Source organism: Trichosurus vulpecula, chromosome 3, assembly GCF_011100635.1.
Source record: "Trichosurus vulpecula isolate mTriVul1 chromosome 3, mTriVul1.pri, whole genome shotgun sequence".
In the NCBI taxonomy this organism is placed as follows: domain Eukaryota; kingdom Metazoa; phylum Chordata; class Mammalia; order Diprotodontia; family Phalangeridae; genus Trichosurus; species Trichosurus vulpecula.
The window spans coordinates 204042209-204113662 of record NC_050575.1 but is presented as its reverse complement, the minus strand read 5'-3'; the positions used below and the strand labels follow the sequence as shown (position 1 = coordinate 204113662).

Sequence of the window (71454 nt, the reverse complement as noted above, 5' to 3'; positions counted from 1 at the left end):
AAGGATTACATTTTTATTTCGACACTCTAAATTCCCTATATATTTAATGTATATTTTAAACACTGTTCTGAGAAGGGAGTCTAAAGGGTTTAAAGACTTTAAGCCTTTCAGGGTTAAATAATGTACCACTAAGGCAATAATAACAATGTAGATGATAATTGTCAAAATGCCTATGTGATTCTGTATCACAAAGTATACAAAACTCTCCACGTAGAAGGTAGAAGAAATAAACCATTTATTCAGACACCAGAGAACCGTATCCCACAAGCCATTTATCCAGTCTATCACAGCAGTAAAACATTTCATACACAATATCACCACCTGGAGCCTAACCATCCCAAAAGTCTCTGCCCCCCTGCTGGGGTCTTCCCAAAGACAAACTCACAGTACAACTAAGTCAGCCTGTTCAGTTCTAACAATTATGAGGGTAGATATTAGCAGCCATAACTGCTCTCTCTCTCTCCCTCTGCATTTCCTGTGACACAACTTCCTTTTCCTGTCAGGAAGCTCCTCTCACCACATGCGTCTTAGCCTTCCTGTGACATAAGCAGGTCACATGACCTATTAATGGGTGGGAAAGATCTTCAGATCTAAATTGCTACTACAGGTATGGGGTCCAAAGTTGCCCCCACTGCCTGCCCAGGGGACCATGACATAAAAAAGGATTAAAAACAACTCCTTCCCTGGGAGATCTCTAAAGCCCATTCAAACTCTGAGATTTTATGTTCTGTGCTTCAAGGACCCTTCCAGCTACTACTAACATCCTATGTTCTGAGATCCCTCTGCATTCTCAGAGTTTATGAACTGATGCTCCCACAGATGGGCAGCCAGGAACCTTTGGGTTCAATTTCTCCTTCTTGATTCATATCTGCTGTGTGCTCTGGACCCTTGGCAAGTTTGTTTTCTTTTTATTCAATCTTTAATTTTTGTCTCCAGTTCCAAATTCTCTGTCTCCCTCAGCCTCTTCCCCACCCATTGAGAAGGCAAGAAAAATGCTCTGAGTAACTTTTCTAAATTTGTAAGTTGCAGGGAAGGTGACATCTTTTTTAAAATTTAATTTATTTAATATATTTAGTTTTCAGCATTGATTTTCACAAGAGTTTGAATTACAAATTTTCTCCCCATTTCCACCCTCCCGCCCACTCCAAGGTGGCGTAGATTCTGGTTGCACCATTCCCCAGTCAGCCCTCCCATCTGCTACCCCACTCGCCTCCCATCCCCCTTTCCCTTCTTCTCTTGTAGGGCAAGATAAACTTCTATGCCCCATTTCCTGTGTATCTTATTTCTTGGTTGCATGCAAAAACTTTTTTCTTTGTGTTGTTTTTGAACTTCTGTTTTTAAAACTTTGAGTTCCAAATTCTCTCCCCTCTTCCCTCCCTGCCCACCCTCCCTAAGAAGGCAAGCAATTCAACATAGGCCACATGCATATCATTATGTAAAACCCTTCCACTATACTCATGTTGTGAAGGATTAACTATGTTTTGCTCCTTCCTAACCTATCCCCCTTTATTGAATTTTCTCCCTTGACCCTGTCCCTTTTTGAAAGTGTTTGCTTTTGATTATCTCCTCCCCCCATCTGCCCTCCCTTCTATCATCCCCCCTTTTATATCTTCTTCCTCCTTCTTTCCTGTGGGGTAAGATACCCAATTGAGTGTGTATGGTATTCCCTCCTCAGGTCAAATCCAATGACAGCAAGATTTACTCATTCCTCCTCACCTGCCCCCTCTTCCCTTCCTAGAGAACTGCTTTTTCTTGCCACTTTTATGTGAGATAATTTACCCCATTCTATCTCTCCCTTTATCCATCTCTCAATATATTCCTCTCTTATCCCTTAATTTAATTTTATTTTTTTAGATACCATCCTTTCATATTCAACTCACCCTGTGCCCTGTATGTGTGTGTGTGCATGTGTGTGTGTGTGTGTACATATATATATATACATACATACACAGATATATATACACACACCTACATATATACATACATAGACACACACACATGTATATATATATGTATACGCACACACACACACACACACACACACACACACATATATATATATATATACATATATATATATATATATATATATATATATGCATATTCCTTTCAGCTACTATGATATTGAGGTCTCATGAATCATACAGATCATCTTTCTATGTAGGAATGTAAACAAAACAGTTCAACTTTAGTAAGTCCCTTATGATTTCTCTTTCTTGTTTACCTTTTCATGCTTCTCTTGATTCTTGTGTTCGAAAGTCAAATTTTCTATTCAGCTCTGGTCTTTTCACTGAGAAAGCTTGAAAGTCCTCTATTTTATTGAAAGTCCATATTTTGCCTTGGAGCATGATACTCAGTTTTGCTGGGTAGGTGATTCTTGGTTTTAATCCTAGCTCCAGTGACCTCCGGAATATTGTATTCCAAGCCCTTCGGTCCCTTAATGTGGAAGCTGCCAGATCCTGTGTTATCCTGATTATTTTCCCACAGTACTCAAATTGTTTCTTTCTGGCTGCTTGCAGTATTTTCTCCTTGACCTGGGAGCTCTGGAATTTGGCAACAATGTTCCTAGGAGTTTTCTTTTAGGGATCTATTTGAGGATATCTGTGGATTCTTTCAATTTCTCTTTTACCCTCTGGCTTTAGAATATCAGGGCAGTTCTCTTGATAATTTCTTGAAAGATGATATCTAGGCTCTTTTTTTGATCATGGCTTTCAGGCAGTCCAATAATTTTTAAATTATCTCTCCTGGATCTATTTTCCAGGTCAGTGGTTTTTCCATTGAGATATTTGACATTGTCTTCCACTTTTTCATTCCTTTCATTCTGTTTGATAATATCTTGATTTCTCATCAAGTCACTAGCTTCCACTTGCTCCAATCTCATTTTTAAGGTAGTATTTTCTTCAGTGGTTTTTTGGACCTCCGTTTCCATTTGGCTAATTCTGCCTTTCAAGGCATTCTTCTCCTCATTGGCTTTTTGGAGCTCTTTTGCCATTTGAGTTAGTCTGTTTTTTAAAGTGTTGTTTTCTTCAATATTTTTTTTCAGTATTTTTTTGGGTCTCCTTTAGCAAGTCATTGACTTGTTTTTCATGGTTTTTTCGCATCCTTCTCATTTCTCTTCCCAATTTTTCCTCTACTTCTCTAACTTGCTTTTCCAAATCCTTTTTGAGCTCTTCCACGGCCTGTTTTTCTTGGAGGCTTTTGGTGTAGGCTTTTTGACTTTGTTGACTTTGTTGACTTCTTCTGGCTGTATGTTTTGGTCTTCTTTGTTACCAAAGAAGGATTCCAAAGTCTGAGACTGAATCTGAGTGCACTTTTGCTGCCTGGCCATGTTCCCAGCCAACTTACTTGATCCTTGAGTTTTTCGTCAGGGTATGACTGCTTATAGAGCAAAGAGTACTTTGTTCCAAGCTTGAGGGGATGTGCCATTGATTTCAGAGCTATTTCTATACAGCCAGCTCTGCCACACCAGCACTCCTCCTTCCTCAAGAACTACCAACCCGGACCTGATGCAAATCTTAAGCAGGCTCTGCACTCCTGCTCTAATCCACCACTTAATTCCTCCCACCACGTGGGCCTGGGGCCAGAAGTAACTGCAGCTGTAGTTCTGTAGCTGCACCTCCCCCGCTGCCCCTGGGGCAGTGGCCAAACCCTGAACTCTGTCCGCCGCAGCTTTTCCCACTAACCTTCTCTGTTGTCTTTGGTGTTTGTGGGTTAAGAAGTCTGGTAACTGCCAGAGCTCACTGATTCAGGGTGCTAGGGCCTGTTCCAGCCTGCTGCTGGTCTATTTGGTCCTGCCACTGCCCATGCTGAGCTCCACTCCCCTCTGCTCCATGCGCGACAGACCTCATCCAGTGACCATCCAGGTTGTCCTGGGCTAGATCCCTGCTTCCCTCTGTTATTTTGTGGGTTCTGCAGTTCTAGAATTTTTTCAGAGCCATTTTTTATAGTTTTTTTGGAGGGACCTAGTGGGAATCTCATGCAAGTCCCTGCTTTTCAGCCGCCATCTTGGCTCTGCCCTCGGAAGCTCTCTCTCTCTCCCTCTGCATTTCCTCTGACATAACTTCCTTTTCCTGTCAGGAAGCTCCTCCCACCACATATGCCTTAGCCTACCTGTGACATAAGCAGGTCACATGACCTATTAATGGGTGGGAAAGATCTTCAGATCTAAATTGCTCCTAGAGATATGGGGTCTAAAGTTGCCCCCACTGCCTGCCCAGGGGACCATGACATAAAAAAAGGATTAAAAACAACTCCTTCCCTGGGAGATCTCTAAAGCCCATTCAAGGGCCCTTCCAGCTACTACTAACATCCTATGTTCTGAGATCCCTCTGCATTCTCAGAGTTTATGAACTGATGCTCCCAAAGATGGGCAGTCAGGAACCTTTGGGTTCAATTTCTCCTTCTTGACACATACCTGCTGTGTGCTCCGGACCCTTGGCAAATTTGTTTTCTCTTTATTTAATCTTTAATTTTTGTCTCCAGTTCCAAATTCTCTGTCTCCCTCAACCTCTTCCCCACCCATTAAGATGGCAAGAAAAATGCTCTGAGTAACTTTTCTAAATTTGTAAGTTGCAGAGAAGGTGACATCTTGTATTGCTAAGGAGAGCAGACTCATCTGGAGATTGCAATCCCAGAGCTATTCCCCATACTCCAATGACTCCCTAGAGGCTGTGCTTTCTGCTAGCTCCAATGCATGATCCCACAGGTGCCTAGAGCTCTATTTTTTTTTTATTTTTGCTTTTCCTTTCCAAAGAACTTGACATCGTCTCAGTCTGGTAAAGCTGGTGAGGCACCTAGCATATTGCTGAGGAAATTGGGCACACAGGTAGGTAGTGGAAAGAGCAGTAGACTATAACAAGTGAGGGGGACTGGATTTGCTCATCCTTTCTCTGCCATTATTAGTCCAGGTGAGTTTGAGCAGGATGCCCCTCAACTTTGTTTTATCTTTTTCTTATTCTTGTCAATTTTATCATTTATTTTTCTATGATCTTAATTTCAGACATATATTTCATTTAGGCACTCCTTCCTTTAAAGGAAGAATAAAATTGCAATATGTTTTGCATGATTGAACATGTACAACCTATATCAAATTGCTTACTGTCTTGGGGGGGGTGAGGGATGGGCAAAGAAAATTTGGAACTCCAATTTTTTTTCAAAAATGAATGTTAAAAATCATCCTTACATGTAACTGTGGGAAAGTAAAATATTACTTAAAAATAAAAATAAACAAAATACCACTACTAGGTTTGTATCCCACAGACATCATTAAAAAGGGAAAAGGACCTACGTATGCAAAAATATTTATGGCAGCCCTATTCGTGGTGGCAAAATACTGGAAATTGAGGGGATGACCATCAATTGGGGAATGGCTAAACAAGCTGTAGTATATGAATGCAATGGAATACTACTGTGCAATAACAAATGATGAGCCAACAGAATTCAAAAAAACCTGGAAAGACTTGTATGAACTGATGCAAAGCGAAATGAGCTGAACCAGGAAAACATTGTACAAAGTATAAGCAACATTGTGTGATGATCAGCTATGAATGATTCAGCTCTTTTTGGCAACACAATGATCCAAGACAAGTAGAAAGGATCCACAGTGGAAAATGCTATCCACATCCAGATAAAGAACAGATGGATTTTGAATGTAGTTCGAAGCATATTTTTCTTCACTTACTTTATTCTTTTTCATGGTTTAAAAAAATCTGTTTCTTTTTTCACAAACATGATTAATATGGAAATACTTTTTACGTGGTAGTAGTATATAAACTATATCAAACTGCCTACCACTTTTAGAAGAGGGGACAGGAGGGAGGCAGGGAGAAAAATTCAGAACTCGGAATCTTATAAAAATGAATGCTAAAAAGGTTCTTGACATATAACTGGGGGAAAAATAAAATACTATTAAAAAAAGAGCACTAACATTCTCAGCAGTTGGCTGGTAAATGGCAACTGGCTCTTGAAAAAAATGTACCCATCATACACTTGTAAGTTTAATCTGTTGTTAATCTGTTAATTATTATTAACATTTTCCATCTCTTTCTTATGTCTAGACAATAAAAATAACAATAACTGAAAAAATAAAAGACAGAATAAAAAAGAAAGATGCAGTGGAGAAGGCAACAACTAGCTCTTCAACCAAGCCTGTCTATGTATGTAATATTTCACACCCATAGTCCCCCACCTCACAAAAAAGTGTGTGGTATATTTTCTTATGCAGTCTTCCGGGCCAACCTTGCTCATTTGTAACTACATTAATTTATTTTAAGCTAAGACTACATAGACTTTAAGGTCTTTTCCAACCCTGAAATTCTATGCTGTGGATGTTCAGTTTCTTGCATTCCATGAACTTGGCTTCTTCTATTATAGTAGCAGCTGGCAAAAACCCGGGCTCCTGATTCATAGACCAGTGTTTTTCTATTCTATCCTGTTGGACCTTGAACAGCATATAGGGCAATAGAGGTAAAAGGTAATATTATCAAGTCTGAACATGGGACATCTGTCAGTCTGAAGCATGGCTTGAATGCCTGTGGAGTGCTAGTGTGATGGGAATGGGTGGGCTGTAGAAAGAAGATCTATGGAGCATTTGAACAAAGAACAGACATAAGAAGAAACATAGGCAGCCTTTAGTTATTTCTTTATTTGAGGCAAAACATCTCCTCAGGCCTTGATAAAGAGATATATTTTTCACATAAAGTGTGTTTTAAAGAATATAAAATAGGCTGGATGGGTGAGTGGGAGTTCATGAGTGGTTGAATTCAACTCTTGATTCTTCTCCTGGTCTCTTCCTCTTGTGCCTTCCCCCAATTTGGATGGTGGCAGTAGCCATGGTGTTGGGAGTTGGTTGGCCCTGGTCTGAGATCCTGGAGGAAGGGGACTTTCCTGAGACTATTGATGGAGGCACAGTCCTGAACTGTCTCCTTATACGAGAGCAGAAAATCCCAGAGAACCAGCCCCATGGACCCCTGGTGAAGAGACAAAGGCCTTTTAGGAATTCCCTTTCCCACCACCACCCTGCTGACTGGGATGGGTAGCTCTTCCCAACCTGCCTTTTTCTTGCTTTCTGATCTGACTTGATTTCCCTACCTCCTACCTGCCCCAGGACTCCAGCTGGCTGAGTCTCTGCCCTCTTCCTCCCTTGATACCCCCATCCAACTCCCTACTGCCTACTGCTGTGACTGAGTGGTGGGAGTGGGCTCCCCTTGCCTTTTTGTAGTTGCCTTTCACTGGGTTACTGATATTTTGGATAAAAATAAAAAGCTTTCTCAAACCCTCTGCTTCTATTTCATTTTATGGGGGTGGGAGGGTGAATGAGGGAGGAGCGAATGAGTGAGCTCTCCAAAGTAACTTCTATTGTCTCAGATTCATTGACCCCAGATTTCCCCTCTCCCTGCATAGTGAGGAGAGAACCCTTTTATTAAGTGATCTTTAAAAATGATACTATATTTTAATATTTAAATATTTTGACTTCTAAATTCTTTCCCTTCCCAGTCCTTCCTCCCCTCATTGAGAAGCAATATGATGACAATTATACCTGTAAAATCATGCAAATTATATTTTCATATTGGCCAGGATTAAAAAAAAGCAAGAAAAATGAAGTAAGTGAAAAGAGTATTCTTCAGTCTACACTCAGAGTTCATAAGTTCTGTCTCTGGAGGTGGAGAGCATTTTTCATCATGAGTCCTTTGGAATTGTCTTGGATCATTGTATTAATTAGACTAGCCAAGTCTTTCACAGTTGATCATTCTTACAATATTGTTGTTACTTTTTACAGTGTTCTCCCAGTTCTGTTCATTTCATTTTGCATCAGTTCATATAAGTCTTCCTAGGTTTTTCTGAAACGACTCTCCTCATCATTTCTTAGGACAGTAGCATTCCATCACAATCATGTAGCACAACTTGTTCAGATATTCCCCAACTGATGGGCATCCTCTCAACTTTCAATTCTTTGCCACCACAAAAAGAGCTTTTTAGTACAGATAAGTCCTTTTCCTTTTCCTTTGATCTCTTTGGTATACAGACTCAATAGTGGAATTGCTGGGTCAAAGAGCACACACAGTTTTATAGGCCTCTGGGCATGGTTCCAAATTGCTCTCCAATATGGTGTAAGCACCCTAGCATACCCAGGATGTCCTGCTAGCACAAGTTCTTTGAGCTGCTTTTGATAAAGGGGTCAGCAATCTTTCTTTTTACTACATTCACTAGTTCAGGGGGAAGGTCAGCACCCTGAATGTCAGAGAAAGTACAAGCAGAGAGAAATATAAGCACAGAAACCACAAAGACCAATAGACGGGACTCTGACTGAATCAAAGCAACATTGCTATACATTTTACATCTACTACTGGATTGAGAGAGCCTTTATATCTGAGCAGTCAGGGGGTCTGAATAAACAGCTACTCAGAGTCTCCAGCCCCCAAAAGTAAAATACCAACTCAGAGTATATATACACTTGTCAGAGCCACAAGGCACCATAACCCTCATGACTCAATGCCTAATCAACTTAGTACCAAAAGGTGTGAAAGCCTTCCTACAAGCAAGCCTCCCCTAAGCAAGCTTCCCTCCCTCAATGAGCTCTGTGACTCAGGATGTATCACAGCAATGAGCTGGGCCAGAGCTCAAAGCAGGTCACATAGGCCTATTAACGGACAGGGAAGATCTTCCTATTCCATTAACAGTACATATGGTTAAACCAGTTCACAACTCCACCAATAGTGCACTAGTGCCCCTATTGTTCCACATCAAGGGGGAATCCCTTAATCAACAAAGTTATTAATAAGCAATATTAATAAGCAATAAACATTAGCCTTCTGTTACCTCTCAGAGGTTCAGCAAACTTGCCAATAGTTGGAAAGTTGGCACATGATGAAGCCAGGACGTGCAGAAAGTATTGCCAACGCAAATATCACAGTCACCTACCCTGCATGACAGCTCTGCCAATATTTTCCTTCTTGGTAGGGGTGTTCTAAGTAAACCTGAAAGGCCTTGCTTGATTTCACACTTAGAAGTTTTTTCTCTGAAAACAGCTCTGCTCCCTGGAGCATTTTGAATGCCTTTTTGTGGAAGCCTCACACTCTAGGAGCTTATGAGTCTAGAAGGAAACACAACCAAGGCAGTGGAAACCAAAACACATTAGTGTGCTGCTGCTGCTGCTGCTGCTGTTCTTGGCTCCCAGCTCCCTGAAGCCCTTGCTCTCTCAGTTACTGCAGCTACATGGCACAGTGGATAGAGTATGGGGCCTGAAGTTAGGAAGACCTAAATTCAAATCCAGCTGCAGATACATCCTAGCTGTGTCACCCTAGACAAGTCACTTAATTGCTGCCTGCTTCAGTTTCCCCAACTGTAAAGTGGAGATAATAATAATACCCAAATTTGTTGCAAGGATCAAATGCGATAATAATGATGAAGGGCTTAGAACAGTCTTGGCTAGTAGTAGGTGCTTTAAATGTTAGTTGTCATTATCATCATTATTGTTGTTAGTGGTGGTGGTCATCCTTCATTTTTGAAGAGGACCAATATCATCATGGGGTGATGTCTTGACTCTAGAGTGAGTTGGATTTAAGTGAGGCAAAGTTGCACAAAGTCATCAGATTCACTCTTTCTTCCAGAGTCATCAAAGTCCAGCGGCAAGACAAAAGTCATGACAACTGGCAGCGGCCTGGGATGCAGTACATGACCTTGGCATCTTTGATGTCTGATCCAACTCTAAGTGCTTCACAGAACCTGCTTCAGACACCTTTATTGGAAGAAATTGTTCTTTTGGTCCATCTGCCAAGGTTTTACTGGGAGTATGGCCACTGCACATACTACAGCTGCTTGGAGCCACAGGTGAGAGTTAGGAGAAGGTGGATGAACAGCCACCAGAAGTGCTAGTCCTTCTTGGACATCCATACATTCCAACCATACACAGAGGGAGTGGCAGAGTGCTCCTGCCTTCTACAATCTGTAATTTCACCTTTGTGGATAGACCATTTCTTCAGAAAAGCAGAGCCCAGCATAGTGTCATAGTGGTATAGTGGAAAGAATCTTGGATTTCAGGTCAGACGACTTGGGTTCAAATTCTTCCATTTAGCACTGTGTGGCCTTGGGCAAATTGATTTACCTCTCTGGAGCTTGGTTTCCTCATCTTTAGAGTGAGGAGATTGTTCTGGATAACTTTTAAGTCCCTTCTCCTCTAATTCTATGACCCGATGATCCCTTTACACCTAAGGTGATCATCTTTACAAATTCTTCTCGTGCCACCTTCTATTATTATTATTATTATTATTATTATTATTATTATTATTATTATTATTATTATTATATTCCCAGAGAACTTCAAGATTTACAAACTGCATTCCTCACAACAATGCTCATGAAGTTGGTAGTGTATTATTTCCATGTTACAGATGAGGAAACTGAGGCTCAGAGAGGTCATGACCTTTGCCCATGATTACTCAGCTAGTAGTGTAGCACTCTTTCCAGTATCCCAGACCAATAAGAATAATCCCAGAGATTCTTGAGGTTCAGTTTCCCCATTTAAAATGCTGGACTAGATGTTCTGTCTAGCACTAAAATCTATGAAAAGCTCCCTGGAAAGAATCCTTTTGGCAAGGCTTAGTTAATAGTTATTGTGGCTGGGCTGGGCTGGGCTGGGCTGGGTGGTTTCTTTGCCTTACCAAGGACTTTGACTTCCCCAGGCCCTTCCCCTCTACTCTGTTTATCTCACAATAACCTGATTATCTTCTTTCTGCCTTCCTCCTTCAAGTAACCAGAACCCATAAAGGAGACTGGGAGAGGTCCTCAATACTTAGCCCAAGGAAGTTCTCTTGTGCTCTGAGAGATCAGCATGAGGTCCACCAAAATAGGGAGCAGGGAAAAGTTCCTGGGTGCTTTCTTTAGCTTCCTAAATAATAATCGCTAGCATTTACATGGATTTTGGGGTTTGCAAAGCACTCGACAGGTGAGCTCATTTGATCCTTGCTACAACCCTCTGAAGGAGGCAGTATTATTCCCATTTTGCAGATGAGGCTCAGAGAGATTAGGTGACTTGCCCAGTATCACATAGCACGTAAGTAAGTGGCTAAGGCAGGATTCAGACTCTGCATTGTGTGGTTAGATGATTTGTGTCTTAAGGGAAGGGTCAAAAGAAGGCAATGCTTTACTCAGAGAATTGATGGAGGGATTTCAGGCACTTTGGATATTGGGTGGAAAATAAAAGAGGAGAGCTCATTGGCTCCTTTGAATCACACTGGGAGGCTAAAATCTGCTCTCTCAGCCCATAAGGGTAGCCTTGGTCAAAGGAGCCCCTAGAGTCATCATGGATTAGTATAATAGCCAAAATCCCAGGTTTAGGGAAGATTTATATGAACTGATGCAAAGACAAGTGAGTAGAACCAGGAAAACAGTGACACAGTAACAACAATATTATAATAATAATCAGTGGTGAAAGACTTAACTACTTTGATTGAGACAATGATCCAAGATTATTCCAAAGGACCCATACCAAAAAATTCTCCAGAGAGGGAATTGATGAATTCTGAGCATAGATTGAAGTATTTTTTCACTTTCTTTATTTTTCTTGGTTTTTTTTAAATGTATGTTTTCTTTTGTTGTTTAGTCATTTCGGTCATGTCTAACTTTTCATGACCTCATTTGGGGTTTTCTTGGCAGAGATACTGGAGTAGTTTGCCATTTCCTTCTCTAGCTCATTTTACAGATGAGGAAACTGAGGCAAACAAGGTAAAGTGACTTGCCCAGGGCCACACAGCTAGTAAGTGTCTGAGGCTTGATTTGAACTCAGGTCTTCCTGGCTCCAGGCCGAGCACTCTATCCATTGTACCACCTAGCTGCCCCATGTTTTCTTTTGCAAAATGACTAATATGAAAATATGTTTTGTATTACTTCCACATACAGTTGATATTCTATTGCTTGCCTTTCCAAGGGGTGAGGGAGGTGCAGGAAGAAGAAAGAAAATTGGAACTCAAAAATGTAAAAAAAAAATGTTAAAATATTTTAAAAATGTAATTTGGAAATTTTTTTTAACAAAATAAGTAAAGCACATTAAAAAATAAAATACTAGGTTTATAATCTGAAATCCTGGATTTGAGTCCTGATTTTTTCAATTAGCAGCTATTTGACCTTGGGCAGATGTCTTCTCTGAGTCCTTCTGGTGCCCATCTATCAAATGTTCTAGCACCAGGGTTGGGGAACCTGCAGACTTGAGGCCACATGTGGCCTTCTAGGTCCTTGGCTTCAACCTTTTGAATGAGTCCAAGTTTTATAGAACAAATCCTTTTATTAAGGGGATTTGTTCTGTGAAGTTTGGATTCAGTCAAAGGCTGCACTTGAGGACTTAGAGGGCCACATGTGGCCTTAAGGCTGCAGGTTCCCCACCCCTGTTAGCCCCTCCCAGGGCTGTTTTGAGGATCCAGACACCAAAGGATATAATCCCTGCCCCCTAGGAACTTACATTCTCTACTTAAGTGAAATAGTGGATGGAAAAGGGCTCAGCCAGGAGTAAAGTGCTGCACACATACAATGTGGTCCTATGACCAGATGAAAAAAGGAGAGAGATGAGTGTAGGGAAACGAGAAGACCTGGATGGGAGGTGGGAGACCCGGGTTCTACACAGGGCTGCCCCTCAGCCACAGCAAGAACATCCAACACATTTTTCCTTTTATCGAAACCTTATTTCGTTGCCTACAAAATGAGTGGCGTGGACTGATCGATGACCATGGGCTCTTCCAACCCTAACACGTAATCTTATGTCCTAAAATTCCTTCCAGCTCTGACACTGGAGCAGCACTGCCACCTGCTGGCCATACCCTCTGAGGGCATCTCCCAACACTTCTGCCAGGCTTTCCCACTGAGAGGGATTTGTTCAGGAGGCAAACATAGATTTAAAACTTTAAAATCATCCAGTCCAATCCACTTACTTTGCCAATAAGGAGACTGAGTCCCAGTGGTCACTCAGCCAGCAAAGCCAGTCAGCATCAGGGAATGTACTTGAACTCAGGTCTTCCTCCATCCAAGACCAGCTGTCTATCCACTCTGCTATGTTGCCTTTCATGTTAAAATATAGCACTTTAAGATTTACAAAGTACTTTAATCATACCACTCTTCTGAGATAAGTAGTGAAAGTATTTTATAGATGAGGAAACTGAGGCCCAGAAAGGGGCAGTCATTTCTTCAGAGTCACACAGGCAGTTGGTGTGAAACACTCTTTTATTGACCTTGTGGGGAGGGCTTTTTCTACAACATGCTTAGTTCCTGCTTCCTCTAGTCCACCTCTAGTCCAGGGCTCCTTGATCCATTATAAATTATGCAAGCAAACTCATACTTCTCTAACTGGAAATTAGCTGCCATCTGTCTTACTTGGGATCTGAGCACAAAAGGCCTGGGATCATTGCCTTCCTTTTCTGGGGACTGAGACTGGTCTTCCCAGATCAAGGTCCTAGATGGATCTGGCACAGATATAGATCTTGTTTGAAGCAGCAGCATAGAAAGAGCTTTCTACTTTAGAATGAAGACCTATGGTCAAGGCTTTTCACTATGTGTGACATTGCACAGTAAATAAAAGAAAGTGTGGATGAATCCCTTACAACATGCCAAGCATTGTGCTGAGGCCTGGAGATCCTGTACAAAATGTCCCTGCTCTCAAATTGTTCACTCTCTGAGAAAGAAAGACGTACAGGAGAGTTTGGCTACAGAGACAATAGAAAGATTAGGATCCCTTAGGTAGGATGTATTGGTATGTTTGTCCCACAGTAGCAGCCTACCACCTTTGGGAAGGGGCCAGTGGAGCTAAGGGTCAGAATGGAGAGGGGATTTTGGCTTCCCTCCGGCAATGGTAGAGATTGCAGGGGTGTGTGGGAGTCAGCCCATACCTTCTCAGAGCTAATACAACTTGGAAACTGGCAAATGCTACATATTAGGGCCCAATTAATTGCTTTGTTGACTGTCTATACTTAAGAAAATGATGGAGAAAATGTTCACAATGCAGATTAAACTTAATGTGTTATGTGTACATTTTTTCCTGGAGAACCAGTTGTTAAATATTTGCCAGCCCATCCTTGGATGATCAAATCAATCTTAGCCCAAGGGGGAAGAGGGAGGAGGGGCATTTTCAGGAAAGTTAGGAGTGGGCTGTGGGGGGTGTAGTTGGGGGGGTGGTCCAACTTGGGACCAGCTCCAGCTGAGGCTCTTTAGGAGTTCCCAGATGGGGTCACTTCCCTTCAATGAGCCTTAATTTTTTAAACATCTAGAAAAGGAAACATGACCACAGAGGCAGCCTGGCTTCATCAAAAGCAGGTCATGCCAGCTTAACCTTATTTTCTTTTCTTGACAGGACTACTAAGCTGGTGGATGAGAAAAATGCTGCTGACTTAGTATACAAAGATTTCAGCAAAGCATTTGATAAACACCTCATGTTATTCTTATGGAAAAGATGGAGAGCTACAGACTAGATATCAGCATAATTAGATAGAAATCGGTTGAATGGCTGGACTGGAGGAGTGGTAGTTAGTAGTTCAATGTCAACAGTGCCCTAGAGATCTGGGGTTGGCTCTGTGCAGTCATTAGTTTTGTCAGTGACTTGGATAAAGGTATAGATGGCATGTCTATCCAATTTACAAATGACACAGAAGAGGAATGGATAAGTAACACCGTTCAATGATAGAAACCCAAAAAGATTTCAGTAGACTAGGACACTGTGCTTCATCTAGTACATGAAATTTAATAGGGATACAGGTAAAGTCTTAGATTGGACTTTAAAAAGTCAGCCTAACAAAATACAAGATGGCAGAAAGGTGCTTAGAATTGTTTGAAAAGGATCTGGGAGTTCAGTGGACTTCAAGCTTGGTATGAGTTAACAATATAATATAGTAGCAAAAAACCTATTGTGAGCTGATCTGCATTAACAGAGATTCAGATTCTGGGATTAAGGAGAGGATGGGCTTGTTATATACTTCCCAGGCCAGACCACATATGGAGCTGGTTGCCACAACTAAGGGAGGGCAGGGATAGTGTCCAAATGAAGGCAGCTAGGATGGGGAAGGGCCAATGTGATATGGATGTTGGTTGAGGGAATTGGGGATGTTTTCCTCAGGGGAAGAAAAAACTCAGGAAGGACAGAGAGCTCTCAGCACTTGAAGGGCTGTCACATGGAAAAGGGGCTAGATTTGTTCTGTTTGCCCGAAGAAGGCAGAACTAGAAGCAATTGGGGGGAGTGACAAAGAGGCCCATTTAGGATTGAAGTCAGGAATAACTTCCTGGAAATTAGAGCCTTTTAGAAGTGGAAGAGGCTACCTTGACTCTCCTTGGAAGGCTTCCAGAAAGGGCTGGATGACCTCTCATCAGATATGTTTGTAGTGGAGAATCTTTGGGGTCTGGGTTGGATTAGATCAACTTTGAGGTACCTTCTACCCCCGAAATCTTCTTGTAAGTCTGTTTTCTTATCTGTAAAATAGAAAGCCTGCACTACCTTCTATCACTGCCTGCCTATGAGGTAGATGCTTCAAATATTGCTAGCCTCATTTTATAGGAAGCTGGACTTGCCCCAAATCACTCCAGTGGGGACTCGAACATGTCTTCTAGTTCCAAGCCCAGAACTCCTTCTTCTACCCCATCCTATCCTGGGGATGACAGGATTTAGAGCTGGAAGGGCCCCCTTAGGGTCTAGCTAGTCCCCTTTTGACAAATGAAGTAACTGAGGCCCAGAATGAGGAAGTGGAGGCCCCAGGTTCCAAGGTTATTAAGAAACAAAGCTGGGATTTAAACTCAGGCCTCCTGGCTCCAGACACAGCTCTTCTCCCTGAACCAGGTTACAATGGAGTCTGTGCGTGTTGCAGACAGTGAGTGGGTGTTTGAAGGGTTCCATGTCTGCAACATTTCCATCTCTAGCAGGAGCTTCCATATAAGGAAAAGAGGGCTTGTGTAGGTGTCCAGCAGACCAGCCACGTGGTCACACAGCAGGTGCTTCATAAATATTTGTGGACTGATTGATTGAGATGAGTTAATAGAGGGTACAATAGCTGTGTCCAAGTACACCTGAATGCCCTCCCAAAATGATTGGTAGTCTGGGTCTCATTTTTAATTTTTTTTAAACTGTAAAAGTGAAGTTTAGTTGTTATTTAAAAAATTAGTTTACTTAAGTTTTGAGGAATAAAAATAACGTCCTTTATTGCTGCATATTCAATTAATGTTCATCTTTAAAAAAATGTTCCCTGTGGGCATACCCTGTGGTATCACATGGAGTGATAGCAGGAAAAGAGCGTTGGATATGGAGCCGGAAGACTTGGGCTTGCTCTTATTACCTGTGTGTTCTTGAGCAAGCTACTTCCTTTCTCTGGCTCTCACTTCTCTTCTCTGTCAAGTGAGGGGGTTGGATTAAGATGACCTTTAAAATCTCTTCTCACTGTAAATCTGATGATCCGTAGGAAGCCCTGGACCTCATTGCAGCCTGGAGGAAATGGTGGTTCTTGGGATGGGGTTTATGGGCTCAAGAAGGTTGCCCCATGACCAACAGTAACATTCCCTTACTGTAGCCCACCTACTGCCTACCCCACCCCTCCCCTAGCTCTGAATGAAGAGGTGGAAGTTGGTTCGGGTAAACTCATGGTGGATGCTTTCCAAGAGAGCGTCTGCATCAGGAGGTGCCTCTGGGGCTCCTGAGGGTGCTGGCCGGCCACTCTGCTCTGGGGTATAGGTGAAGGAGAAGGCGCTGGAGTACAACAGCCCATCAGCACGGACCAGGCTCACTGGCACAGTAATGGGGGTGCGCAGCCACCGCCAGGCACTACCAAAAGCTGCCACATCAGGTACCACACACACTAGGGACCGGGGACTCCTGGAGGCACAGGTCAGAGCAGAAAATGTCAGAGCTACAAGGAACCCCAGAACATGAAATGAATGAGATCATAAAGACTAAAATGTTACAATGTTGCAATTGGGGAAACTGAGTCCACAGAGGCAGAATCAAACTCCCAGAATCTCCCCAGCCACCATCTGTACCTGTACATGGTCTCAGCCTCCACATCACCAAACCACACCTTGAGTCCTGCATGGAAATCCTCACCCAGCAGCTCCAAGGTTGCCACATCACCACCGCCACTAAGCTGTGGGGCAAAGGGTTTTGATTCAGGCATAGCATCCAGGACGAGGGACCGTAACCCTGCCTCCTGGGGACTGTCATAGCCAGATAGTCCCCCTAGACTGGGGGGTGGGGGCAGAGTTCCTGGGGTTGTGTCCAGGTGAATACCTCTAAGGTACTGATGAGGGGCACTGGGGTGACAGGCTCCTGGGGGCAGGCAAGGCCGGTGCTGAAGGAGAACTCCACTGACTCAGTGCCAATGATGGTCCAACATGAGCTGTCATTCAGCAGTGCCCGGTTTGCTTCCTTGGGACAGGGTGAAGCCTAGGAGAAAGTGCTGGAAGATGAGTGATGTGGGAAGGAGGGGCAGGAACCATCAGTGAATCACTGGGGGAAACAAGAGGTGGATCCCCATGTTTCTACCCCCCCTCTACCTCTTCTGCAGTCCAGGGATTGATTTTAACCCTACCAACTTATTGTGTGACCATGGGCAACTCACTTTCCCTCTCTAGGCCATATTTTTCCCTCCTGCAGAATAAGGGAATTGGAGGAGATCTCTCTATAATATCTCCCATGGAGATCTCTCTCACTCCCATGACTTCAATTACCCCTCCATGAAGACCTTTCTCCAGGCCTCATGGATCTTCCAAGCTTCAGAACAATGTTTCCAGGTTCGTGGGGCAGCTAGGTGGTATAGTGAGTAGAGCACCAGCCCTGGAGTCAGGAGGAGCTGAGGTCAAATCCAGCCTCAGACACTTGACACACTAGCTGTGTGACCTTGGGCAAGTCACTTAACCCCAATTGCCCTGCCTTCCCCCCTCCAAGTTCTTTCAGAAAGATCTCTATTAGGATGTCCTCACAGCAAATCACATTCTAAACCTCCAAAGCAAGGCTTTCCATTAAACCTACTCCTTTTTCTGAATCCACTATTTCTGTCTGCACTGCCAGCACTGACCTCATCATCACCTGTGTTTTAATACTTGGGGTCATCACTGATTTTCCTCTACCCTCATCCCTCATGGTTTTTCAGTTTTCAATCTCTTCCAAATGTACCTTGAAAGTGTCTCTTGTATTCTTCCTCTCCTCTCTAGTCTAATGGCTGCACCCCTCATCTATGTCCTCATACCCACCTGTAAGACTATTCCAATAGCTTCTAACAGGTCTTCCCATTACCAATCTCTCCCACCTGTCATCCACCCATTGCAGCTGACAGAATAATTTTTCTTCTCTGCTCTACTTTCTGCCCACCCCTACCCAACCCACTGAACAACAACAAATATGGCAGGTCTTGGGCTTAGTTTTGGGGATCTAAAGATAAAAAAGGACACAGGTCCTGCCTTAAAGGAGCTTACACTCTACTGGAGAATATTATATGCACCCAAATAAGCATGAGACAAAGCAGGATATTTTAAAGGTAAAACAGAGACCTGGATAAAGTCCTCTAGGAAAATTTAAGGGGCGACATTCATTTCAGCTGTGAGACAGTGGGGTAGGGGTGGGGAGAGAACATGATATTACATCAAGAAGATGTAGAATCTGAAGGAAAAGAAGGATATCAGGAGATGGAGATGGGGAAAGAATGGAGGATGAGCCAGGTACAGAGGTGGTCTCTGTGAATACACAAATTTGGAAGAGAGGTCCACGAGTTCAGGGAACAACCAATAGTCCCTTGGCTTGGCTGAAATGTAGAATGCATTAAGGAGGGGAAAAGGAATTAAGCTAGGGAAGGGAGATTATAGGCAGATGGTGGAGGGGAGTGAATGCCCAGCTAAGGAGTTTGTATTTTACCCTATGGCAATAGAGTCACTGAATGTTTCTGAGCAAGGATATAATGAAATTTGAAAAGACTACTGAGGATTGTTTTGATAACCTTGATAGTCTATGAGGTTCATTCTGGTGGGGAGAGGAAACAATGTTTGGATGCAAAGGACCTGGGTTCACATCCCAGACCTTCTCCATGTGACCTTGGGTGTTATTTAACCTCCCTGGGTCTCAGTTTCCTCATTTGTAAAATGAAGATGTTGGTCTAGATGACCTCAAAGGTTTCCTCAGCTCTAAATATATGATCCTCTGTCCTGTATTTTAAGTTCTGTCTGTGATCTGCTAATCTCCCAATCTCACCTGGAATTGCACAATCTTTTCCATGGCAAGGCACAAGTAGGTACCACCCCCTGGTCCCCCACCTGGGAACTGGAAAGCACATTTGTGCAACTGGGAGATTGGTTCATCCACATCCAGGAGTGCATACTGTTTGGCCACTTTGCGGATGATCTGTGAGAGAAGGGGAAAAGGAAGGGTCAAGGTACCCAGAGAGGACTTGGCCAACTTACTTCAGAGCCAAACCTGCCCATTGAGATGCCAGGACTTCCCCCAATCTCCCAAGGGTCTTTTTTGAGCCCCTGTAATGGCTGCTCCTTGTACCCCCTGCCCTGGTACCCTGTGGTCACAGTCACCCTCTAGATGGACCAGAAGGAATCCATCCAGGTCTAGTCTGGTCAATTAGGTTCATACCATGGGGGGCAGTGTGATGCCTGTGACTGTGCAGACCAGCTGTACTAGTGAACCATATCGGACATAGCCTTCTTGGAGAGGGAATTCTCCCCGGGGACGACGATTATCAGCTAAGGGAAAGAAAGATGATGGTGACTGCAGAGGCATCAGGCTTCCCCTGGTCCCCCCTCTCCCACTCACCCCCGTCCCCAACACGACATATAGACTTTTAGACTTCTTAGTAAGGTCGGGTGAGTCTGATGTTAGGTTATAATAATAATCAACACTGATATTTCTGTGGTGGTTTATGGTTTACAGAGGGCTTTGCAGACGTTACCTCATTTTAGACTCATAAAATGATAGTTGCTGTAAGAGTAATTCCCATTTTACAGAGAAGACTGAGGATCAGAGAAAGGAGAAGACTTCCCTAAGGTCAAACAGGTATTAAGAGACAGTGTGGTGCAATCAAAGGCCCACTGGCTTTGGAATCCTATGGCCATGATTGCCATTCCAGCTCTGTTACTTAGTATCTGTAGGAACTTGGATGAGTCATTTGAAAACAATTGTTTCAATGTCTACAATCCTTTACAATTCACAGAGTACTTTCCTCACAACAAACCTGTGGTGCAGCATAGTGGAAAGGACAATGAGTTTGGAGTCAAGGGATCTGGGTTTGAATCTCAGTTCTGCCATTAATATACTATGTGACCTTGTTCAAGTCACTTCCTCACCTGAAAAACAAGGTGATCTCTAAAAGGAACTAGGTGATCTCTAACGTCATTTCCACTCTTAATTCATTATCTTATATCTACAACTATATCTATGTCCTATATCCACAACTATATGTGTGTGTGTGTGTACATACATACATATACATATACACACCCCTATTTATCTATGGCAGGTAAATGGCACAGTAGATTGAATGCCAGGTTAAAGTCAGGAAGACTCAACTTCCTGAGTTCAAATTTGGCCTCAGACACTTTCTAGCTGTGTGACCTTGGACAAGTCACTTAACCCTGTTTGCCTCAGTTTCCTCATCTATACAATGAACTGGAGAAGGAAATGGCAAACCACTCTAGTATCTTTGCCAAGAAAACCCCAGTTTCCTCATCTGTAAAATGAAGATGTTGGTCTAGATGACCTCCAAGGTTTCCTCAGCTCTAAATATATGATCCTCTGTCCTGTATTTTAAGGTCTGTCCATGACCCAAAAGGGGTCACAAAGAGTTAGACAACTGAACTGCATACATATGTGTGTGTGTGTGTGTGTGTACATATATATCCTATGTAATTATAACTCATAGTAATATGTTGCTTTAAGATTTACAAAACTCTACATTGTAGTCCTGAGAGACAAGTATTCATATCTCCATTTTCAGATGAAGATATTTCTCCTGAGTGCCAGCTTTCTTCATCAGTAAGATGAGGCTATCCATACTTATCCTAGCAGCTCCATACAGGGCTGATGTGAAGGTCAAATGGGATCCTAAAGGGATGTAGTAAAGGCCATGTTGTTATATAGGCTGTCCCAAAAGTGTTAGTGTGGTTTTTACCTCTTAAAACAAATTGTACTAAGAATTTTGCATAAATGTAATCTAATCTAAGTACAATTGCAAGTATTTGGACTTGGGATTCAAACCCAATTCTACTGACTCTAGATTCCTCTAACATTGTAGGCTGCCTGGGATTTCAGCCCTCTTGGGAGACTTTGGATGGAGTAGAGTTGTATGGAGAAGGGTAGGTAGGGGTGGATTGAGGAATCTCCTAGGACAGAAATTGGTGACTAGGTATGCTGGCTACAGGAATTGAGGTGTGATGGTGACATATGTGCGCTTGGGACATGGAGAAGAGAAGAATGGCCCAATATTTCTCCCACCTTGATTCATGTAAACAAGACCCCAAAACTTCTCAGATTAGGGCAAGAGCTGACTGTGGAGATGAAACCCCAGTGGGCAAGAACTGTTGGCTACTAAAACGAAGTTCTGCTGGATATGGAGCGTAATGGAAAGATTTCTGGAAGAAATCAGAAGTCGGGAGAACTGGGTTCAATTCTGGCTCCAAAACTTAGCTCTGTGACCATATGTAAATCACTTGATCTCTCTGAGCCTCCCCTGTGAAAAGGGGTAATGATTTTTCTCATTCCCTAGCTAGTTGTGAGCAAAATGCTTTGTAAAGGTAAAATCACTATGGAAATGTTAGCTAATGTGATTACAAGTGTCTGCATCTCCCCTCCCCCAAGGAAAAGTGAATTAGAAGGCTTCATTCTCTTCTAAATTTCCCCCCTTCCAGTTAAGAATGGCTTGAGAGAAGCATCGGAGGTGTGCAGGAAAAAGGCCTTGGTCAGGAGTCAGGACACTCTTAGCTCGGCTCCTGTTGCCCTAGGGTAACTCACTTCTCTGATTCTCCCATGTAAAATGAGCTGACCTCCGGGATCCCTCCTGGCTCTGATTTTCTGGTTGATTCAGTGACTCAGCAAGAGGTTGGGTTGTGACCTTCAGCTTGGGGTTCGAACATGGGCTCAGTACCCAGATGGGCCAGGCACCTTGGTTCAGAGGAAAACTCAAGTTTGTTGGCTATGGATGATAAGACTACAGATCCCCCCACTTTGCTATTAGGGGGATAAGGTAGCAATACAGGTGGCTTAACTTAGTCTCATCTCCAAGATCCTGGAGGGTGCTCAGTATTGTAACTGATGAACCACTGGAGGCCTGACTGTGGGGGAAAAATACTCCTCTTTTGGGGGCTATTTAAACATGGATGGTAGACAGAGGTTGAGTAGAGCTGAACCCAGGTGCAGTACCCAGATGCAGGGTGAAGGCTGCCCATTGTCGGGCACTGGCGATGAATGTACCACCCTCCACAGATAGGTACCGGGTGGAGACAGTCTGTGATCGAAGACGGTTGAAGAGAGACACCTTGGATCCAGAGGAGATGCATACTGTGAGGGAAGGGGCTGGTCAATGCTACCTGCTCGAGCTTAGCTCCTGTCCCTTTCCATTACCCCTCATCATGGGAGGGAACCCCAGGGCTGTGCCTTATTTACAAGACTCCTCATTATCTCCCAACCCCTTCTTTGCCAACATCCCTTTAATACTCAGGTGATAGAAGTAGGGCCTGAAATTGTGATTTCATTAGCATAGGGAACTAGGTGAGGAAGCCTTCTCTACTAAGGCAGATCAGGACCTTCACTAAAACTGAATAGTTATACATAGTTGCCTAGAGCCCTGAGAGGGTGAGTGACTTGCCCAGAACAATGCAGTCAGTAGGTATCTATCAAGGAGATGACTCCACCAGCCTCCTGGATCAGCTCTCTATAAACTACACCTTGTTGCCTTTCTTTAGAGCTGAGCTGAATATGATCCAGCTCAGAGACAATGTGGGACACTCTTAAGATTTAGAGTCAGATTGCCCTAGGTTCAAATCCTGACTCTGCTACTCACTATGTAGGTGACTTTTGGCAAATCTCTTAACCTCTCTGGGCCTCGATTTTATCTTGAAATCTTTTCTTAGCTCTGAATCCCATGGTGTTACTTCTTACTTCTAGAAAGACTTCCAGCTTCCAGCCCTTATTATTCTTTCCAGTCTCAGAGCCCAAAGAGCAGGCAAGACTTGGTGCTTTCATTGTCTAATTGTGAGTCTTATCTCTACAGCCTGGGAACCAATCAGTCACTTGACCTCTCTGGCCATGCCCCCATACAGAACTGGATTCAATGGGCTCTTCCATCTCTGACCCTATCTTTGAGGGTTCCTTCCAGTCCTCAAGTTTTATGATTCCATGATTCTCTGGGTCCCACCCCATCATTTTAGAATACACCCTTTCCTTCACCCCCAACTCTGATTTCTTTCTGCCCTTTCCTAATCCGCAGCCCCATTCCTCAGGTCCAGACTTATCCCCTAGCTCACGGTCTGTGTTCTTCAGGGACTGCTTCTTCTGAGATGGCTTGGAGATGACCTTGATGAGGCGACTGTGGAAGGTACCTAGCTCTTGGCCTCCTTGCAACACCAGCCTTAACACCAACCGGAAGTGCTTTCTCTTGTCCGAGTCCGAGATATATAGAGCTTTGGCACAGGCGAATTCCTAGCCAGCCGGGGAAGTGGGCAGCTTTGCCTTTGTCCTCAGGCCAGCGGGCTCAGTGAAGCCTTTGCTACCCAGTTGAGGATGGCTTAAAGGGCACCCAACCCAAGCTTTCCCAGTCACTCTAGCCCCCTTGGACTGCCCAGGTAGGTTCCCTTCCTCCCTAAGGCCACACCTGTCCCTCCCATCCAGGTCCCTGCCCAAGTTCATTGTCTGCGGGAGGAGGAAATGCAGCGCCCCCCTCCCCCAACAGTGGACAGATGGGGATCTGTCTGCTCGGCTTTCCCCTCCTCACTCTAGAGTCCGACTGCTCCTCAAAGCTCAGCTTTTGTGCCTCCGCAGAACCGCCGTCCAACCCCATGTAACCGCAGACCATGCATCCAGTCTCCCCTGCCTCGTTCGCTAGAACACACCGCATGACTGATGAGAGGAAGTTGGAATGCACCATACAGTGTACTCCTGCACAGTGGACTCAAGGAGAAGCTATGGGGCTGTGCCCTCACCCTCTTGTCCCTCCTGACTCCCAGGGAAAAGCTGTAAAGTCAGATCCTGCTTCCCGCACTCACCTTGTCCCTGTTCTGGCTTCACCCTCCAGCCTGGGCCCGTGAGATATACGCAGGGCGGTGGACAGAAGAACCTACAAGGAGAGGCTGTGGTCACCTTTGGGCCAACAGAAAGACTAGCTGATAGGCGTGGGAAGTGCTCGTTTATTTCCCAAACTGTCCCAAGTCCCCAGAAGGAATCTTGGAAATAATTTAACCAGTGACAAAATGAAGAGTCCAAGACTTGGGAGTCAAAAGAAATGGGTTTAGAGCCTAGCTCTGAAACTTACTGGCTCTGTGACCTTATCAGGTCACTTCTCTCCAAGCCTCAGTTTCCTCATCTGAAAAATCCAGAATAGACTTCCAATACCAATCTCAGAGAAGTTTGTGAATAATTGGCTATATAAATTGGAAAGTTCTTCCTATCTTTATTTTTCACTGCTGCCCAATAAAATTCATATTACCCACAATGATGTGGTTGTATGAAATGGAAGAAATGTTGAATCAGAAAAGGAGGTGGGCCCACTGTGTTTGGGGAAGGAAGAATTCACACCTGGAGCCCTAGTATTCCTGAAATATCTGAAAGACTGAGAGGGAAACCTCAAAGGTAGATTCGTCTATAGAGGATTTATGCCAGAACAGGGACAAGAGTCACAGAATGAAAGGTGGTAGACAGGTGCCATTTGTATGTATGGACTCTATGGACTGAAATATCAAGGAGAAAAAAATTAAAACACTTTCACCTGACATTAAAGGCCCTCCACAGTCTGAAGGCACCCTAACTCTTGAACATGATCTCTTATTTCTATTCTCCATGCATTGCGGATTCCAACCAAAATGGAAGCCTTTGCTTCCCTAGGATATCCTGTCTTCTCTGTCTTCCATGTCTTTGGTCACTCACTTTCTTATGCCTGCAATGCCTCCTTACCCCACTTCATTTGTTATTCTTGTGAATAATATATCCTTTAAAGCCCAACCCAAACATCAGCTTCTCCTGTAAGTACCTTGAGGGCAGGTACCGCTGCTGGGGGGGTCTCTCTCTCTCTCTCTCTCTCTCTCTCTCTCTCTCTCTCTCTCTCTGTATGTGTGTGTGTGTGTGTGTGTATTTCCAGCACTGAGGGCAGGACCTGGCATAGGGTGTGATCTTTAGAAACATTCATGGAATTGTACAGAATCAAAGCCTTCCTTTATCCCAAAGGTAATAAATATTTTCCCACTCAGTCCTTGCACAACTTTTTATTTTGTTTCTCTTCATTGTACTCATGTAACTGTGTGAATTATTTTTATGTGTTTGCCTTTTTCCCTCTACTAGGAGGGGAAAATGCCATCTCATCGAAACTGGACATCTGCTCTGGGGCTGGTGCTCCATACAAGAGTAGTTGCTTAATTCAAGTTCGTTGAATGAATTAACTCCTTTAGTTGACAGTTGAGGAAACTGAGAAATTCCTGCCCAAGTCACAGAGTTGGTAGATGGTTGAAGTACAGCCTGGGTGTGCTGCAGGGCACAGTTAGGATGTGAGAAGCAAACAGTAGCCATTGTGGTTCCCCAGCTTTATGACCACCATCTCCTACCTCTTCTCGCTCCCGTAGGACTTCTGGGCCACTTTGGCATGTAGGATCCTCACCGTCTGTTCTGACTGCATCTGTAGACATCTTCTCACTCGATCTCGAAGGAGGGCTGAAGGCTCTGGGGGTGACCTAGGATGTGGAAGAGAAGGAGAAGAAGGGAAAGGAGGAGGAAAAGGAGAAATTTGGACTTGTCTTGAGGTTTCAGGAAAGTCTGGGTAACCATAGGTGGGCAGGAAGGGGGAGCTGGGGAATCACCACAGGCTGTGGTCTAAATATTTGGGTTGTCCAATGTTCAACGGGGCCTTCACGGAGCCTCAGCACTGGTCGATGCACAGTGCGACCACCCAGGCTCCCCCCAAACTGGTGTGGCTCAGTGCCAGGCCAGCACAGAAGCAGAGCCTGCACAATGGCTGCTCTTGTGCTCAGATGTTAGCTGCCCTCCACCCCAGCCCTACCCACTGCTATTCTGGAGGCCAGAGAGAGCAGATCCAGGGAAGAAAGGGGAGAGCAAGGTCAGTAAATGATGGTGAAAAGGGCTAACTCGTCCTTGCTGTACTTCTCTCCCTGTCTCCCCGTCTCCCCTTCCTCTGCCCCCAGGACCCCTAGCACAGAATCCAGACATCCAATGGAGAATCCATCCCATAGCAGGAAGTCCTGAATTTTGAGGATCAGGGGTTGGTACTTCTCCCTTGTTAGATTGCTAGGAACCAACAGCCAGATGCTCCTACCTCCTGTGGTGAGGGCCTGGAAACTTCTAGCCCAATCCCTCCCAATACATTTCCCTCCTAGGGAGGCCAAGGGACTGTGGCTTAGTGGGCACAGGGGGAGATCCCTGTTGGGTCCCAGGGACCTAATTGGAAGGGTTCAAAATAAAACAAAAGGAAAGAATAGGGTCCCAAATCCCACCCATACCAGACCCGGCCCAGGGCAGAAAAGAATGCCATGCATGTTTCACGCTTGCTTCCACTTCGGGCTAGATTTTTTTTTTTTTTGTAAAGAGGTTCAGGGAGCGTCCCTGTGACCATTCTGTTAGAACTAGTGTAGTTTCTATGCTGAAGTGGGGCTGGGGTGGCGGGGAGGACAGAGAGAAATGGGACTGTTTTTCACATTCAGCTGCACCAGCTGACGGAGGTGGTGGTATCCCCTACGGGTAGGGATGGGGAGCTGTTGTCCGAGCTTTCGCAGGTCAGGGGCGGCTTGGTGAGACTGAAGGAGACTGGCACTTTTCTCCCCGCTACTCCGGCTCTCCCAAAGCTCAGAACGCTTGGCACAATGCCTAGCATATAGTAGGCGCTCAATATATGACTTTTTGACTGACTGGCGCCTGTGATCGTCATTCCCGGTCTTCAGGGCAGGATTGCCCTCGGAAATAGAGTGCTACCGCTCCCTGTCCAGCCCTCCTCAGGAGCAGTCCAGAGGAGGAATGTGTTGTTGGAATTCTCTTGCATTCCAGCAGAAACCGGCTATCCTCCCCTCCCTCCTGTGCAGAGCTGGATTGTGTGTCGCCAGAGGACCGAGTTTCCGTGCGTCTTGGTTTCTCTATGTGAAGAGCGTAGAGAGGTTCCCCACTCCCGCTACTCTCTCTCTCTCTCTCTCTCTCTCTCTCTCTCTCTCTCTCTCTCTCTCTCTCTCTCTCACACACACACACACACACACGTACACACACACACACACACGCACAAACATACACACACACACCACCGGCCCCGCCCCTTAGCTGGGCTTGTGAAGTTCCCCCCCTCCCCCGCCCCTCTGAGGCGGGGGGCTCTCTCGCGTTTCAGTAGGAGGGGTCGACTGCTCCCCTAGCCCCCGAGTTAAATGCGACCGCCGCTGCCATTCCCTTCAACCTCGACCCGGGGCAAGTAGCCCGCTTGCTTCCCTACCTGTTCCAGCAGGACAAGGGGCTCGGAAAGTCTGCTTCGTCTTGTCTCTGATCCTCGGAGCTTTCTAGCCTGCCCAGGTGAGTGAGGGGCCCTGGGGGCAGCGGAGGGGCTGCACAGAAATCGCAAGTCTTTTGATGTAGAGAAATAGTCCACGGAGAGACTCTTGGATTCTGATATAGAGTGTCCCCCAAGAAAACCCACCCTCTTTGAAGAGATTCTTCCCTGATCTTTTCCCATAACCCTGGGGACATTGCCTAATGGTACTCATTCCAGATCTTACCGTTACTGGGGCCCCTTATCCCAAGGTCCCACAGTTAGTGAACTTGGGGGCTGTAAATCCCCCAAAGTTCCAGGAACCAATCAGACCTTACCCTTTATCCAATGGACTATGTGACCCATACAGTCCATCATTCTAAGGAGAATACCTAAATCCTTTCCTGAACCTATAGAATTCCTTCAGTCGGTCAGAGGGAACCCTAGTTTTTCTCCTAAACCCAGAGATCCCTCATACATGGCACCCACATCAGTATCAATTACTTGTGATACCCATCCTCCACAAGCAAATACCTCTTCTGAATGATTGTAGGGGAAAGAGAACTAGGCTGGGCAGAGCAGTGTCAGGAGATATGGGTTCTAGTTCTAGGAGACCTGGGTTTTAGTTCAGTCTCTGCCCTCAAATGTGATGTGGCCCAGTCACTTTCCTTCTCTGAACCTCAGTTTCCTCTTCTATAAAATAAAAGGTTCGGACTAGACAGTCTCCAAGATTCCTCCCAGTTTTGATAGGCTATAACTCAAAGCCATAGGAAAGGTAGAGGCCAGATGGCAGGGCAGAACATCATGGTTCCATGTCAGGGCAGGAATTATGGGCTTGTGGAGAGATCAAGGGGGACCTTGGGATGACTCATGGGAATAAAGTGGTTCCCATGTGGGTCTCTTGACCTTAGACTAGACTAGACCCTAGTCTTGGTTGGTGGAATGAGGAAAGGGTGAGAAGGACTGAATCACAGACCCTTAGAATATTAGTGCTAGAAGGGATTTTAGGACACAGAACAGCTGGAAGCGATCTTAGAACATGGAATTCTGGAGCTGGATGACTCCTTCAAAGCCCAACCCCCTAATTTTGCAGGAAGGGAGACTGAGACTCAGAGAGGGGAAGGGACTTTTTCAAGGTCACACAGGGAGTTAGTAGATCTCCTGACTTCCAGTCCAAAGGGTTCTTCCACTGCACTAAATTTATTCTCAAGGAAAACAGTCAAGAGATGTGAGAAGGCTCTAGGAGCTCCAGCCCAGCACCCCCCAGGGATGCTGTTGCCTTTTCCTGGCCAAACCTCGCTTCTCCTGGCACTCCTCCACCTCTAGCTACTGAAACATCTGGATTCAATACGATTGCATGTGACTACCCTCAACCTGTCCATAAGGGCCCCATTGAGGACAGGTCGGCCAGCCACTGTTTGGGAGCTTTTTTGCCTCTTAAATCCTGGCTCTACAAAGAGTCTAGCACCCTTAGTAGGCTTGCCCTGGAAGTCTGGCTAAAAATAGCTCCATTCACTGAGCCTGGAGCTGGGGCTGGGGGAAGGCAGGGGGAGCTGTGAAAGGAGAAAGGCAGGCCCGAGCCAGGCAAGAGAGAGAGAGACACAGACAGAGACATAGAGAGAGACAGAGAGAGACAGAGAGACAGAGACAGAGATACAGACAGAAACAGAGACAGACAGAAACAGAGAGAGACAGAGATAGAGAGGAAGGAAGGAAGGAAGGAAGGAAGGAAGGAAGGAAGGAAGGGAGGGAGGGAGGAAGGAAGGAAAGAAGGAAGGAAGGAAGGAAGGAAGGAAGGAAGGAAGGAAGGAAGGAAGGAAGGAAGGAAGGAAAGAAGGAAGGAAGGAAAGAAGGAAGAAAGGAAGGAAGACTATGAAAGTAGAGCCGCAGGGTACGCTCTGGCTGGCCTGGAACCTTCACCTCAGCTCCCAATGGGAGTTGCTTAGCCCGGCAACAGTTTCCCATAGACACAGGTTGAACAAAGCCTCCCAGTTCCAAATTGTGAGTAGATTCAAGTGCAGAAAGGCTTGAAGTCTGGGGAATCTAGATTCTAGTCCTAGGGATCTAGATTCTAGTTGGCTTCATGATCTTGGGCAACTAACTTTTCTTCTCTGGGCCTCAGTTTCCTCTCCGGTAAAAGGAGCAATTTCTTTCTAGCTCTGATATTTTAGGTTCAGAGGTGAAGACTCCAAGTCAGGCCAGAGGAGTGTCCCTGAAGGACTAGGGGCTTTCAATTGCTCGAGTGTGTTGGGGGACAGGTTCTCTCACCCGTTCCTCCCGGGGGATCCATGGTTGCACTCCTGGAGTCCGAGGCTTACGAACCCCGGTTACTGGCAATTCTGAGCTCTCACAAGCCCTGACTCTCTATCCCTCTGGCCCCCCAGCACTGAGCTGCATCTCCGCCCCTTCCTGTCTTGCTATATCCATTCTGGGGGCCTTATCTTCAAGGCCTCAGGACTGCTCCCCGCCCAGGCCCACCTCCCCACCTCCTCCCCCTGTATTTGCTCTAGGCTCTGGCACCTGCTCCGCAGCTGCTGGCTTCCCATGCTGGCTGCTAGGAGCCGGCTGGGGCCACCGCTCTTTGACCCAAGTGGAGTCCCTTGGACAGCGCTGGAGGCTGGGGGAGGAGATGCGAATAGCCATCGAAGAAGCACGGCAGGGCATCTGCAATTGGCTTCTGCATAGGGTTTCCCCAGCTCTCTAGGAGCTAGACAGCTAGCAACAGTGCTTAGGCTGAAGTTTATCTTGGCTGCCTCATCCCCCTAGGCCCCTTCCTCCTGAGGGCGAGGCCCTCCCTTGTGGCCTGAGGTTCTAGGACTGGGGTTGGGGGGGGTGGGACTGGCAGTAGATGTGAAGCCGTACAAAGACACGCCTTATTAGCTTCACACTTAATGGGGGGACGGGGGAGAAAGGGGAGGAGGCTGGAGCAATGGCAGGTAAAGGAGGGGAGAGAAGGGGAAGGGCCAGGAAGCAGGTCCAGCTGTTTCAGGCTCTTGGAATGACTACTTACTCCCTGGCCTTTCTTTTCTAGGTTACCTCTCAGCTTTTGCGAACACACTTTGCAAGCACCATGAGGCTACCTCTTTATGCCCTGTTGCTTATCTTTTTCCTGGTTTCTGTGAATGCTGAATCGAAAGCTGCTCCAGGTTAGTTGAGGATGCTGCTCGACCACAGTCAGTGGGGGGGGGGGTGGGGGGGGAGGAGGGGGCGCAGGGGGTGGGGACTGTAAGGGGGGTGAAATAGAAAGCCAATGGTTTGTTCATTCATTCAATTATTTATTAAGACCCTGCTGTGTGCAGAGCCCTGGTCTAGATGTTAGGAATCTATGAAGTTAGGATAAGACTTCGGATTCCTCCTTTGTAAGAGGTTGGGCCATTTGCTGGCTTTCTGTGTTCCCCACCCCAGTAGAGGGTGGAGCTCACAGCTAGCTCCCTGGAGTCATCTTCTTTGGGAAAGTCATCAGTCACCCACCTTTTTTCCCTCCTCTTCAGCAGGCTCAAAATGCAGGACAGGACCCCTCGACTTGGTATTCCTGATCGATAGTTCCCGTAGTGTGCGCCCCTTTGAATTTGAGACAATGCGTAGTTTCTTGGTAAACATTATTCGGGGTCTAGACATTGGTCCCAATGCCACCCGCGTTGGTGTGATCCAGTACTCAAGCCAGGTGCAGAGCGTCTTCCCGCTGGGAGCCTTCTTCCGTAGAGAGGACATGGAACGTGCCATCCATGCCATAGTCCCCTTGGCACAGGGCACCATGACAGGCCTTGCTATCCAGTATGCCATGAATGTAGCCTTCAGTGTCGCTGAGGGCGCTCGCCCTTCACAGGCCCAGGTGCCTCGTGTAGCTGTTATAGTGACTGATGGGCGGCCACAGGACCGGGTGGCCGAAGTGGCTACCCAGGCAAGGAATCGGGGTATCGAGATCTACGCAGTGGGAGTGCAGCGAGCTGATGTGGGCTCCCTACGTGCTATGGCATCACCTCCACTGGATGAACATGTTTTCCTCGTCGAGTCCTTCGACCTTATACAACAGTTTGGCTTCCATTTTCAAGGCCGATTGTGCGGTGAGCCAGGCCTAGGCCTCGAGAGGGAGCTCTCTTGGGAACTCTGTCCCGATCTAGCCACACCCAATCTCCCAAGGTCCAGCCCAGAGCTTCCTCCACTTTAAGCCACACCTGTCACTACTCTGGGCCTTCTCAGGAGTTCAGCTTATCTTTACCCCATTCATTTACTGGCTCAGTCTGGAACCTGTGCCTTTAGGTTAACTGTTTTCCTCCTTCTACTTAAGTCCTTCCTCCCATGTTGCCAGAAAGTGTATGCTGACTGTCACACAGACCCCCTTCAGATCTGCTGGCCTTTCCCACTTTAGCCCTGACTATGCATGCACACCTCACTCCCTCAATTAGGATACAGGACCTGCCCCCTTCCAGCTCTGGGGCTTTCTGCATGCGAGTCATTCATTCCGTCTACTGGCTCTGCCTCATCTTACGCAATTTTCTCTCCAGCCCTCTCTTTCTCCTCACCCGATGTGAGTGGGGTGGGCTGGGACAGCTCAGAAAGCAGTGAAAAGTCACAACTGACGCCCTCTTTCCTCACATGCCTCTGTGTCCCCAGGTGCAGACCTGTGTGCAGACGGAACTCATGGCTGCCAGCACCTGTGCGTCAGCACACCGGGCTCCTTCCACTGTGCCTGCAACCCGGGTTACCGACTGGAGCCGAATAACAAAAGCTGTTCTGGTGAGACACTTCCTCTAGGGAAACATCAAGTCCCACTGTAACCTGATCAATTCCATTTAATTCGAATTTTTTAAAGATCTTTCTATGTGCTAGTGATATAAAGATGAAAAACACCAGTCGTTGACCTTTAGGAGTTTGCTGCTTAGTAGGTGCCTGTGACGTAAGCACAAATATACGTGAAACCAGAAAGATTGAGCTTGCTTAACTGCCATCAGAAGCAGCTAGGTAGGGCAACGCATAGGGAGCTAGCTTGGAGTCAGTAAGACCCACGTTCAAATCCAGCCTCAGCTACATACTAGGTGTGGGACTCTGGGCAAGTCACTTAATGTCTGCCTCAGTTTTGGGACTGCTAACTGGTGCCGTGGATAGAGTGACAGGCCTGAGTCAGGAAGACATCTTCATGAGTCCAAATCTGGCCTCATTCACTTCCTAGCTGGGTGACCCTGGGCAAGTAACCCTGCTTGCCTCAGTTTCCTCATCTGTAAAATGAACTGGAGGAGGAAATGACAAAACACTCCAATATCTTTGCCAAGAAAACCCTAAAAGGCATCAAGCAGAGTCTGAGTTCAGAGAATGAACACAACAAACACCACCTTCCTCAGGCACCCCAGAAACCTGGAAACAGCACTAGATCCTGGGAGTCAGGAGAGCAATGTTCTATTCATGAATCATTTGCTTCCCATCTTTGATTTTTAATTTCCTCTGTAAAATTAAAGGAGTGGACAAGTCATTATCTCACCCTTTAAGGTCCTTTCCAATTGTAGCATTCTATGATTTTGTGACATTGCCCCGCTCAAAAAACTTGAAATGCCCCAGGCTGGCTTTCCTCATTGGGCCTCATTGTATTTTCCTCATCTTTTAATGATATATAGTTAACAAAGGCACTTTCCTCACAACCACCCTGTGAGCAGGTTAGTGCAAATATTACCTTCAGTTAATAGGTGAGAAAATTGAGGTTCAAAGTAGGGAAGTGTTTCAACTTGTTGTTCTGGCAGCACATGCTTCACTCTGCTAGTGGTTCTTTGAAGTCTTTATAAAGCTTTTTAAAAATTTAATTCCAGTGTGGAAATTCCCTCCATGAATTCTGTAATTCAATCACAACATGTGGTTTTAAAGAGTTGCCTGAGGCATTGAGAGGTTGAATGAATTGCCAATGGTCTAGCAGCTAGTATGTTATATGTTAAAGGCACAGCTCAATGCAGGTTTAACGACTTCATTCATAACCATTAGGTTAGGTGTTTAGTGCCCATACCCTACAATTATGTATGTATGTATGTAGTCATTCACTGTTTTCCTTTCTGAGCCTGTATTTGTTTCCGCATTAGGCAAAGAGCTTTCAGAAGGCAGGATTCATGTCTTAAACTACTCAGTGCCCCCTCCAGGATCCCCAACAGGGCATGTAGGACAGGCTCTGAGCAAAGACCTTCTTAACAGACCTAGTGGGAAGTGTTGGAGAGAGGGTTTACCCACAATTCAATTCAACACACATTAAGCCCCACTTTGTAGAAAGTCCCACTAGGCTTAAACCTGGGCCCAAATAATGACATATGGGACTATCTCCTTATTAGTGGAGATCTATGCCCTGCAAAAGATGAGGAAGGCCTTCAAGTGTACAATTAAATGTCATACAAGGTAATATTAGCTCAAGGTTCTGCATCACAAGATTTTCCTGACAGGGCTGAGGGGTAGGGCAAATATGATTGGAATTTTATAGATGAAGAAACTACACAGTTAAGTTAGAAAGTGTCAGGGCTAGGTTTTACCCTCAGGTCACCTCTCAACTGGAGACCGCATGAGCTCTAGGAATTGGCGGGAGGTTTGGGAGAGGGATGAGGAACAATCGTGGATTTTGTTAGGCGGACCTCTCTTCTCTCATAGCCATTGATCACTGTGCGGAAGGGACTCACGGCTGCGAGCACCTCTGTATCAAATCTGACGGCTCTTACACTTGCGGCTGCCGAAAGGGCTATGCCCTCCACAGGGATCAGAGGCACTGTACTGGTGAGTGAGAAGCGAGGTGCCCGTGGCCTCAGCAGCCTGCGCTTTTGCGTGTCCCGGTGCTCAATGGTTTTCTTTGTCTCCCCTTTTGCAAGTGATTGATCACTGCAGCTTCGGAAATCACAGCTGCCAGCACGAATGTATCAGCTTCCCGGAGGGGCCTCGCTGCCGTTGCCGCCAAGGCTTTGACCTGCAGCCGGATGGCAGGCATTGTCAGGGTAAGGAGGGTGGCCTTGGTGTGAATACCTGCGTGCCTCTGAGAATGTGGGGGTAGCTGGGAGAAAGGTGGGCGGGAAGGAGAGAAGAGATGTCCGAGGAGAGAAGAAAGGAGTGGGGATGAAGATGAAGAAAGTTTGCTTGGAGAAAAAGGGGAGGCCTTCCTCCCTGCACCAGGGAAAGGGGGGAATCCCTTGAAATCCAGGCAGGTGAGCAGGAGCAGCGGTCGCTCCATTCTGATGGGGGGGGGGTATCTATTTCAGCCCGAGACTACTGCAATGGCGTGGACCATGGTTGTGAGTTTCAGTGTGTGAGTTCAGGCAGCTCTTACCGCTGCATTTGCCCGGAGGGTCGGCAGCTCCAGGCTGACGGGAAGAGCTGTGACAGTGAGTTAATAAGGGGAAGGGGGCGCGCAAGGGAACCCCCTACATAGAAAATTGGAGACTCTTTGGACCCTGATGCTCTCTGAGGCTCCCCGTGGCACCCACCAGACCTGTCCCGCGATTGGCTTCTCCCGCAGGGTGCCGGGCGGGCCATGTCGATCTGGTTCTGGTAATCGACGGCTCCAAGAGCGTCCGACCCCAGAACTTCGAGTTGGTGAAGCGCTTCGTGAACCAGATCGTGGACTTCCTGGACGTATCCCCTGAGGGGACACGCGTGGGATTGGTGCAATACTCGAGCCGCGTGCGCACCGAGTTTCCTCTGGGCCGCTACGGAACCGCGGACGAGGTGAAGCAGGCTGTCCTGGCCGTCGAATATATGGAGAAAGGCACCATGACCGGGCTGGCGCTGCGCCACCTGGTGGAACACAGCTTCTCCGAGTCGCAGGGAGCTCGGCCCCGAGCCCAGAATGTGCCACGCGTTGGCCTAGTCTTTACAGATGGCCGCTCCCAGGACGACATCTCAGTGTGGGCCGCCAGGGCCAAGGAGCAGGGTAGGACCAAGGTGGGGGGGGGGATTCGGGGCTCCATGGAAAGGCTTCCCTTAAAAAGAGGGAATCAATTCGTAGTGAAACGAGCCCTGGGGTCGGAGGATATGGGCTCTGATCCCAGTTTTGACCATTACTACCTGTGTAACCTCGGACAAGTCACCTCCCCTTCCCTCCCCCCCCCCAAGTTGCATCTTGCATAAAATGAGGGGTTTGGACTAGAAAACCTTCTAGCTCTAAATTCTGTGATCTGGGTACCACCCTAAGGGAAGGGGTGCATACATGCGAGGGATGCCCCCTGTCCCCAAATGGAGGGACAGGAACTTATTTCTTTGAGGTCCTGGGTGCGGGGGTTCCCTCCTGGTTCTGACCCCAAGTGTCGCCGGTCCTCAGGCATCATCATGTTCGCGGTGGGGGTAGGCAAGGCGGTGGAGGAGGAGCTGAGGGAGATCGCGTCGGATCCCCCAGAGCAACACGTCTCCTATTCGCCTGACTTCAGCACTATGACGCACATGCTGGAGAACCTGAAGGTCAACATTTGTCCCGGTGAGAACAGCCTCCCGAATGAAGAAGGGCAGCCAGGGTCCGCCCAGTTAGCGCTGCCAGTCTCCCTCCTCTCTTCCCTCTGGTATAGTGGCAAATGTGTTAGACCAAGGGTTATGTCCAGGGGTGAGAAATCTGCAGCCTCGAGGCCACAAATGACCCTCTAGGTCCTCCAAATTCAGTCAAAGGACCGCACTTGAGGACCTAGAGAGCCACATGTGGCCTCGAGGCCGCAGGTTCCCCACCCTGGCTCTAGCCCTATCCCTGCCGCTAACTTGCTTTGATACCTTAGGCAGTCACTTCCCCTCTCTGAGCTTCAATTTACTTTTCTGTGAAAACGAAGGCAGATGGGGTTGTATTAGATGTTGGTGTAGGGTGGCAAGGGCCCTGGGTTTGGAGTCAGAAAATCTGAGTGAGAATCCATACTCCCCTACTTACTATCTCTGTGAGCCTGGGAAAGTCACTTCAATCAATCAATCAACAAGCGTTTATAAACGCTTTCTATGTGCCGGGCACCTTGCTACACCTTCACCGGGTTCAGTTTTCCCCTCTGTAAAATGAAGGGGTTGGATTTAGATGCTACCTAAGTAAGGTCCCTGTTTTTCTAAAGCTCCCCAGTCCTGGGCTAGATGGAGTAAGATTAGGGGAGGGGAGTTGTGGGGAGCTAGTTATCTTTGCGGGGCCCAGGGTCTGCTGTTCTTTCTGCGGCTCCACACAGAGGAAGTACTGCTAATTTGGCCTCCCTATGCCTTGGTTGCAGAGGAGGGGAAAGGGGTCACTGAGCTGCGTAGCCCGTGCGACTGCGAGAGTCTTGTGGAGTTTCAAGGCAGTGCTCTGGCAGCGCTGGGGAGTTTGGAGCAGAAACATATCCTCTCGAGTTCTGGGCAGGGACGGGGGGCGGGGTCCGAAGTTGCAGACAGTCCCAAGGAATTCCAAGATCCAGTGGAAGGGTCTAGCCAGGGGTAGGGGATTGAGGCTGGGAAAGGGAATAAAGAAAGGCTAGAGAATTTCCTTAACAACTCCAACTGACCCAGCTGACCGGTCGATTGGAGGACCTGGAGAATCAGTTGGCCAAGCAAAAGTGAGGGTCGGCAGCAGCTCGGACCCAGGCCGGCTTATAGCCTCTCTTCTGTCCTTTCCCGCCCATCCTGGGGACTGGGCCATTTGTGCGGGCAGCCTTCACAACTGGGCGATCTTGCTAGAAAAGCACTGGAGGCCTGTGTCGCTCCTGCACTGTTCAGTGGGACTCAGGCTCTCAGAGAACTACGTAGGCTCCACCTGCAAAAAGGCTTGGGTTCGCCGCCCTTTCAGCGTCAGAACTCCGATGAGAATGCCCCCTGGCCGGGGCCCAGGCCCTTCCATTCACTGTGTATTTATGTGTTATTGTTTGTTTGTTTGTTTTTTTAAATAAAAACCTGATCTCTCTTCCAGTTGCTATCGTAAGTGTGTCGGTCCAGTGTCTAGCTCTGCTGTTCTACCGCTAGAAAGTAGGTGGGCTGGGCACCCCTCCCCAGCCCGTAAGGGTGACCCAACACCTCACCTACAGTGGAGAATGGAGTCCAGTTCCCGCCTCCAGCTATACAGAGCTGCTCGGCGCCGGAGCGTCTCCCGGAGAGAAAGGCGCTTTGTGCGGGGGGCAGGCTGGCGGGGCCCGGTTTCTCAGAGTTTTGTTTATTCAGTGAAGAACAGATGGCTCCTTATGAGCTGGGCTGGGGGGAGAGACCTGTTGCAGGGGAGAGGCAAACGGAAAAAGGAAGTTTCCATCTCAGCGATCCCCGAAGGAGCCTGTAGTTCTGGCGGAGCTGTTAAGACACCCGACTGAAACCCATTAGGTTATCTCCACTGCGGGTTACCATTAGGAAAGAGCTGATACTTGATTGTGTGAAGGGCTATTGAGTCATAGACAAAGAACACTGGGTCTGGAATCTCGGTTCGAATTTAGGGTGCACCACTTGCTAGCAGTGGGACTTTCCATTTTCCTCTCTCGGCCTCAGTTTCACCGTCTGCAAAACAAGAGTTGGTGGGTTGGCTGATCTTTAAGGAGCTTTCTGGTTCTAGATGTTACGTTATGCTCTCTCGCTTGTGATCAGGTCTATCCACTTCAGCCACAACTTATCCCTGCTCTGCGCAGCCTAACTACTCTAGGGTCTGTCTGGTCCTCAATGTCCTCCACACTGCCCGGGAGATTAGTCTATGACCAGATGAAAGCACGTGAGTTATGTAGCCTTTGACCCAAGGACCTTTGGTGAACACGGTCCCCTAAGCCATTTCTCTTCCTGTCTGAGGAGGACTGAAATTCACTCACTTTTTCTCTTCCCTGGGCTGTGTAGACATGGGTCAACTCTGGCAGAGGGCGCTGCTTTTAGGGCTGGATTATAGCTGTCTCATCCCCAGGCACCAAGGACTATGACGTGACTCGTGCTCAAGGTCGGAGATAGTTTGGGATGCCCAGCGTATGCCCTGCATTCATGGATCATTAGGACTGATGAAGACCAATTTTTTTTTGCCTCCGCCTAGAGTTTCAGGCTTCTTTCACAGCCACCAGGTGGCGCGATGAACCGCTGTTTGGTCTAGCTTAGGGCAGGCCACCATCATCAGCACCTCCCTGATCAGGAACAGGGATGTTGAGTATCTTGCCAGAGGGAAAGGGAGAACACGGTCGCTCTGGACTCTGAGACCCGCAGCCCAGTATCCTTCCCTCATTTTCCCACAGTCTGTTGCCAGATCGTGAAATTTCAGCCTTCTGTTCTCTTTGTGCAAGACTTTGATTTCCTTGGTGTAGGGAACACCCAGTGAGGCAAATTCCCTTTACTAACGTAGCTTGGTACCTATTTTTGCAACTCATAGTCTTAGAGAAATGCCTGGATTACTAAGAAGTTGTCCAGGGGTCAGCCAGTCAGCACAGGTCCTCTGTTCAAGAGGCTGCTCTTGAACCTAGGGCTCCCTGACCCCACCCACCATGCTGCCTCATCCCTGCTGCCTCCTGAAAGGAAGACTGGTGTTGTTCACCTTTCTTCTGGGAAGAAGACCAATGACATCACTAGGGTGATGTCTTCGCTTGCAAGTGAATTGGCTTTAAGTGAGACAGGGCTGTGCAAAGTCATCAGCCTTATACTTTCCTTCAGAGACATCAGAGTCCAGTGGCAAGACAGAGATCAGGATGACTGGAGATGATTCCAGGTGCAGTGGGAGACCTTGGTCTTTTTAAGCTAAGGTCTTTCACAGGTCCTGAAAGGAAAGTAAACAGTGCAAAGAAGAGTGGGTTTGGAGTCAGAAAACTGAGCTTGATGGACAGGTGTGCCACTAGCTTTAGGAAAGCCCTAAGGCAAGAGACTTTCTCTTTCTGGGTCTCACTTTCCACCTCTGCACCTGAGGGTGCTGGGTTAGTTTCCTTCCAGCTCAGACACTTTGTGTACTAAGGTCTCCTCCAGCTCCAGCACTCTACCCTCTATATTCCAAGGTTCTTTCTATCTCTGATCCCTACGACTTTAGAGTACATCAGTCTTTGAGCATCCCTCAGATATGATTGGTAGTTATCTGTCCCATTGACTGTTGCCAAGCCAGGCCTGAGTGTCAGAGGGCTGAGGACTGTATAGAAGAATCCAGTCTTTGACTTATCTGCCTGCAGTTTTATCTCAACCCTATGCTCAAATTACTTCTGGTTGGACTCTGCTTTGGGCCTGAGGTGGTGGGGCAGAGGTAGATCCATAAGGCAGCTGGCCTGGGAGTTTTGGAGTAAGGAGGGGTGGCTAGGTTCATGCCATAGGAGGAGGAGCCCTAGTGACCATCTCTGCACATTTAGTGGGGAAATAGTATAGCTCTGATTCCATGCAGAGGTTTTTACATCTCTCAGATAGCTACTATTAAGGGAGGCAGTGACTTCATGGTTGAAAGGAGGGGCGTGGGCTCAGCATCATGGACCAGATGATTTGTAAAGTTCTCTTCCTATTCCAAGATTTTAAGAATTTATGAATTTTGTTTTCTGAGTTCAGTGTTGTCAATGCCTCTATATCAAATCCCATTCAGGGATTATTAGTTCGAAATTCTGTGAGTCTAATTCTGATTCAAAGATTGTATGAGTCCAAGTTTATTTGATCCAAAGATTCTCTTTCTCAAGTTTCATCATGATATGGTGGAACTGGGGACACCCTCAGGGAGTGGAAAAGAGACTTGGTGGAAGGTCTCATCTTCTCTGTCCCTTCTCAGTCTGTTCTGCCCCCTTTCTCTCCCTACAAGCAGTTGGTCCTCTCCAGTGGTCAGGAGCAGGATTGAGGCTGTCACTGTACCCTGCTTTGGCACCTGCTCCCTCCTCCCTGCACCCCATAGCCAGCGTTGAGCACCTGCAAAAGGTTAGAGAAACAACAATTACAATGGCTCTGAGTGAAACGGTCAAAAGATTGTTGAGTCAGAAAAGGGGAGGAGAAGGAAGAAGAAATAGGAGACTGGATACCATGCCACGCCAGGCATAGATTAGATGAAAGCTCTAGGAATATTTTATTTGGAGGATACTTTGGGATGGATGGGGAGGACAGACATGGCAGCTGCCTTCATGTAACTGACGAGCTGTTCCAGGGAAGAGGGAATTGGCCTGTTCTGTTTGGTGCCAGAAGGGAGAACTAAAAGCACTGGCTACAGAAAGGCAGATCTTAGCTCAGTGAAAGACAGAATTTCTGAGCAATTGGAGGTATATGAAAATGGAGGTATTATGCAGAGACTGGATGACTGATTACTTATCAGGAATATTAACAAAGGGCTTCCTGCATCAGATGGGGGGGGGTCTAGGTCACCCCAGAGTTTACTGTCTATGAGGTTCTATGATTCTAAGATCCCCACCTCTAATGGTGAACCATCTTAACATTTGGTGATCCTTTGGGCTTCTTGATAACACAGGCCCCCAGGCAGCCTAAGGAGCTAACTGAGCACAAGTGGAGGCCCACAGAGTATGTCTTCCTGCCCCCAGGGCCATCCCCTCATCTTGGCCAGGTGCTTTTTGTGAGTGGGACAGCATCTGATAGCCACATTCCTCTGAGGCAGAGATTCTATTTTTAAATATTTATTTAATTAATTATTTATTTTTAGTTTATAACATTCAGTTCCACAAGTTTTTGAGTTTTAAATTTTCTCCCCCTGATATAGTTCTACATATGCATTCATATTAAACATATTTTCACATTAGTCGTGTTGTAAAGAAGAATTATAACCAATGGAATGAACTACGAGAAAGAAGAAACAACGCAAAACAAAAAAGAGAGAGCAACTAGTATGCTTTGATCTGCATTCGGACTCCATAATTCTTTCTCTGGATGCGGATGGCATTTTTCCATCATGAGTGAAGCAGGGATTCTTGACCTGAGATATCTGGTGTTGGTTTCTTTTTAAATTTCAGTTTAAACTTGATAACTATGTTTCAATTTATATATGTTGTAACAAATATAAATTGAAACATAGTTATCAAGTTTATTTATATTATTTATTAATATATTTATTATACTATTCTATATTATTATAACATTATATTTATTTAATTTCAATTTCAATATAATTGGTTTCCTTTTTATCCTTTATATTTTATTCTATGCATTTAAAAATATTCTTCTGAGCAGAAGTACCTAGACTTTACCAAAAAAAAAAGTTCAGGACCCGTGCTCAGAGGTATCAGAGAAAAAATGTGGCCCTCCTAGAGTGGTTTGTATTTTAACATAATGGTCTTACAGGATTTGTAGCTAAGGGAGTAGACCAATGGGGAGGTACTTGGAGGAAGGCCATCATAGGAATGCCTAGTCTATGTACGCTTTACAAAAGCTCCATTCCTCCTGAATCTAAGGACCATCACACAGCATCCTGTGGCTAATATATTACATGTAGCACGAGGTAATCTGCTGGCTGCTCAGCGGTCATCATTAATCCACTGAGCAGAGTGGAATGGAGTTAATACAAGAAAATTTCTTGGCAGAGCTAAGTTTTGAGTAGAAGTTTCAAGAAGGGATGATGAAGGAGGGGGAAGGTGCCATTTGAGTAACTAGGCTAAAGCAGAGAGTATAAGGAGGAAAATCATCAGAAGTGGGGTTGAAAGCTTGGGACTCTGAAAGCCTGAGGAACATCCCAGTTTTAGGGTGACCCAAGTTCTCACCTAACATCATCTTAGCTTGTACTAAGACTTCAAACATATTCCCTTCCCTGAGCCATAGCTTTGTCTTCCTTGTTGTCCAGGGTACATTCTAGTAGAACAGATTGGACTGACTTAGGGATATATAGAGTTTCTAATAAGGGAGGTAATACTGGTTGGAATATTGGGTGTCACAGTTGTCCCTCTCTTCTCTCTTAGATCCTTCATTCACATTTAAGGTGTCAATAAGTATTTCCTAATTTTTGCTCTACCACATTGATCTCCTTCTTTAGCCTTTCTTTAGCTTTTCCCAGGAATTCTTGTTGGGCTTATTGAATCCATTCTGCATTTTTCCTTTGAGGCTTTGCTTGTAGCTGTTTTCATGTTGTTATTTTCTTCTGAGTTTGTGTCTTGATATTCTCTACCACCAGAATAGCTTTTCATGGTCAGGTTTGTTTTGTTTGTTTGTATGTTTGTTTGCTCATTTTCCAGCCCATTTTCTTGACTTCTAATTTTATGTTAGTTGAACTCTATTCCAGGGGTAGGGATAGGGATGGGGCACTGTACCAAGCTTCAGGTTTTACTCGCTGCTGTTTTCACAGCTAGTTCTGGGAGACCTTAAACTCTTAGTGCTTTTAGTGTGATGTGATCAGAGGACAGATGTGGTCACCGTTCTCCTGGTCTGTGCTCTGATCTTTATCCAGGAAGGGCCTCTGCTCTCCTGCAGTCACAAATGCTAGCAATCCTCTTGGTCCTGGAACTGAGACAAGGGTCCCTGTTCCCCTGCAGCCTCAAAGACTAGTGGTTCCCTCTGTCTTGGAATTGAGACTTGAAACTGGATGGGCAGTAGAAGAGGGTCCTGCACCCAGTGCTAGCCCAGGGTCCCCTCTAATCTCCTTCTGAGCAGTGAGCTGAGAACTTCAAAGCTATTGCTGGTGCTATTGCAGTTGCCTCCAAGGCCCACCACTGCTGTTGCTGCCACCTGTGCTCTGGGCAGGCCCCCAGCCCAATGTCCCAGACCTTTTCTGGTGACTTCCTAAGTTCTCATAGTCTAAGAAAATGTCTCACTCCTAACTTTTGTTGACTCTACCATTCCAGAATTTTTTTTGACACATTGGTTATAAAGCTGTTTGAAGGGGAGTGTTGGAAGATCTTGGCTGGGTTGCCACCTCTATTCTGTCATTGTGGCTCTGCCAAAGAGTATTAATAGTTCACAGTGTGACTTTTCCTAGGAGGCTTTAAATGATACCTTAGGGCTAGTTAAGAAACAAAGCTCTAAGTCAAAGGAATGAAGGTCTAAGGGTGGAATTTCCTCCAGCCAGAGTAGGCAGGATTTTAGAGAACATTGGGACCTTCCTTGCCCTCAATTCTCACCATGTACACAGTTATGGGTCACATTTAGAACTGTAGACTTAAAATCAGGAATTCCAATTCTGCCTCAGACACTTACTTGCTGGGCATACCCTGGGTTAATCAGTTAATCTCTCTTAGCCTCTATATCTTCATCTGTAAAATGAAGATAATAGCACCTCCCTTCCAGATTTATAGTGAGACTCAAATTAAATAACATGTGTAGAGTGAATTGCTGACTTTAAAGTGTGGTAGAAATGTTAGTTGGTGTCATTCTGCCAATGGAAACTGCTCACCTTTACCTTGTGGCCAGAGATAGGGGGTTGGTAGGGGTTTGCTGGCAACTGTTCAACAACTAGTTTTTTTTTAAAGTATCCATGTCATACTTTTAAATTTAATCTGCATATTAATCTACATATTCTCTGTTGCTTTCTTAAGTCTAGACAATGAATAAAAAATAAATCAAGACCTGATTTGTTACTTTTGTTGAATTCTGATAATTGTTCACATTAAAAGTTTAACAACCAGCTTTCTAGGACTGGTTATAGCTGGTTCTAACACCCCCTGTGGTAATAATAACCACATTTCTATAGAAGTATGAGGATTACAAAGCATTTCTCTCACAACAAGACTCTGTGGTAGCTGATATAAGTATGACTACTCTCATTTTATAGATTTAGAAACTGAGGCTCAGAGAGGTTTAATTTGCCCAAGACTCTACAAGGGAGTGTGAGAGTTAAAGTCTCCTGACTCCAAGTCAAGAACTCTTTCCAGTACAGTAGGGGGGATTTTGTCAGGCCTTCTGTTCCTCCCCTGGGGCTGTCTGGGACCTCCCAGAGACTTCCTCTTTATTGTCTCCTTACCTATTGAAGGCAAGTGTTGTGGTCTACAGGGCCTCCCTCCTGGTGTTATACAACCCTTGTTGCCTCAGGCAGGAGGTGAAAGGGTGCCACCCCTAGACTGCCCCACACCCAGCACCCTGCCCCTGTCTCCGACCCTCACAGGCTTCTCTCTCCAGCAAGCACCATGTACCTCAGTGGTCTATTCTCCATCATTTTGCTTCTCTTTGTGCCTAGGACTAGGGCATATAAGCCTGTTCTCAGGCGGGGTGAGTATTCCAATAATGTCCTCCTTTTGGAGTGGGCAGGGCATGGCTGCAGGGAGGGAGTGTGCTGTCCTCAGTGACCTGACAAGCCAAGGATATTCCCAAGGATAGCTGGATGGGAGGATGGGTCTGACCTAACTAACCAGAGGCTATTGGGAATGGAGGGTGGAATTCATGTGCCCCCTGCCTCAGATAATTTCCCCTAATCTGAAATAAAACCTCCTTCCCCTTCTCAACACCCCCCCACCCCGATCCTTCATTTTCATGGTATAATGAGAGATGAGGACTGGACTGGGAGTCAGAGATCATCCATTACCAAGTAAGTGTGTGAGTTTTGACAAGCCACCCCCACTCAGCTTCCTCAGCTGTCAAATGGGGGCATTAGATTAAAGAAATGATTTCTAAGATCCTTTTCATTCCCAACTTTCAATGTTCTAATCATTTCACCTAAGCCTTAGTTTTTTGACCCTAGAATGGGTATTGATTACCTTCCTTATGGGGCTGTTGGGAGTAGCAAGTGAGAAACAGGCATAAAGTGCTTTGTAAATGTAAGGTACTATCTAAATGTAAATTATACTAGCCTTATTCTTGCCCTCACTGGGAATGAGAGTACCTGAGCCTCCTTGGTGAAGGAAGCTGTTTTCTCAGCCTCCTCTCTCTAGGTAGGATAAAAGGCATAGACTTCCATGGCATTCAAATAAAAATATTAGCATGGGGAATGTCCAAACTAGAAGGGAGCTTGGTTGTTGTCCTTTGTTATTGAAGAGGACCAAAATGACATCTTTATTCTAGAGTCAAGTTTCAATGTGTGCGACCCTGGCTGATCAGACCAACATGAGCTCAGAATGCTCTACCTCAGGTTGGGCACAAACAATCCATGTGAACATTTGGGGTGGATTCTCTAAATTTGTGCATCTGGCATTTCCTTTGAGCTGTTTCAATTCTGCTTTGCTCATAGAGCACAGCACCTTCTCTGATGTGGGCATGCCACAAGGGAGCTTAGAGTCCTGTAGTCTCACCTCCTGCTTTTACAGATGGGGAAGCTGAAAACCAAAGGAATGGAATTCCTGGTATGAGCCAGCAAGTGGAGGAGCGATTGGGGGTGAGGAAAAATGTCCATTTTCCTAGGATGTTAAGGTCTGCAAAGCACTTTCCTCATAGGTGCCTTATGAGACAGCTATGTAGTGCAAGCATGATCCCTATCTGTAGGAATCTGAACCTGCCCCATTGGGAGACGTGGTGTGATGGGTGATGTCTATGCTCTTTACTCCCTTAGGCTGGTCACTGGGGCAGGAGGGAAGCCTTCAAGGACTAATCACCATTCTCTTCTCCCCCTCTTAGGGTCCACCAAACCAGGGACCTGTCCAGAAGATAACGCCCTCTGCAGAAGGCATTATGAGGACAAGTGCCAGAAGGATGAAGAGTGCAGTGGCAAACAGAAATGCTGTTTCTATTACTGTTGCTTCACTTGTAGGCATACAGTAGAAGACAGGTTGTCAGGTAAGTATAGACCACTTCTAGCCCTACCTGGTTTTTATCCTTCATATCGTGGGTCTGTTTGCAAGTCACCACGTCCAGAGAGTGCTCCCAGGAGAAGGGGAAGGTATGACTCCTCTGGAAAGACCTCAGTTGACTGGTATTGGTTCTGTGAAATTTGGGGGGAAGAATGGGATGGATTCCAGTGTTAAGCAAGTCGCTTTGCCTTTCTAGGCCTCAGTTTGACTGTATGAAAATGAGGACTCACCCTAGCTCAGTTCTTATCTCTGTGCTTCAGTTCTCTCATCTTTAGTATATAGGGACCATGTTACACTCTTAGAATTTTTGTGAAAATCAAATGTGAAAGGTGATGGAATTTAATTAGTAGAGATTGAAGCTGCCAGTAGGGGAGGGAAAACATGGAGAAGTTCTTGGTCTGACCTCAAGTTATTCATATCCCTTCTAAATAGTAGTGAAGACAGGGTTCTGCCCAGACATTGAAGGCCAGTGTGGGAAGAAGACTCCTTCAGACACATGTACCTGTGATGGAGAATGTAAAGGGTTGTACAAGTGCTGTCCAGGACCCTGTGGAAAGCAGTGCCTCAGACCTCACTCAGGTAAAGAGCTCAGTTCAGTCTGGCCCTGGGACAGCTAAGGGAGGGGGTGAGGTACTTAAAGGAAAGAGAAGGAGGATTAAACTCTAGTTGGCCTCAGAGGGAGAACTAGGATGAGTTGGGGGAGGGGGAAAGGGAGGAGTTACAGGAAAGTAAATTTTAGGAAGGAAAGGAAAGGAAATCCCTCATGGTTATGGTTGGTTATAGTCCAACAATGGAATGAGCTGCTTTGAGAAGTAGTGAGCTCTCTGTCACTAGGGGTGCTTAAAGAAGAGGTCGGATGACTGTATAGAAAATTGATGGTCAAAGGTTGGACCAGACTAGCCTTTGAGGGTCTTTCCAGCTCTGAGATCCTACAATTCTCTGGCTCTAAGATTCTCTGAATCCCTGCTGTATAGTGGAAAGAGCTGTGACTGTGGGCTCTGAGGACCTGGCTCTCAAACCCCATTCTGCTACTTACTGCTTGTGTGACCTTGGGCAAGTCACTTAGGCTTGCTGAGGCTCAGATTCATGATTTGTAAAGTGAAGGGCTTTGACTAGAAGATAAAGAGTATCTGAGGAAACCTCTGGCTTGAAATCCTATGATCCTGTATCATAGTCATGTTGGAGGTAGAATCATAGAATCTTAGATTTAGATCTATAAGGGATCTCAGATGAAAGTGAGGCTGAGAGTAGTTAAGTGACTTGCCCAGGGTCACACAGCTAGTAAGTGTCTGAGGCAGGATTTGAACTCAGGTTTGCTGGCCAGGAGAGGGCTGTTGGTAGTGATTATGATCTGATTACATGTAAAGGAGTAAAGGTAGAGTGAGCACTCCTTTTGCCTGAAGACAAAATCTTTGGAAGTAGAGGGAGAAGAGGGTTCTAGGTCAGTGTAGTCACAGAGGGCAGCAGTGTGGGGAGTCAGCCTGGGATGAAGAGGGATCTGGGTCATTGGTCTCAGAGTTATCCAGAAAGAACCAGGTACCAACCCATATTGGTACCGGTAGTAACTAGCCATGGGCACTCCCACTTAGTTACCCCTCTATATAGAAACTTCTAGGCTTTGTTAACTCTAGCTGAACCAGAGCTGCCTCCCTGAATCTCAGAGGGCATGGTTTGCTCGCCAAGTAAACTCCATGGGGGTAGAGAGAAACAGCATATAATCTGAGTAGGGATGACACGCCAGTGAAAGCCTCAGAGAGTGGTCTGTGGTGAGTGGGTGGGTGGTTAGACTGTGGCCCAGTAAGGTGAAAAACTATGGCCTAGACATGGAGGGATTTGAGTTCTGGTCACAGATCTTCCATTGACATGTTTGGACAAAATGCTTCTGCGGGGTTCAGCTTTCTCCCCCATAAAATGAATAGATAATAATCTCTTTCCCCACCTCTGAAATTATATGTTTCTATGATAATCAAAGAGGGTTTTCCCAAAAAAGTGATCTTGAAGCCAGGTTTTGAAAAAGGGAAGCAAATGAATTATTCAAGTATTTGGGGAGAAGAGAATGGCAAAAGTTTGGAGGTTGTAGGGTGTTCATCTGGAATAAATCACAGTTCTCTCTCTGAGAACCCTCCAGAAAACACACACAAAGCCCTATTATTGCCTAGGTCAAGTCAGGGTGAAAGTCAACCTTTGGAGGGTGATGTTGGGGTGGGGGAGGGCAAGGCAAAAGGCTGGTCTTAGTGTTCTCTGGGGCCTTATACCCTTTTATGCAATAGAACCTGGGGGGGGGTTTCCATTCTCCTCAGAATTATTATCAGCATATATCACATTTCTATAACACTTATAGGAAATTACAAAGCATGTTCTCACAGTGTAAAGTGGGTGGTACAAGGATTATTATAATCATTTTGCAGATGTGGAATTGAGATCCACAGAGATGATTTTGCCTAAGGGCACATGACTCATAAAGCTTGGAGCTGGGACCAGAACCCAGATCTGCAGACTGCAAGGCCAAACTCTTCCCATGTATCTGAGGCACTAAACCAGAGGGAGGCGATATACTCCTATGCAAGGGAAGGGCTGGCACAATCCCCAGTCACAGTAAGGACAGAACTGCCACCGTCACTCCTCACCCAGGCCAGGGAAGAAGCCAGGCAGAATCACCAGCCAGGGACTGTCTTTGGTGCCAGTTCTATGGGTATCAGGTGAGACCATGTGAATTTTGTACAGCTCCCTGGAATCCAGGAGACTTTTAGGTGTGGAGCTCATGTTCTAAGTTCCCTTCTAGGTCAGCTCTAAATCCTATGATGCCAGAATCTTTTCCCTTGCCTGGACCATCCTGGATCTGTGCTGTCTGTAGGGAAGGTAGGAACCTGTCCAGAGATAATGTATCAATGTGCCAACCTAGAACCATCCAATGAATGTGAGAGGCACAGAGACTGCCCTGGAACTCTCAAGTGTTGCCCAGGCATTTGCAGCAAGAAGTGCATGGATGCTCTGAACGCTGACTTTCCAAAGCTGGACAAGAAAACAGGTACCAGACCCCTCTTACTCTTGCCCACTTTGGGAGGGAGCCCTTTTCTTTATGTGCTTTTTGCAAATTGAAGGGTACTTAGAGCTGTAAGGACATCCACGGTAATGCTGTCATTTGTAGAGGAGGAGACTGAAGCTCAGAAAGAATGGCATTCTCCTGAAGTCATACAGCTAATGAGGGGCAGAATTGGGAAGTGAACTCAAGCCTCTTGACTCCTAGTCCAAGCTCCTTCCATTAGACCATGGTGTCTTCATGGCCCTGGCTCTTTTCCTCCTGCTCTTTTCTGACTTAGTTGCAGAATAAGCCATCTCTCCCTTTTTCTCCCTTTAGCAGAGAAAATTATCAAGTTCAAAAAGGCAAGAAATGAAAGGTTTCAATTGTATTGGAAAAGATTAAAAGCTCAGAAGAATCAACAGGGTAAGTTTGTTGGGGGGTCCCTGCATTGCAACATTTTTCAGTTGGCTTGGGAGGAAGAAAGGGTTGAATTCCCTGAAAATTGTCAAGCCTTGTCCTGCTCGGTGACCCCGGGGTAATGATGCTGGGGAATTCGTTTGCAGCCAGAGCAGGGCCAGGTCCATATTGGAAAGAGAATGCTTCAAGAGATAGGATTCAGTTGGTGGTTCTGGTTCCTATAGCCACTAACTGGCTCTTGCACCTTGGGCAAACACCTTTCTCTCTTTGGGCCTCATTTCCTTCATCAATAAAATAAAGGAGCTCAATTAGAAGATTTCTGAAGAACAATCCAGCTCTAAGATCCGTGATAAACCTTGATCTCTGGAGAGGCTCTAGGAGAAGGGGTCTTTTCCTATTCTTCCTTGAAAGTGGAAATTCAATGGGGCAGGGGAAGGGCTCAACCTACCCAGGGAGTGGGTACTTTTCCCTGGGGGGCTATGGAATCAACCTTCTCCACTTGCACTTTACGAGGAGATGGAAAGAATGATTAATGATGACCCTGTAGTTGCCAGGAATCTAGAATGGATCTGGTTTGAAAAGTCACCACATTGATGAACCCCTCTCTGTCCAACAAAGAATTGCTTTCTTATTAATATTCTTCCTGTGTGTGGTTGATTGTGGGCAATGAACTCTTGTGCCTGACTGGTTGGTGTATCAGACATCTTTTGTTTTATTGGTTTACGAGTTGGGTACCTGTGTCTCACAGGTTGAAATCTTCAAATACCTCTGTGTGACTGGTTGTGGTTTTCAGGGTTTTTTGGCTGAAACATTGAGGCCCTAGGGAGCCGAAGGCTAGGATCTGAAGAAGTGTATGTTCTAATTATGTGGAGATGATGAAAGGAGTTACTCTCTGGATATTCTCTGCTTTCTGCAGTTGAGAGGAGTTGGAGTCAGGAGGTGGTCTTTTCCTTGGCCATTTTTGGAAGGGAGCAGAATTTGGTATAGGACAAAACTTTTGATGTCATTTGCCCAGCCCCCACCCTAGAACCTAGAATCATAGCTTGCCAGCTGCAGGAAACCTTATGTAGAACCCCTAATCAATTTTTGTTGGTTTTCCAATTTACTTGATGAGATTATACTGTCTGGTCCTTTGCAGGAAAGGGGCACATGCCTTGGAGCTTGATATAGCCCCTAGTTCCTTGCTGGGAAGACACAGTGAACTTCCTTGATTGGTCTGTAGTTACCCAGCTGTACCAGGATGACTAGTTACCTGGGGCTCAGGAGAATAGCCTCTCATTGGAGGGGCTGCCTCCCCTGTGGTGTCTTGGATAGAGAAATGACCCAGACCCTGGGGGAAGGGATATCTTTTTCTCATACTTTCTCTCTCTTGGATTTCTAGACTATAGTGCAGGAGGACGCTGGAGAAATTGTCATTCCTTCCTAAGGTGACTTAGGGCAGAAGCACATGGCAAGGACAGACATGGGCTTTCCTTGGTGAGCCAGAGATAAGTGTCCTAGACAGTCCAGTTCTTGGTAGGCTTGCTGTGCCTTTCTGTTTCCTTTTCTGAGCACAGGCCGGTGATGAGCAACACCAACAAATGGATGTTTTAGCCTCCAGGGTTAAACTCATTGGTAATCTTGAGTGGAAGGACTTCTGAGTTTGAGAGCCAGGCACCTTGTCTTGTGGAGCTGAAGGACTAAAGCCTTGCCAGGAGAGGGCAGGAGGTCTGACCTTGCCAGTACCCCGGGATATTTCTCCCACTTGCTTGGACAGTGGCACTGTGAGGCGAATGGCTTGGCACTTGATCACTATAGAATGTCTTTACCTTTTGTGGAAGCTAATAAGGGTAATGGCTATTAGATTGTCTTGTGTTTCTTATATATGTTTATGAATGTCTGGGTTCTATGTTCCTTACTCAGACTCTGTGGTAGAGGAACAGCAATCCATCCCATACCTGGTATCCAAACTGTCTCTGTGGGAGGGCCTGTTGTTACCAATATATGAGGAAACTGAAGATATGCAAGTTTTATGTTAGAAATTTTCCTGAAATTGTATCCCCAGGTGAGGGCATTAAGGATCCAGAGAGAAAGAACTCTATCCCTTTGTGGTTGGGCTTCTCAGAATGAGCCCGGGGGTGTTTGCTGGTGGCCCTGGACCATGGATGATATTTGGAGCATAAATCATAGACTGCAAGAGCTGGCTTTCTAAGAGACCTCTGGGACCCTTGGGTTCAATCTCCCATTATACAGATGAGGAAACTAAGGCCCAGAGAGGAGAAAGGATTCACCAAAGGGCAAAGCTCTCCTAGGGTGTGGCAGAATCCCAACTTATACCCATGACTTCTAAGAAGTGCAGGCCAAGGTCCTCCTCTTGGATTGTCTTTCCCTGGGGTCTCTGTAATAATCATAACGCCTAGCCTTTCTATAGAGCCTAAAGCTTTGCAGAGTGCAGAGTGCAGAGATACCTGTGGTATCTCATTCGATCCCCCCAATGACCCTGGGAGGTAGGTACTTGTTTTTATTCCCAGTTTACGGATGAGGAAATGGAGGCTGAGAGCTAGAAGGTGAGGTCACATGGCTGACAGGTATCTGAAGCAGGCTTTGAATTCAGGTCTTCCTGATTCTGTCCCATGCTCTATCCATTTTGCCACCCAGCTCTCCCCCTTCCTTGAGCACAAGGCATTAGTTGCCATATCCCTAAAGGCCAACTTCAATCATCTAGTTTTTAAAAACATTTCTTCTTTACAGGATCTGTGATGTGATCTGTGGGTTCAGAATGAAACAATGGTAGAGTCCCCTTTGGCTTAGGATTCTTTGCATGGTATCCCTCTGTAGGCTTCAGTCTTGGCTGGAAGCAGGCACTGAGACTCTTTTCCAGTCTGAATCACATCGCTGCTGCTGCTTCTAAACTGGCTCCTTTCTCTGCACACCACCATGGGACTCCCTACCTGGGAACACCACCCCCAGGCACTGGTCCCTTTCTCAGTCTGGTCTTGGTTGACATCTGAGTCTTGGTGACCCAGAACTGGGTTGTGGGTGCCAAAGTTTCTGGTTAGCAGCTGTTCCAGTCCTCTGCATGCTGTGCTCATGGATAGGTCTGAGACCTCCTGTTGCCCTAGTGTATAGCCACTCCCTGGGCACTGGAGTACTCAGTCTGCAGTGTGTTCCTGGCTAACACCCATCCCATCTCTACAGACCTCTCTATCTGTCTTCCTATGCCAACCTGAGCTGAACAAGTAACTCAACATTGTTTTTTTATGGCCTTTAACATCAGTACCCAGCCTGTTACTTTTTCTACCTCGATTTGGACTTGAGGTTTTTTTTTATGTGGTGGAGGAAGCTCAATGAAGTTTCATGAACATTATCGCATAGTGAAGTAATCAGAGAAGATGGCATTACTGAAAAAACGAAGCTGTTCATTGACATACTGTGTCACACAATAAATTAGTGATAGAGACATGATTAGAACTCATGACTGGGTTCCCAAAAGAAGTGTGCTCATCCAAAAAGACAGGGAGTATTGTGAAATGGACATTAGTGTGTTGACTTGTTTCTTAAAAAATCTATTTTGAACCTGAACATACAAAAAGGAATATTTCCATACCCATAGAAGAATATAAAATGAATTCTACATAAAATTATGTATTTACATTACAAACCACTTGATTTTTAAAAAGCACTTAATAAATTCTCCATGTGGCTACAAGTTGTCTACTTGTCTGTCTTTCCTCCTAAGCACCTTTCTCTTCTCTTTTGCGCATGTTGTAAGCTGTCCCAATGGCCATCTTTCTTTGGCATCACTATCACCTTCCTCCATCCCTGATACCTGTCCCCAAATAAAAATGAAATAAAAGAGAAAAATATGTATAATAAATAGACATAGTTAAGAAAAATGAATCCACACAATGGCCATGTCTAGACCTATCTACATTTCTTTCTTTCTCTTCCTCGTGTCTCTCGCCTCTCTGGCAGGAGGTAGATAACATGCTTCAACATAGCACCAGAAAGGACAGGAAGACTCATGCTGTAGAAGCTACCCCTTCTGCAATGGGGATGGGGGGCATGACTCAGGCCTGTAACTGCTTAGTTTTTGTTCCATATTAAGATGAAATGAGATGCTGAAAGGTTATTTAACTGTTAACAAAATGAGGTTTAACCAGCCATAGTATAAAGGATACTCACCACAGAAACTAAAGCATTTAGCTTGTGTAGATTGTTGACCATTGAAAAGACTGCTGGGGGCAGAAGGGGATTAGGAGATTTCTAAGCAGGAATAAGAGGAGGGGCACACATAATGGCTGCATCAAAGCTCCAGACGTTAGCTCTGTCAAAATTCCTGGGACTACAGTGAGATGTCATAAGGTCAACTAGCCCAGAAGAGAAGGACCTGAATAGATTGGTGGGGACTTGTTCTAGAATTTAAACCCTCTGACTTTCCATGGCCTTGGTCTTATCAAATCTAGTAAAGGAAGGAAAATGCCCAGGTTTGTTACTCCAGTGTTTAATGATGAATCCTCCATGCAATTGCGAGGGTGATAGAGAATGTCCTAGTAATCAGAAGTGCTGTGTGGGCCTGCGTGGGAAGATCTGCAGAGCTGCAGTGACAGGTATGGAGGCTCTCTGAGCTCAGGATGCCTACTCACCCCCTTTGTCCTTGTTCCACCCTTTCTCCTGATTATTTGATCCTTGCCAAGCCCACTGAACAGGACTGGGCTTGAGGGGAGTCCCCTTCCTCTTCATGTCTCCATCTCTCTCCCTTCCATCTTCAACAACCAGACTCTGCACTGGGTTAGAGACCTGAGTCTGTCCATCTGAGATTTTTTAGTCTGAGAGTCCTAGCCATGGGATTCCTTCCAGCTCTTCTGATTCAGATGCCTTGACTTAAGGATGGGATGGGGGAGCAGAGTGGGAGCTGGGGGCTCTGGCAAGGTCACCAGCTCTGGACCAGGCTTTGAGGTAGGGATCCTGAGGTTTCCCCACCCACTTGTCCAGGCCTTTTCCTTATAGGCTACAGCAAAGAGAGAGTTAGCTTTTCTCTGTGTCTCTCTCCCTCTATGTGTTTGCCTCTGACTTTCTGTCTCGATCTCATTTTCTGCCTATCTTTCATTCCTTTGTCTCTGTCTCACACTCTTATTGTTTTAATACCTTATTGCCTTCAATCCACATATCTCTTAGACAAATGCTCCTGACTGGAGGGCTGGTGTGGCTCATCCCCCTGAGGAGTGACTCCTCCCTGCTCAGCGTCTGGCTGGGCTCAGTGGCTCTTCCCCCAGGGCCTCTTTCCTCCTGACCTCCCAGAAACTGAGAATCCTAGCATTTGGAGCTGGAACGCATCTTAGAGATCATCATTTAGTCCAACCTGTCATGTTACTGGAGAGAAAAAAGAAGTTAGAGCACAGAAGTGACTGGCCCAAAGTCACAGCATTACAGTATGCATAGAGATGTGCCTGCATCCTCATGGACAGGGTCCCTTCTCCTGTCCTAGGAGTCCAGTCTCCCTGTCCACAGGAGCTCAGGCCTCCATGCCCTCATGCCTTAGACCTCCTTCCCCAGGAGCCAACAAAGCAGGACCTGCCCCACACCTCCTTTCTGTTGTCTTCATCCTGAAGCCCAACAGTACCACCCACAGTGCTGGGCAGTGCCCAGAGAGGCAGAAATGTTACTATTAGTGTGGTTCCAGGTGTGTGAGTCCTGAGGAGACTGAAGACTGAAATGAGAGCCTGGCCAAGGCAGGGATTGGCAGGGAGGAAGAGGGGCCAGAGGGTGAGGCAGGAGGGACAAGAAGAGGGAAAGGCAGATAAGCCCCATAGTGGGGGAGAAGAGAGAAGAGGCAAGGGAGGCTTCAGAGATGGGGAGAAGAGAGGCTAGAAGTACTGGAGGTTGAGGCTGGAGAGGCATCTGGGAGTGGGAAGACCAAGGAGGAAAAGATATACCCAAACTCAAGGCGATAAATCTCAGCTCCAAAGGTGTCTGGCCTTGGTCCTGGTCTGCCTGAGGCAGAGAGAGAGAGGTAGATGTGATAAGTCCCCTGGTCCCAGGGTGGGATGCCCTGAGGAAAGCCTCCTCTACCTTGTTCAGCTCTCCCTCCTACATTTCCCAAAAGCCAGAGAAATACTCACAATTCAAGACCTGGGTAACAAGCTTAACCCTAAAAGGTACTTTAAGGATAATGGACAACATCTAGGCCCCTTGAAGTCATATTGATGAATTTGTGGTAAGGTCTGCTAGTCCCCAGGAGTTATGAATCTTTCTGACTTCACACTCCCCCCTCCCAAAACTCCCAGCATTCAACTGCTTTCTCTGTCCAATATCCTTCCTTGATCCCTAGAACAGGTTTCTCTCCTGGTCTCCCTGTCTGTCATTCTTTAGGCAAGGAATCAGTCTTTCTTCCCTCTATAGGGGTGACCCTATGCCAGCAACCTTGTCCCAAGCAAAGACAAGGTCACCTCCTTCTCCTAGTTGCTTTCAAGGTGTTGAGAGAGCCGATGTGTTGTAGTGGAAAGGGCCCTGGGTTTGGAGTCAGAAGACTTGGGTCTGATACTGTAGTTAATCCATCTATTTACACTGTTTGAGAGATAGAGAGGAGTGGTGATGTCTTTCCCATGAATTTTGTAGGCACTATGACTACTCCAAAAGCTCCTTATTCCAAAGTGGCTATTATAAATAATACTCCTTTTGTTACTACATAATCCCTATTTGGGCCTAGGTATAATTGGATTCCTTTCCCCCTGAATCTTATCTGTTGGGATTCCTAGTGTTATGACTTCTTGTCCCTTCACACACCCTTTTAAAAATAAAAATTAGAATTGGGGCAGCACAAGCTGAGTTTTGGGGTGGGAAGTACTAGTATGTAACTTCAGGCTTTTATCAGGCTTTCTTTCCTTAGAGTGATTCCTGTTCCTGAGCTGAGGCTGTTGGACCTGCATATGTGGATTCTAGGATGGCATTGTTCTTTCTCTGTACCACTACCAGGCCTTTGTCTGAGAAGCCAATATATCTGTGCTAGAGAACTTCCCATAGACCAGGGATGGGGAACCTGTGGCCTTAAGGCTACATGTAGCCTTCTATGTCCTTGGGTGTGGCTTTTTGATTGAGTCCAAATTTTACAGAATAAATCCTTTTATTAAGGGGATTTCTTCTCTGAAGTTTGGATTCAGTCAAAAGGACCCATGTAAGGACTTAGAAGGCCACAACTGGCCTTAAGGCCACAGGTTTCTCACCCCTGGACCAGACATATCACCTATGATACCTATAGGTTGGAGGGTCCTGTCTTCTTCTCCCCTGTACGGCTTCTGCTGAGGAAGTGGCTCAACAAATTTTTGTTCATATAACACATATCAAAACCCTTAGTGAAACATTAAACACAGGCTCTGTGTAGGGGCAACATCTGCACATTGTACTGTCTATATGAATAAACCAGGCTCTCCTTGACACCTCTGCATTCTTGGGTTCTGGACGCTTCTCTGAAGGGAGTAGGAATGTAGGTGTTCAATAAATAGTTACTGAATGAATGAATGAATGAGTGAGTGAATGAATGAGTGAATGGAGAGTTGAACATATGAGTGAGGGAGTAGATCAGGCTGTGCTCAGGTACTATACTCAGTTTGCCTATTACTACAATTTTTGTTATCTCGACTCCCACCCTGTTTTATTATTTCATTGAACAATGAAGACATTACAGGATTTAAGTTTAGTGTTTTACTTTCCCCCAATTAAAAGCGAAGACCATTTTTAATATTTGTTTTTAAAATTGAGTTCCAAATTTTCTCCCTTCCTCCATAGCCCCCTCAATGAGAAGGCAAGTGATTTGATATAGATTAGACCTGTGTAGTCATGGAAAACATATTTCCACATTAGTCATGTTATAAAAGAAAATGTAGACCAAAATAAAAATCCAAGAAAAGTAAAGTAAAAAAAATATTCTTCTATCTGTATTAAGACTCCATCAGTTCTTTCTCTGGGGATGGATAACATTTTTCATCATAAGTCCTTCAGAGTTGTCTTAGGTCTCTATATTCCTGAGAATAGCCATGTTATTCACGCTAGACCATCATACAACATTGTTACTACTGTGTTACAATATTCTCCTGATTCTACTCATTTCACTTTGCATCAGTTTTTCTGGTTTTTCTGAGAGCATCTAGCTCACTGTTTCTTATAACACAATAGTATTTCATCACAATCATATACCACAACTTGTTCAGCCATATCCCAATTAATTTTCCCACCAGAAACGAGCTGCTTCAAACATTTCTGATCATAAAGGTCCTTTTCCCTTTTTTTAAAATCTCTTTTAGGATTCAGACCCAGTAGTGGTACTGCTAGGTCAAAGGGTATGTATAGCTTTGTAGGTCTTTGGACATAATTCCAAATTACTCTATACAATGGCCTAATTAGTCCACAGCTCCATCAACAATTTTCCCACATCCCCTCCAACATCTGTCATCTTCCCTTCTATTAGCCAATCTAATAGGTATGAGGTACCGCAGAATCACTTTAACCTGTATCTCTCCAATCAACAGTTACCTAGAGCATTTCCCCATAGAGCTATAGACAACTATGATTACTTCATTTGAAAACTGACTATTCACAGTTTTTGATCATTCATCAATTGGGGAATGGCTCTTTTTTTTTTATAAATTTGACTCTTTTCTTTATATATTTGAGAGGTAAGGCCTTTATCAGAGAAACTTGCTTCAAATTTTTTTCACAGTTATGATTACTGACTGTATTTTCCTCCATTCTATTTTTGCCCTGTTTAGTCTATTCTTTCTCTCCTTTCACCCTGCATCTCCTCAAAAGTGTTTTGTTTTTGACTACTGCTTTCTGCAACCTTCTCTCCCTTCCATGAGCAGCTCTCACTCTCTTATCTCCTTCCCCTCCTACTTTCCTGTAGGGTAAGATAGATTTCTATACCCAAATGAGTGTGCATTTTATTCCCTGTTTGAGCCAACTCAGAACATCATAGGATTTAGATCTGGAAAATACCTTAGAGATTGACTAGTCTGGCCTTCACATTTTAAACATGAGGAAAAGGAGAAGCAACTACCCCAAGGTCACTTGAGTACTAAGTAACCTGAGTAGATTCCAGCCAAGTTTCTCTTTTTTTCATATTTTATTATTTAATATTTTAGTATTCAACATTGATGTCCACAACATTTGGGGTTACAAATTTTCTCCCCATTTCTACCCTCCCCCCACTCCAAGATGTCATATATTCTGATTGCCCCATTCCCCAGTCAGCCCTCCCTTCTGTCACTCCAATCCCCCCATCCCCTTTCCCCTTACTTATAGGGCAAGATAGATTTTTATGCCCCATTCCCTATACATGTTATTTCCCAGTCGAATGCAAAAACAACTTTTTTTTGAGCATCTGCTTTTAAAACCTTGAGTTCCAAATTCTCTCCCCTCTTCACTTCCCACCCACTCTCCCTAAGAAAGCAAGCAATTCAACATAGGCCACACATGTATCATTATGTAAAACACTTGCACAATAATCATTTTGTGAAAGACTAACTATATTTCCCTTCATCCTATCCTGTCCCCCTTTATTCAATTTTCTCTCTTGACCCTGTCCCTTTTCAAAGGTGTTTGCTTTTGATTACCTCCTCCCCCTATCTGCCCTCCCTTCTATCATCCCCCTTTTTTATCCCCTTTACCCTACTTTCCTGTGGGGTAAGATACCCAGTTGAGTGTGTATGTTATTCCCTCCTCAAGTCAAATCCAATGAGAGCAAGATTCACTCATTTCCCCTCATCTGCCCCCTCTTCTCTTCCAACAGAAGTGCTTTTTCTTGCCACTTTTGTGTGAGATAATTTACCCCATTCTATCTTTCCCTTTCTCCCTCTCTCAATATATTCCTCTCTCATCCCTTAATTTGATCTTATTTTTTTAGATGTCATCCCTTCATATTCAACCCACCCTGTGCCCTCTGTCTATATATATATGTATATTCCCTTCAACATCCCTAATACTGAGAAAGGTCTCATGAATTATACATATCATCTTTCCATGTAGGAATGTAAACAAAAAAATTCAACTTTAGTAAGTCCCCTATGATTTCTCTTTCTTGTTTACCTTTTCATGCTTCTCTTGGTTCTTGTATTTGAGAGTCAAATTTTCTATTCAACTTTGGTCTTTTCATTGAGAAAGCTTGAAAATCCTCTATTTTATTGAAAATCGATATTTTGCCTTGGAGCTTTATACTCAGTTTTGCTGGGTAGGTGATTCTTGGTTTTAATCCTAGCTCCTTTGACCTCTGGAATATCATATTCCAAGCCCTTCGATCCCTTAATGCAGAAGCTGCTAGATCTTGTGTTATCCTCATTGTGTTTCCACGATACTCAAATTGTTTCTTTCTGGCTGCTTGCAGTATTTTCTTCTTGACCTGGGAACTCTGGAATTTGGTGACAATATTCCTAGGAGTTTTCTTTTGGGGATCTTTTTCAAGAGGCAATCAGTGGATTCTTTCAATTTCCATTTTACCCTCTGGTTCTAGAATATCAGGGCTGTTTTCCTTGATAATTTCTTGAAAGATGGTATCTAGGCTCTTTTTTTGATCATGGCTTTTAGGCAGTCCAATAATTTTTAAATGATCTCTTCTGGATCTATTCTTCAGGTCAGTGGTTTTTGCAATGAGATATTTCACATTGTCTTCCATTTTTTCATTCCTCTGGTTCTGTTTTATAATTTCTTGATTTCTCATAAAGTCACTAGCTTCCCCTTGCTCCAATATAATTTTTAAGGTGGTATTTTCTTCAGTGGTCTTTTGGACCTCCTTTTCCATTTGGCTAATTCTGCCTTTCAAGGCATTCTTCTCCTCATTGGCTTTTTGAAGCTCTTTTGCTGTTTGGGTTAGTCTATTTTTAAGGTGTTATTTTCTTCAGTATTTTTTGGGTCTCCTTTTTCAAGTCGTTGACTTGTTTTTCATGGTTTTCTTGCATCACTCTCATTTCTCTTCCCAATTTTTCCTCTAGTTCTCTTACTTGCTTTTCCAAATCCTTTTTGAGTTCTTCCATGGCCTGAAACCAATTCATATTTTTCTTAGAGGCTTTTGATGTAGGCTCTTTGACTTTGTTGACTTCTTCTGGTTGTATGTTTTGGTCTTCTTTGTCACCAAAAAAAGATTCTAGAGTCTGAATCTGAGTCCTTTTTCACTGCCTGGCCATGTTCCCAGCCAACTACTTGACCTTTGAACTTTTTGTCAGGGTATGACTGCTTGTAGAATAGAAAGTACTTTGTCCCAGCTTTAGGGGCTGTGCTGCTGTTTTCAGAGCTACTTCTACTCCACTGTCACTGCAGGCTTTGCCACAGCAGTGCTCCTCCTCCCCCAAGAACTGGAAACTAGGACTGCAACCCAGATCCAAGCAAGGCACAGCAAGAGAACCTGCCGCTGCTCCAGCAAATTGCTCCTTGCACTCCCATTCCCATCTGCCACTTGATTCCTCCTACCGTGTGAGCTAGCGATTCTGGAAGCAGCTGATGCTGGAGCTCTGGAAGCAGGTGCAGGAGCTTCCTGCTGCTGTGGCCACCACCACACCACCTCTGCCACCCCCAGGGCTGGGGCCAGACTGCTCCCACCCTGATCCAGAAGTTTTCTCACTAACCTGCTCTGTAGTCTTTGCTGTTTGTGGGTTGAGAAGTCTGGTAACTGCCACAGCTCAATGATTCATGACCCTCAGGCCTGCTCTGTCTGATTCCCCATCTGGGTGGTCCTGGTGTGACTCACATGGAGCTGCACTCCTCTCCCAGCACCATGTGATAGACCCTCCCCAGTGACCATCCAGGCTGTCCTGGGCTGGAGAACTGCTTCCCTCTGTTATTTCATGGGCTCCACAGCTCTAGAATTTGTTCAGAGCCATTTCTACAGGTGTTTGGAGGGATTTGGGGAAGAGCTTAAGTGAGTCCCTGCTTTCCTACTGCCATCTTGGCCCCCCTGTGTCCCAGCCAAGTCTCTCTTACTCCAGATCCTATAATTTTCCTATGATACCACGATGCCCCTTAAAAGAAAAGCCACCCGATGAGTTGATCTTGAAGTGCTATTGTGATCTTTGTATCACTGGTCCCACTGTCCCATGTCTGTTATGCCCCTTGAACCTTCAAGGAAGAACCTTGGGACCTGGGTTTTTCAGGTTGGGTGTTTCCTAGGTACCTTCATCACTTAGCAAGATACTGCAAGGTATACATAGAATATGTGAAATTCCTCACATGGGAAAGGGAGAATACTTCTTTATGACATCAAGAAGTTCCCAGTTTAGTCACTCATAGGCCATGTATGGCCTTGGATAAATCACTTCTTTTCTATGAGCCTCAGTTTCTCTTCCATCAGATGATGTTAATGATGCCATCTGTTGCGGTGCCATTCTCACAGGGCTAGGGCAAAGGTGAGGATGGAATGAAACAATGAAGGGGAAACTTCCTAGAGAAGCTCAAAACTGGATAATAGGGTGAAGGAGGATTATGATCAATATATCCATGGCCTAGAAGAACCCAACATCCAGGGATCTGGCAGGACCCTAAATGTTACTGCTCAGCCATCCTTCTCAGTTCCCTTGGACCCTCTACAAAAAGCTTCCAGGTGCCCACAGCCATCATCACAGGTAAAGAATGTTGGAGTTGAAAGAAACCTTCACTGCTATGTTGTCCCTCAATGTCCTTTGACATAGGAGGAAACTGAAGCTTGAGGGAGGGAAGAGATTTACCCAGCAGCACACAGTTAGTGATAGGACAATTCAGGCAGTGAAGACACAGAAGGAAATCCCTGATCCATTTCCTCAGACCAGGTTGCCTCTCCCCATCCTGAGTGCCTGGCCACAACCACTCTTGGTCTTACCCTTAACATAGCTCTGATGAGGCTATGTGGGCAACAAGTCTAAGAATGTCAGCTTAGGGCAGAGAGATTAAGACCCATTTTATAAAACTGATGCTTCAGGTATTTGGGGAAGAAAAAGAGGTCATTCTAGGGGTAAGATAATGCAGAACAATGTGGGTAACGAGCTCAGCATGAGGAAGGAGGGTAGTTGTAGAGTTCAGGGGGCCAGGATGTTGCTGGGGTAGCATGTTCACGATGACCATCCCACTGCACTGAGCACTATATACATATTTACATATCCCTCCCCTGCACAGAGCTTTATTGTATCACTTCAGTATAATGTTGCATGTTTGAGTGACCTCATTACTACGGTTTTTTGAATGCTGACATCATGGATCAATTTGTTGGAGAAATAGGCTATAATTTTCTTCAAAAGAATTCTGATCATTTTAAACTACAGTCTCATAGGGTTTCCTGATGTTAAGAGTGCATCTAGAGAATAAAAATAAGGATACTATAAAGATATTATGAAGAAAGTTTTTTAAAAGGTGGAAAGCCATCAAGTAATTAGTGGTAAGGTCATAACTGGGGAGACCATCCCCTCACTACTCTGCAAACGTCCCCGTGTCATCTGGAAATACCAAATACGTGAATAGTAGGAGACAGATGCCTGGGAAGGGAGCTACGAACCCTCTTCTGAAGAGGAAGAGTTGGTCTGGAGAGTAGAGGGGCCTTAACCAGCAAAGAGGGCCTGACAGCAAGGAGATTGAAGAGGGTCCTCAAGTAGAAGGAGACAATCACCTGGGAGACAGCCCAAAGCTAGGTCAGCCATGGCAGCAATACGGACCTTTATGTAGCTCTTGCTGTGGGCCAGGCACTGTCTAAATGCCTTAAAATTATTACCTCATCTGATCTTCACTAAGACCCTTCAAAGGAGGTGCTATTATCATCCCCATTTTGCAGATGATGAAACTGAGACAAACAAAGGTTAAATGACTTGTCCAGGGTCACACAGTAAGTGTCTGAGGCCAGATTTGAGCTCAGGTCATCCTGGCTCTGGGCTCAGCTCTCTATCCACTGTGTCCCATAGCTACCCATGGCAGAAAGAGATGGCTCCTCTGTGGGTGAGGCAAGGGTGAAAGCTCCTGAACTGAACAAAGTATCTGTGAGCAAGACTAAAATTAGATATATCACTGCAGAATGATATCTTAAGCCAGAAATAAGAAGATTCTCCAGGAAAGAACCATGCGTAAGGCTTAGTGATGACATAAATTAGGTAAATAACTTAGAGTTATCCCTTCCACATTATGACTTTCCCCATTGTGGTTTCAATATATTGTGGGTTGGCATAAGAAATGAAAAGGGAATTTTGGGGAGTTTTGTGGAAGCCACAAGCAACACATGAAGGCCAGCAGATGACACAGAAAAAGTTTAGGAACTCTGAAATGCATAAAATGCATGTATTATTATGTTTAACATTACCTTACAGTATACGGCTTACTGTTTCATAACATAAATGAACAACTATGTAATTTTTTCTTAAAATTAAACTTAAAGTAAAAGAACTGTGGTTCTGTACACTGGTTTGGGGATGCCAAATAATCTCTGATGTGACATCTCATAGTGATCTGGCAATGATCTTTGAATCTCAAGTTTTCTATATCTTGTGTTGTTTAAATTGCAGAAGGAGGGCCAAAAAATGCTACCCGGATTTTCCAGATCTCAGGGCCATTGCCTCCATGACATGGAAGGTTCAATGGTATTTTGTAAACCTCCTCCAGGAAACAAACGTGGGAGGTTTGGGCCAACAAGGGAGCAGAATCATTATGGAATTAGCAAGCATCTGAACTAGGAAAGATGAGTAGATTGATGGAAGTGCCAGCTTTTGGAATTGCACCAGACCTGAAGGATTCTCTGCCTGAACTCATATAGCAGAAACTGGAGAGATATTGTGGTGTTGGCAGGATACCTTGGCAAGGGTAAATGATTTCTTTGTTAAGATTATCACTCTATGTATACAAAGGGGGAAGAGTCCCCTGACTTGGTGGTTCATACAAAGGCTCAATTAGAGAGGCCACTACAGAGTGGAGCCGTAAAACCTGAGAAAGTACATGAATTAAGACTAGAATGAGCACGTGGCTGCTGGATACACAATGGACCCGCCTCACCCAAAATTAGGAAAACTAATGGACGTGATACACATCCATAGATTAAAAGTGCAGAGCTGCTTGAGGTTTTTGCCTTGGCAAGACTCAGCCTTGTGTGGGACGAGTGAAGACCTCTCATAAAAGGGAACAAATGAAATAAATAGAAATAAGTAGGATAGTGAGTCCCATTTCTCTACTTAGATATTTTCCCCTCCACAAGCTTAGCTAGTGACTGTAAGGCCCCCCGAGGTTAAGAACAGGTCCTGTGTATTTACCTAATGGCAAGAGGCCTGAAAGAAAGAAGGGTTGAGGTGAATAAGTCAGCAACCATAAAATTCTCTGAGGATAAGGATAAGACACAGGATACTCACCCCCTGTACATTGACCCCAAGATAAGAGAACCTCTGTTTGGGGAAGAATGGATGGAAAGCCGAAAAGCCAGGTGCAATATAGATGTGCAAGATTAGGTAACTAACAACTAATTCCTGCCTGTCACCGATAACCGAACTGTTTGTTTAATCGTCATTGTCATTTAAGACAGATTTACTACCTTGAGATTGATAGTAGAATGAAACAAGGATGGTGGGAAGTTTATGACTGTCTCCTGCTTGTAAAAATAACCATACTGTTTGTTCCTTGCCATTGTCCCTGGGTAGATTTATCGCGTCTAGATTGTACCCTCAAAGCTTGCGTCTGCAAGCTGAGAGGAAGGAGGTTGGGAGGGGGAATTGCGGTTAGGGACCTATATAAACACCCCAATTTTCTGTGTCCAGCGCGCTCTGGCACTGAGAGGACCCCCAGTCCTTTCAATGTCCGGGTTGCCCTTTCCTGCAGGATCGTAATAAATTTTCCTTTCTACTTTCACCTTGAGATGCCTCTGTTGTTAATTTTTGGATTCGTAAAATCCATCCCACACAGCCTCACCTAACTAGGGGCCCTCTTGTGTATGGGCCATAGAAGCAAAGCAAGAATCTCCCGACTCCATGCAATTTCACTGGCTTTTCCTCCATGCCTGAAATTCTCTCCCTTGACTCTGCCTCCTGGCTTCCCTAGCTTCTTTTAAGTCCCAAGTAAAGGCCTGCCTTTTACAAGAAGCCTGATCCAGTCCCCTGAAAGGTTAGTGCCTTCTCTCTGTTGATTTTCTCCAGTTTATACTGATGATATCTTGTTTGCACATAGTTATACCCATTAATTTGTGAGCTCTTTGGGAGCAGAGATTGTCTTTCGCTCTTCTTCGTATCTCTGGTACTTATCACAGTGCCTGGAACATAGTAGGAACTTAATAAATGTTCTTTGACTGATTGACTCTAGAAATTCAAAAGTAGAGTGAGAGATTCCTGGCCCTTGACATTTAATTGTTTCCTCAGGTCCAGCTCTCTGTCTGAGGAACTGAGGATAGGCCTTCTACCTAAGGCTCCTAATTGAACACATAGTAGGTGCTTAATAAATGCTTTTTGGCTTACTAAAGATGCAGATTAGAGGCCTGAAGATGACAGAAAATTTGGTGAGAGATAGACAAAACCATGCTCCCTGGAAAAGATAATGGCACAAAGGAATCCAGACCAAGAAGGCTGGATATGCAAACCGTACCACCAGGAGACAATTAGAAAGACAGGACTACCTTCTGTTACAACTGTGAAGAAGATGGCCATACCCGTAGGTCAGATGCACTAGTAAGAAGAATGCAGCTTTAGTGTTACAGAAGCTAATGTGTGCAGGGTCAGCTTTGGCAAAAGGAGAGGAGACCAGGGAAGGAGAGCACCTCTGACCCAGAACACAGGAAGCATGACCCTTATGACTCAGTTCTACCTGGACTCATAAGACCCACAAAAGAAGACTGAGAATGTGAAATGTACTGTCTTAGAGAGTAGAGCACAAAGGACCATTGTGCTCTAATTATTTTGTAGGAGATATTTGATGAAAAAATACCATGATAGCCTTTAGAAGGATTTGGATTTAGAAAACTGAGTGACAAAAACTAGCCATGTTTGTGTTACATCAGAATGAGCCTGGAGTTCACCACAGAGTTTGTTGGTGTCCATAGAAAAGAGGATACCTTGGCTCATGTGCGTCCAGACCCAGACATTATTATCTTTGACATGTCAGTACTAATTGGAACCAATTCCAGTCTGTTAAAAATATTAACAAGATACTGAATACAAGTTGGGCCCAATACCTGCACAGTTTGACCATCCATGCAGCCTATAGGAGAACAGAAGCAAGATACGGCAGCTTGAATGGCAGGTGACATGGAAAGACTTTCTGAACCAGGCAGCACATCAGGAACAGATACTTCAAATGAGGAAGACACTATGTACTCTAACCTAACAACCAATTCAGAAAGGGAGAGAGGCCTGAAGCCTTTCCTGCCTAGAATTTCAGCCCGGAGATTACCAGAGTAAGAGACATCCCAAAGAGGATAGTAACACAGCTAGTCAACTTAGACCCTCTGCAAGTTCAGCTTTAGGTCTGCAAGACTATCTTGTTGATGAGGCCTAGGATCAGTCTGTACCATAAAACAGTTCACATTCAGGGAGAAACAGGTCAACAGGTTATAAAAGAAATCTGTTTAGTCTCTGAACAAACTAACTTTTAACCAATTGACATTTCAAGAGCATTAAAATTAATTATATGAAAAAGAAAACAATTGTGAGATACAAAGCTTTTGAGTAAATGATGATTTAATAGTAATGTCCAGATTACCATTAAGTCAGGTCAATAGTTCCAGTAGTGACAAAGGAATGATTTATGGAGCTTATTTTCATAACCGAGAAGAGGCATAAGATATATAGGAATGGGGAAGTATAACCGGAACAGGGAAGTGGGATGATTTGGAATTAGGCTGCTAGGCATGTCTGGGGCATAATGGAGAGTTTCCAGAGTGAGACAACTCTTAAATCTGATGTCTATTGGATTGGGGCCTGTAACTATAAACCTGTCTAGCAAAGTGAGATTGCCTTAGGAATCTCTGCCCTTCACTTGGAGCATTTTGCAATTAAAAAGCTTACGTTAAAGGGTCCTATAGTTTGAACTTACTTCAGGGAATTGAGGAAAAGGGGAGCTAAGACTGGGAAATAGGAACTTGTGGTTTGTAGTTGGTAAGTTAGCAGTCACCCCCCCCATCCTCCAGCAGCCAGAAAGGGGAACTTAGCCTTTAAAAAATCTTATACTCCTATGATTATTATATTCCTACAAAGATGTATGTCTTACTCTAAATTATCTGCTGCTAAATGATTATCTTAACACTCTATCTATTCACGAAATCTATGGGTGACCTAGACATAAGAGAATATATATGTTAATTTGGCTTAGCTGTTAGCTTTCCTAAAGAAAGAAACTTAATCCTATAATCAAACTAAGAAGAAACCAAAGTAATCAGTACTAACTGATTTAAAGAATGTTCCTTTTCTTTTTTAAAAAAAATTCTTTTCAATTCAGGGAACAAAACAAGCATTTCCATAACACAGTACAATAAAAATACAGTACAACTGAAACTGCAAATCTACCATGTGCAACTTGCTATTCCCTTCAAATATATAATAACATTATCAAGTAAATTTCTTTTTTTGCTTCCCCCCCCACCCGCAGATATCTACCATTAGATGCAAATAGGTATACATATGTAAAATTATTCTTGCATACTTCTATTTATCAGTTCTCTCTCTGGACGCAGATAGCATCTCTCTTCATATGTCCTTTATTTTTAATTTGTGTATTTATAATAGTCAAAATGACTTAGTCACTCAAAGTCATTCTTAAAATAATACTGCTGTTGCTGTATACAATGTTCCCTTGGCTCTGCTCACTTCTCTCTTCATCATTTTGTGCAAGTCTTTACGTGCCTTTCTAAGATAAATGAGCTAGTCATTTCTTACAGCACCTTAACATTCCATCACAACCATGCACCATTTGTTCAGCCATTCTCTAATTAAAAGGGATCCCTGCAATTTCCAGTTCTTTGCCATGATAGAGAGAGCTGTTATAAACATCCCATTCACATTCAAAGTTATAATTCCTATTGGTGAAGTTCCTTCCATCTTATTTTTATTCACTGTTTTCTTTCTCAGCCTCTCTTCTTACCCTATCTCTGTTACCGTATCCTTTCCCCCACCCTCCCTTCACCAGTTTCTGGGGAAAATGGACAGTTATTCACGTACCCAGAAGACAATGCTAATGTTTACCCTTGTAAAAGATGCCACATATATAATTTCATGTATTCATTAACGCACTTGTTAATTATGAATGTTTTTGAGTATGTATTCTAATTTTTTTCATGTTTACTTGCTCTTGCACTAGAATTGTTCACGTACCATAGATCCATTCAGATTTTTTTTTTTGCTATGCATAGTTTTTGCTTGTGTATACACTGCTATTTAACCATGTTTTGTTATCATTTAGGCCTACTGGTATTATTTGTTTTATCATTATATATTTATGTTTGGGTGCTGTGGATATACATGTATGCTGTGACGTGTGCATTTAATATGCCCTGAATGTACTTTAGACCTTCAAGTGATGCTTTTCAGACTGCGGTGATTGTGCATTACTGCTCATACTACAACAGGTGCTTCACAGGACTGAAAAACATTTCAATCGGCAGAAGTAATGTAGTCTGCTCTTTTGAGCCCCACCAATAAAGCTTGGAACAGTAAGGTAGGCAGGTGGGACTACTTGTAGATAGCTGGCCTTCCCAACTCTCTCTCAACTCTGAGATTTCAGACTCTACGTGAATGCAGGCTACTCAGTGGTGCTGGGACCATGAACTGGGAGGGGACCCTGATTCTGAAGGGGTCTTGTGAATAGAAGGCAAGGTGGAAGCCAAGTCAAGAAAGCACTAAGATAGGTGATCACCTCTGAGAATTCTAAAACTGGTATTATTTTGTTGAAATAGCATAACCATGCATTTGAAGATGAACACAATCTCCTAAATTCATTCGGTATAGTAAACATGTACCCTCATGGAAGGATGTTATTATTCCAGACAACTTAAAAACTGTGCCACATGAAATTTAGTACAAGACATGGAGGGAAATCACTCAAAAGGACATTGCTGGAGCTTCCCCAAAGCCACTAGAGAGCTATCCAGAATTGAGAGTATGAACACATGTCAAAAGTATCACAATGATTTGCCAAGAATAGAAAGTGTTTGGCTGGGGAGTAGAGAGTGCAACAGGGAGCATAAGTTGGTGTACTTGCTGATCGATTTATTTCCCCTCAGCTCAGCTGATGTAATCACAGAAAATAAAGGGCGGATAACAGAGGTAATGAGATATGAATTTTAAGAAAGTGTAAAAATGGGTCTATGCCTAGTTATTTCTTAACTTAACAAGTGAGATGCTTTCCTTGATTGAATTGGAAGGGAATCTAGCCATTGGCTGGATGAAGACTGGTCATTCTCTAATAATTCTTCAGAGCTTCTCCTGCCTTTATTTCAGTAGAAGACAAGCCCAGCTCCTGAAAAGATACATGGAAGATGCATGGACCTAGAAGAAGAGAGGTAGAATGAAGCTACTGGAAGAGCAGAAGCAGAAACATGGTCAAATCCAGTTGTCTTGTAGAGAAGAAACTGAACTTGGGGAGCAAGGATGTGTAGGCTGATGTGGCACCAGGTGTGATGGTATGGATATGGTGCTGCTGAAACCCTCTGTGTCCCATCTCACTTGTACCCTCATTGCAGGCCCCAAGGAGGTGAACCTTCTTTTTTTTTCTCTTTGATAACCTTCATGGAAGCCTAAAACTTTTTCCTCTGGACATGAGAAAATTCTATTTCTTAAGTGAATGTTCAACTTTCTTTGTTTTAACCATTTACTTTGCCTTAGGCATTTGAAATAAATGGTGTTAACCTCAGTCATTTGCTGATCTGGGCATATTTATAGGGGATTCTGTTTTACTTATCGTTGTGTTGTTCAATTATTTCAGTTGTGTCTGACTCTTTGTTACCCCATTTGGGGTTTTCTTGGCAAAGATACTGGAGTGGTTTGCCATTTCCTTTTCCAACTTATTTTACAGATGAGGAAACAGACACACAGGGTTAAATGACTTGCCCAGGGTCACTCAGCTAGTCTTAGGCCAAATTTGAATCAGGAAGATGAGTCTTCCAGACTCCAGTCCAGTACCCTATCCATTGTCAGTTGAGGGGACTATCCTGGAGAGGAGAGAGAAATAGAATCAAAACTGTGGTGTTTTTCCAGAGCATTGTCTCAGACTAGGGGCAGCAGGGGGCAGGAGAAAAGGGGAATGGAAGAAGGGGGGGAGAGAGAGAGAGAGAGAGAGAGAGAGAGAGAGAGAACATAAATCACTTGCTATAATTATATAACTTCTCAGAAAGAACATTTATATCAGGTAAACAACTCATCTGGGCAATGAGTCAATAAAAGGAAGAGAGCGAACAAAAGTAAGTGAATAACTCTGCTCACCATTCCACCCTATCACTGCTGTAAGGTGCCTAGATATAGAGAAGCTTCTAAAGGGAATTTAGCAAATTGGAAACTGTGCTTGGAAATCTTGGATATCTCAAAGTTTCACCTCTGATCCTAGGAACAAAGTTAACTGAGAAATTCAAAAGCAGCAAAAGCTATGTGGCATTAAAAGAAATTTAGTGGGTCTACATAAGGAGGCACCAATAAAAAAACCTCATTGGAACCTTATGGAAAGGACCCACACCACGTCCTTCTTACCACAAACACCACAATAAAGTTCCAAGGCCTTCTCAACTTGGATTTCAAACTTCACACTGTAGGAAGACATTGACTCTATTGGATCCTATCCCTCCCCTCACCAGAAAAGTCCTAGAATGTAAGCTCCTTTTGAGTGGAGATTGTTCAATTTTTTTGTATCTTCAGCACTGAGCCCAGGGCCTGGCAAAGATCTGGCACTTAATAAATAAAAATTGATTGATTGATTGCCTAGGGGA

General features: G+C 45.0%; 2 protein-coding genes across 2 annotated transcripts; one reads left to right on the top strand and one right to left on the bottom strand.

Annotated features, from left to right (window-relative positions):
- Positions 1-16554: 16554 nt before the first annotated feature.
- Positions 16555-30308, bottom strand: RBPJL (recombination signal binding protein for immunoglobulin kappa J region like). The gene is given in 13 exon segments (XM_036749913.1): positions 16555-16828; positions 16993-17096; positions 17240-17395; positions 19193-19342; positions 19583-19692; positions 22364-22501; positions 23467-23641; positions 23934-24040; positions 24205-24275; positions 25753-25878; positions 27633-27747; positions 27750-27873; positions 30186-30308. Coding segments are annotated over 13 exon segments (1773 nt in total).
- A 427-nt stretch (positions 30309-30735) lies between these two features.
- MATN4 (matrilin 4) lies at positions 30736-37172 on the top strand. Its single transcript, XM_036751928.1, has 10 exons — positions 30736-30811; positions 31157-31729; positions 32280-32402; positions 34281-34403; positions 34496-34618; positions 34880-35002; positions 35137-35550; positions 35938-36090; positions 36848-36952; positions 37114-37172. The coding sequence occupies exons 1-10, from the start codon at positions 30736-30738 to the stop codon at positions 37170-37172; spliced, it is 1872 nt and encodes a 623-aa protein (XP_036607823.1).
- The last annotated feature ends 34282 nt before the right edge of the window (positions 37173-71454 follow it).

Coding starts and splice junctions, on each gene's coding strand:
- MATN4 (XM_036751928.1), top strand. CDS start 30,736: ATGAGGCTACCTCTTTATGCCCTGTTGCTTATCTTTTTCCTGGTTTCT. Junction 34,619..34,879: donor GGATGGCAGGCATTGTCAGG/GTAAGGAGGGTG, acceptor TATCTATTTCAG/CCCGAGACTACTGCAATGGC. Junction 36,091..36,847: donor GAAGGTCAACATTTGTCCCG/GTGAGAACAGCC, acceptor CCTTGGTTGCAG/AGGAGGGGAAAGGGGTCACT.